The following is a 72,089-nucleotide window of genomic DNA, read 5'->3' on the forward strand; positions in this document are numbered from 1 at the left end:
CTTTACAACAGTCTGTAAACATCTGGGGACTGAGGGGACAAGTTGCTCAAGTTTAGGGATAGGAATGTTAACCCATTCTTGTCTAATGTAGGATTCTAGTTGCTCAACTGTCTTAGGTCTTTTTTGTCATATCTTCCGTTTTATGATGCGCCAAATGTTTTCTATGGGTGAAAGATCTGGACTGCAGGCTGGCCAGTTCAGTACCCGGACCCTTCTTCTATGCAGCCATGATGCTGTAATTGATGCAGTATGTGGTTTGGCATTGTCATGTTGGAAAATGCAAGGTCTTCTGAACTGAGCGCTGATAACAACTTGGGTCATTCTTCCCCTCTTTAGTCCGAATGACACGGCATCCCTGATTTCCATAAAGAACTTCAAATTTTGATTCGTCTGACCACAGAACAGTTTTCCACTTTGCCACAGTCCATTTTAAATAAGCCTTGGCCCAGAAAAGACATCTGCGCTTCTGAATCACGTTTAGATATGGCTTCTTCTTTGAACTATAGAGTTTTAGCTAGCAATGGCGGATGGCACGGTGAATTGTCTTCACAGATAATGTTCTCTGGAAATATTCCTGAGCCCATTTTGTGATTTCCAATACAGAAGCATGCCTGTATGTGATGCTGTACCATCTAAGGGCCCGAAGATCACGGGCACCCAGTATGGTTTTCCGGCCTTGACCCTTACGCACAGAGATTCTTCCAGATTCTCTGAATCTTTTGACGATATTATGCACTGTAGATGATGATATGTTCAAACTCTTTGCAATTTTACACTGTTGAACTCCTTTCTGATATTGCTCCACTGTTTGTCAGCGCAGAATTAGGGGGATTGGTGATCCTCTTCCCATCTTTACTTCTGAGAGCCGCTGCCACTCCAAGATACTCTTTTTATACCCAGTCATGTTAATGACCTATTGCCAATTGACTGAATGAGTTGCAATTTGGTCCTCCAGCTGTTCCTTTTTTGTACCTTTAACTTTTCCAGCCTCTTATTGCCCCTGTCCCAACTTTTTTGAGATGTGTTGCTGTCATGAAATTTCAAATGAGCCAATATTTGGCATGAAATTTCAAAATGTCTCACTTTGACATTTGATATGTTGTCTATGTTCTATTGTGAATACAATATCAGTTTTTGAGATTTGGAAATTATTGCATTCCGTTTTTATTTACAATTTGTACTTTGTCCCAACTTTTTTGGAATCGGGGTTGTACATCTAGGATGCCGCGCGACTTACGCCCATATAATAATTCTAATGGGGAGAACCCCATGGAGGCTTGTGGGACCTCTTGCACTGCAAATAACAGGGGTTTGAGCCATTTATCCCAATTGTGTGCATCCTCGTGAACATTCTTTTCAATTATATTCTTGAGTGTGCGATTGAACCGTTCGACTAAACCGTCCGTTTGTGGGTGATAAACGCTGATGCGGATCGGCTTAATTCCCAATAACCCATACAGTTCGCTAAGTGTGCGTGACATAAACGAGGTGCCTTGATCAGTCAGAATCTCTTTGGGGATTCCGACTCGGGAGAAGTTCCTAAGGTTCATTTCATATTCTAACAGATATGCTCCATCTGCACCACTTTTTGAAAAAATATTCTTTATTGCCAATTCAAAAACTGAATATGTACCAAATATGTTTATTCATTCACAAGTTTATTTACAAAAAACAAGATCTCCCTGACACTTTCCAAAAATTATTTTCCGACACATCAGATGTCCATTTATATCACACAAGACATAGTGACAATAATAATCTATACTTACCCTTTTCTAGTACATCACACCATCAATTCAACATATCTTATAGAGGCCCTAAGCTATGGAATGAACTACCTCTCCCATTAAGATCCATATCTTCTCTCTCACTCTTCAAAAAGCAGCTTAAAATACATTTTACCTTTTCATGAATCCTTCAGTCATCGCATCTGTTCTCTACCCTCTCCATTGCCTCACTTCTTCACTTTTATTTATTTTTTTAATTTGTTTTGTGTCTTTTTGTGTGTCCTTTTTCGATGATTATTATCCATCCTTGATTTTTCTTTTCATCATGTACCTTGTCTCCTTATTATTCACTTAGATTCTTTTTTTGTATCGTTTCTATATTTTCCATTTTACAATGACTATTTTGTACATTGTTTCCTTACTTTTTGAAGTTAATTTGAATTATTGTTAATTTTGTTATATTTGTTATAAATATTGTTAATTATTGTTAATTATGGTTAATTTTGAAGTATTGTACTGCTTCCCACTCCTTTTTCGAACCATGTGCAGTGTTTTGTAATGTCGTAGCTCTGTTATTTTATTTATTTATTTTTTAATTTCTCGTTTTCTTTCTTTGTATGTACAAATAGTTACATATTTTTTTAAAACATGTTTGAAATAAAATAAAGAGATAAAATAAATAAATAAATAAATTAATTCATTCATTCATTCATTCATTCAATTTGTTAGCCATCATCATAATGATTGATGCTGATTATTGATGGGGTGGAACTCTTGTACAAGCCCTTCAGGCTTCGTTCCCTCCTTGCAGCATTGTTCTTATGAGTGCTAAATAAATAAACCTAAACCTGGAAGGCACATTTGCTCACATTTCCTTGGAATATTTGCACACACACACACAAATAGGATAGAGTGTCATCTACCAGTGGTAGTAGTGTGGCCACACCCACTAATGGGGCACATGACAAACCATGAGCACCAAATGTGACCTTTGCTTATGCAGTTGGAGGAAACACATCAAACGTTAAACACAGGAGCGTGAGAGACATCAGTGCATTTTAATTTATGAAAATTAATAATTTATTTGGAAGATGAACATCAGGATTCTAATATTTTTAGCATTGTTGTGCGTCACCTGCTTGATACTGTACCGCTTCAGTTTTGGTCAGAACATCTCATGGAATAGCTTTCTGTTGAAAACATGTGCATGTATGCAGTGCATAAAAAAGGATCCATGGTTCGCAGAGCGCTATGACGGCCAGGTGCCAAAACTTATGAGCAGGAGAAACAGCAATCTTAGCACTCTCACACTTGACTGGTGGCTGGTAAGAATTAATTAATCCATACTGCTCTTTTTTGTTTATTTTTTTTTATTCTTATCTGTGTGTGTGTGATGTATACAGTGGGGCAAAAAAGTATTTAGTCAGCCACCAATTGTGCAAGTTCTCCCACTTAAAAAGATGAGAGAGGCCTGCAATTTTCATCATAGGTACACTTCAACTATGAGAGACAGAATGGGGGGAAAGAATCCAGGAAATAACATTGTAGGATTTTTAATGAATTAATTGGTAAATTCCTCAGTAAAATAAGTATTTGGTCACCTACAAACAAGCAAGATTTCTGGCTCTCACAGACCTGTAACAACGTCTTTAAGAGGCTCCTCTGTCCTCCACTCGTTACCTGTATTAATGGCACCTGTTTGAACTCGTTATCAGTATAAAAGACACCTGTCCACAACCTCAAACAGTCACACTCCAAACTCCACTATGGCCAAGACCAAACAGCTGTCAAAGGACACCAGAAACAAAATTGTAGACCTGCACCAGGCTGGGAAGACTGAATCTGCAATAGGCAAGCAGCTTGGTGTGAAGAAATCAACTGTGGGAGCAATTATTAGAAAATGGAAGACATACAAGACCACTGATAATCTCCCTCAATCTGGGGCTCCACGCAAGATCTCCCCCCTTGGGGTCAAAATGATCACAAGAATGGTGAGCAAAAATCCCAGAACCACACGGGGGGACCTAGTGAATGACCTGCAGAGAGCTGGGACCAAAGTAACAAAGGCTACCATCAGTAACACACTACGCCACCAGGGACTCAAATCCTGCAGTGCCAGACGTGTCCCCCTGCTTAAGCCAGTACATGTCCAGGCCCATCTGAAGTTTGCTAGAGAGCATTTGGATGATCCAGAAGAGGATTGGGAGAATGTCATATGGTCCGATGAAACCAAAATAGAACTTTTTGGTAAAAACTCAACTTGTCGTGTTTGGAGGAGAAAGAACGCTGAGTTGCATCCAAAGAACACCCTACCTACTGTGAAGCATGGGGGTGGAAACATCATGCTTTAGGGCTGTTTTTCTGCAAAGGGACCAGGACGACTGATCCGTGTAAAGGAAAGAATGAATGGGGCCATGTATTGTGAGGTTTTGAGTGAAAACCTCCTTCCATCAGCAAGGGCATTGATGATGAAACGTGGCTGGGTCTTTCAGCATGACAATGATCCCAAACACACCGCCCAGGCAATGAAGGAGCGGTTTCGTAAGAAGCATTTCAAGGTCCTGGAGTGGCCTAGCCAGTCTCCAGATCTCAACCCCATAGAAAATCTTTGGAGGGAGTTGAAAGTCTGTGTTGCCCAGCGACAGCCCCAAAACATCACTGCTCTAGAGGAGATCTGCATGGAGGAATGGGCCAAAATACCAGCAACAGTGTGTGAAAACCTTGTGAAGACTTACAGAAAGCGTTTGACCTCTGTCGTTGCCAACAAAGGGTAAATAACAAAGTATTGAGATGAACTTTTGTTATTGACCAAATACTTATTTTCCACCATAATTTGCAAATAAATTCTTTAAAAATCAGACAATGTGATTTTCTGGATTTTTTTTTCTCATTTTGTGTCTCATAGTTGAGGTATACCTATGACGAAAATTACAGGCCTCTCATCTTTTTAAGTGGGAGAACTTGCACAATTGGTGACTGACTAAATACTTTTTTGCCCCACTGTATCTACAACATGCTGGGTTGTTTTTATATTCCAGTTGGTGCGTTTTCTTGCTGGTATAGTTAACTTGATTGAATTGAACTAAATTAGGCTGGTTAAAGGGAAGCCATAATGCTGCGTTGAGGAAGCAAACCTGAAAAGGAACAAGCATGTCATTGTGTCAACATTCCTTTTCTGGAACTTTCCACAGCACCTGAGATGGCGCAACAACGAAGAGAAATGATGACAAATAAATGAAATCTGTTGCAGCTCCAAATAGTCAGTCCCCCCAGGATTTTGCGGGCCTTTTTTGTGATTGTTGTGGGCTAAAATGTCTGATGTTGCAGGGGTTTTTCCAAAAAAAATTGTGATGAAAGTTGCAGTGTTTTTTAGGTTTTTGTTGCGATTACATTGCGGGAGGAAGTGAAAGTTGCGAGAAATTGTTGCAATTTTCTCTTTTTGTGATTAAAATTGAGTGATATGTTAAATATTAAGTTATTACTGAAAAACTATTGATTAAAAGAACAAAGACACTGAGAAATGGTCCGATAAACAACTTTACCAATATAAAAGATTACCAGGACTACAAAAATGCAGAAAAATAGGCTTTACTTATCCAAATGCACCTGTTGGTTCAAAAGTTAAAGTGCATAGAACCTCACAGCACAACATGAAGTTACCTTAAAATATAATATAAATGCCTCAGCTTTCATGTAAGAAAAAAAAAATATTAATACTAGTACTGTGTGCAGGCAGTCTCTCCTGAAGACTAAATTAAACAATAATTATAAACTAATAATATAAATGGCTCAGGCTTCAGAGAAGAAAAAAAAATTGAACAGAATCTCACAGTATGATGCTGAAGCTGCCTAAACAATGGAAAATAAAATACCATTTTGGCAAAAATGTTGGCATCCATTAATTTCTTGTATTAAGTAAAAAAATAATGTAAAGTGCACACAGTCCTTCACTGTAAACATAACACACTTTCAGTAACAGAATTTAAGCCTACATAAACACTGACTCACACATGCTGCTTCTCTTGAACGGAAACACGGAAGTAAGCAGTGTTGCCAGATACTGCTGACGTTTTCCAGCCCAAAATATGTTCAAAACCCACCAAAATGCACTTGAAACGGCCCATTCTGGCAACACTGGAAGTAAGCCGGAAGGTAGTTTGTCGACATCACCTCAAGACGACGCCAACGATTGGTCAAATTTGCGGGAAAGTTGTGGTGATTGGATATAATTGCAACACCGCCCTGAATTCACGGGGATTGGTTGAATTTGCGTTGAAGTTGCAAATCGCGAAATCCTGGAGGGTCTGAATAGTCTTCACTTTCAACTTAAATTATGATTTAGTTTAATTGCTTTTAGGGTGAAGATGTTTCTCACACACACACACACACACACACACATTACACACACATTATTTGACAGCAGGTGGAATGACTTAGCCACTTACCTTCCCTGACCCCGCCCTGCATTCACAGACTGCTGCTTGGCCACACTCCCACTGCCCCACGTGCATGGCACAAAAGTCCAACAACTGAACACCACTCAAGTTCAGATCAGACAGGCCGTTTCTCCAGGTCTCACTGTCATTGCCCATGTATGTGAGCATTGAAGTCCCCCAGTAAAACAATGGAGTCCCCTTGTGGTGCACTGTCTAGCACCCCACTCAAGGACTCCAAGAAGGCCGGGTGCTCTGAACTACCATTTGGCACATAAGCCCAGATGATAGTCAGAGACTGTTCCCCAACCCGAAGGCGCAGGGAAATGACCCTCTCATTTACTGGGGAGAACTCCGATGTTAGCAAACCAAACTGGGGGGCTACCAATAGCCCCACCCCTGCCCAGAGCCACTCACTCTTGGCAACTCCAGCATAGAAGAGAGTCCAACTCCTCTCCAGGAAATACAGGGTGCATTCAATTTGAAATTGAATTTTCTTTGCATTAATTGTGTAACAACTATAATAAATCAGGGTTTTTTTGCATCACAGGGTGGTTGGCTTGAGCATGATGGACCTGGTGCAACATAAACAAGCAGCAAATAAACAACAAAAATGAAAGTCAGAACTTGCCTGCTTTTGCTTCTTGTTGCTTCAATGGCTCAAATGATGTCACTTCCTCTTGGTGATCTAATCTAAAGCAACTGTCCATTACTTATAGACAAAATAAGTTAGTATGATGGGGTGATGAATTAAAAAGAGGGACGCATACAAATCATAAACTTTTTTCAAAATATACATTTTTTTATTTGAATAGAAATATCTTATGTAAACAGGGACACATAATTCTGAAAATAATATAGGTTTGACAAAAATGGAACATTTATTTGGTGATGTTTTAGATGCTAATCTTATGTTGGTCAATAGGGACATGTGAAAATGGCCATGGACGAATGAAAAATAATTGAATAATTGTATTTTAATCTTTAAAAATAGTATTTTCTCAAGAACACTTTAGTTAATAATTTCCCAGTTTGGAAACACAATTTGTCACATTTTTGGCGCCTTATGCATGTCATCAAACGTTGCAGACACAAATGGCACCGGTTTCATAGAATAACTCATGAACAGCTGAAAATACCAATTTATTTTGGCACAAAACCTGCAGGACTGAAGATGGCTGAAGATGAATATTCAGTGGTGCTTGAAAGTTTGTGAGCCCTTGAGAATTTTCTATATTTCTGAACAAATATGACCTAAAACATCAGATTTTCACACAAATCCTAAAGGTACATAAAGAGAAACCAGTTAATTCAACAAGACAAAAATATCTCCTCTCATCTCATTTCATCTCATCCGCTTATCCAGAGCTGGGTCGTGGAGGCAGCAGTCTGAGCATGGAAGCCCAAACTTTCCTCTCCCCAGACAGCTCGGCCAGCTCCTTGGGAAGAACACCGAGGCATTCCCAGGCCAGCCGAGAGACATAGTCCTTCGAGCATGTCCTGGGTCTTCCCCAGGGCCTCCTCCCCAGGGAGGCATCCAGGGGGCATCTGAAAGGGATGCCCGAGCCACCTCAGCTGATTCCTCTCAATATGGAGGAGCAGCGGCTCTACTCTGAGCTCCTCCCGAGTAATTGTGCTTCTCACCCTATCTCTAAGGGAGCACCCAGCCACCCTGTGAAGGAAACTCATTTTGGCCACTTGTATCCGCAATCTTGTTCTTTCAGTCATTACCCAAAGCTCAATTCCATAGGTGAGAGTCGGAACGTAGATCGACCGGTAAATCGAGAGCTTCACCTTTTGGCTCAGCTCCTTCTTCATCATGACCGCATCACTGCAGAGGCTGCACTGATCTGCCTGTCGATCTCATGCTCCATCCTTCCCTCACTCATGAACAAGATCCCTAGATACTTAAACTCCTCCACTTGAGGCAGGACTTCTCCATCAACCTGGAGAGGGCAAGCCACCCTTTTCAGGTAGAGAACCATGGCCTCGGACTTGGAGGTGCTGATTCTCATCCCAGCCACTTCACACTTGACTGCAAACCACCCCAGTGCATGCTGAGGGTCCTGGTTTGAAGAAGCCAACAGGACAACATCATCCGTAAAAAGCAGAGATGAAATCCTGTGGTTCCCATCAGGATTCCCTCTGGCCCCTGGTTGCACCTAGAAATTCTGTCCATAAAAATTATGAACAGAACTGGTGACAAAGGGCAGCCCTGCTGGAGTCCAACATGCACTGGGAACAGGTCTGACTTACTGCTGGCAATGCGAACCAGACTCCTGCTCCGTTCGTACAGGGACCGGACAGCCCTTAGCAAAGAGCCCCAAACCCCATACTCTCAAAGCACCCCCCACAGAATACCACGAGGGACATGGTCAAATGCCTTCTCCAGATCCACAAAGCACATGTGGACTGGTTGGGCAAACTCCCATGAACCCCCCTTGATCACCCTATGAAGGGTATAGAGCTGGTCCAGTGTTCCACGACCAGGACGAAAACCACATTGTTCCTCCTGGATCCGAGATTCGACTATTGGCCGAATTCTCCTCTCCAGTACCCTGGAGTAAACCTTCCCTGGGAGGCTGAGAAGTGTGATTTCCCCTATAATTGGTGCGCACTCTTTTTTTTCTTTATTTCGCACAAATAAAAACAATACATAAAGACATCTAAACAAAATACATTTGGATTGTGCTGGGGAAGGTGGAGACCAATAAGGTCTATAAAAGTCCTTCCCCATGTTTCTTATTATTACAACAGATTAATTATAATAACTAAAGGTGATGAAACAAAAGACTAAAACAACAACTAATAACCATAACTAAATGATAACAAATAAATATATAATAACTAATATTAAGTAAATTAATGAAAGTAATAAGTAAAGAAATAACAAATGACTAATTAGTGAAAATTCGGCACCTAAGTTAACAAGCCAGTGATATCAATTTGATAAATAATAACTAAACAAAAAATACAACAACTTAAGAAATACAACCAAGATATAAGGAAGAAATTTAAAAAAAATGAATAAGAAATTAGGTAAATGACTGCTTGTGTAGTAGAGAATTTTTTTTAGCATGTTCTTTAAGATGGATAATGATTTGCAGAGCTGTAAATTCCGATTTGAACTATTCCAAATTTGTGGGCACCTGAACATCATGGAGAACATTTGTTGCTGGGTTTTTACTTGGATCTGTTTCAAATTTTTCCGCTGCCTTGTACTGTATTGGTGAAAATCTGAGTTGTAGTTAAAAAGACCCTTAAATTGATTTGGTATAGAAGAACTATAGTTAATTATTTTATGGACAAAAAGATACATTTGTAGCTTGTTTATATCGTATACAGTTATTACTTTTAAATTACTAAACAACGATGCGAAAGGGAATGTGTACAAGACATTTGAAACGATCCGGACGAAGTGTTTTTGAAGAAGGAGTAGTGGCTTTAGTGAAGTAGAGTATGTACTAGCCCATACTATGTTACAATATGCTAGATAGGGATATATCAAACTATAGTATAGTATGATGAATGTTTTCGAAGATAGCAGATTTGCAATTTTTCTGATGATACCTATGTTTTTATAAATTTTTTGGCAAATAAGGTCGATATGTTTTTTCGAAGTAAGTTTTTCATCAATGGTGACACCTAAAAAACGTGTGCGCGTTACTTGATCAATGGGTATGTTGTTAATAGCTATTTTTACATTTCCTTTATTGTATTTTTTATTCTTCCCCATAAAAATAATAAAATTTGTTTTCTTAACATTTAAGGACAATTTATTTGCTTGGAACCATTTGTTTATTTTATCTAATTTGCAATTCATTCTACTTACTAATACATCAAGATTTGAGTGTGATGTAAATAAGTTAGTGTCATCTGCAAATAATAGTGCATGTATTTTATCAGATACATAAGCTAAATCGTTGATATAGATGAGAAATAACAGGGGACCCAGAATAGAACCTTGCGTGATGCCACAGAAGATTGGTTTTGTATTTGAAGAATATATATTATTGGAAACATACTGTTTTCTATTTGATAAGTAATCTTTTAACCAGGTGAAAACATAGCCATGAAAACCATAACAGTTAAGTTTCTCCATCAATATTTCGTGGTCCACCGTATCGAAGGCCTTCGATAGATCAAAAAAAAAAACTCCAATGGTGAATTCATTCTTTTCTATAGCCAAGGTGATTTTATCTACTAAATTCAAGAGGGTCATGTACATTGAGTGATGTTTTCAGAATCCATATTGCTGTTCGTGAAGTATGCTATTCTCTTCCAGGTGTTGCAACATTCTTTTGTATACTAATTTCTCAAGAACCTTTGAAAAGACCGGCAAGATAGATATTGGCCGGTAATTTGACAATAAACAGGGGTCTCCAGATTTAAAGAGGTATGACTTTTGCTATCTTTAAATCATTTGGGACTATACCAGTCTCCAAAGACATTTTAAGAATATGTGTGAGGGGCTCTAATATTGTGATGCTGACTTGCTTTATTAAAGAGGTGCTTAATTCGTCATTACCTGGAGCTGAAGCCTTAAGATTACAAATAATGTTTTGAATTTTGGATATAGTAGGTATTTCAAAGGAGCTAAAAGATGCGTAGACGTCACTAATGAAAGATAAAGGAGAAAAATCACTCTTGTCAATTTTTTTTGCTAGGGAGGGTCCAATATTAACAAAAAAGTTGTTGAAACTATCGAGTATCTCTTGCGGGTTGGATATTTCAGATGTACCTTCATAAAGTTTGTTGGGAAGAACATTCGACTTCTTTTTTTTTATTGAGAAGCTCGTTTATCAATTTCCATGTGTTACTTATGTTATTTGTTGTATCTTTAAATTTTTTATGATAATAATTTATTTTGGATATCCGAAAGAAGTTGGATTAGAATTTTTTAGGTATTTTTTATGCAGTTTATTTTTCTTAATGGATGATTTGTGTAGAGCAGGAGTGAACCAAGGTTTGTTTCTGTCTACATTAAATCTGGAATGAGTAACGATAGGGAAACATCTTTCAAAAAGAGAAGTGAAGACATGAATAAAATGATTGGAGGCATCATTTGCGTTTGTGTGATTGTAAAAGTTGTCCACGTTTCTGCCACTATTAGATTTTTGAATTTTGTAATATTAGAACTAGTAAATTTGTGTGAACGACTTTTCTGACTTTTAGTTTTATTCACCCTACTTTTACACTTTATGATGTAAAATATGGTCAGAAGTATCTATTACAAGCACGCCTGATGTGTACGATTCAGTCAACGAGTTTATGATATTGTCTATTAAGGTAGCTGATTTATTAGTTATTCTTGTTGGTTTTGAGATGGTGGGATAAATGCTGCACGAGAACAACATATTTAGAAAATCAGCAGTTAGTGTATGACTCATTTTTGAGCAGATCTATATCAAAATCAAAAAGAAGTAAACATGTTTTTCCTTCCTTATTTATTGCATCTAATGTTGTTGCAAGATGACTAGTAAAGTCCTTAATATCAGTGTCAGGCAGTCGGTATACACATCCTAATATCAAATTTTTTACAGTGGGAGAGGAGAATGCTGGAAGTTCCATAAAAAGGGATTCTACATTTTCCTCATGTGTATGTATAGTTAGATCATCCCTTTGTATGAACTCTATATTTTCTCGGATAAGAAGAGATACTCCCCCACCAACTCTGTTTGATCTACAACAATGCACTAAGGTATCGTTTGGAAAGTCATAAAGTTGTGATGTACTTTGATTAAGCCATGTTTCAGATAGCCCAATGATAGAGAATTCATGATTAAGGGTAGATAAATAGTTAATTAAATTGTCATGATTTTGAGGAAGACTTCTGATATTTAGATGTAAAGTTGAGAAAGCGTGAGTATCATGACCTTGCTTCGTACACAAGGTGTTAAACAAATTTTCAGACTCGTATTCACATGGAGTATCCATATTTGAATCTAAGATGTTACTATAAAAATTTAAATCGGGATCCCAGCTGTCAGTGAAGCTTGTTTCCTTTTCAGTGTCAAGCATGAAGGGATTAAAAATCAAGTTACAATCTTCATAATTATACATTGTACTATTGAAGTTATTTAAGTGCGTGCATAATTCGCTATCCTCCATATGTGAAAAGGGAAAAAGATCGCTATAGTACTTACAGATCCATGTTGTCCAGTGCCTCTGATTCAACTTGGTAACTGGGGTACATTTCTTATGAAATATTTTCATACAGCAGGAGCAAATTGTTGCATTATTATGGGAGTGTACTACTTTCTTGCACTTAGGACAAGACATTTGTCATAGTTGTGAAGTTATAGGGTCCATAGTTTGTTTCAGGTAATATACTAAAAAGTGATGCTGTAACCATTTTGTTGCGACTAGACATCTTAAGCATTAACACTTCTGGGTGGGCCTCTGGTGCCCCTTTTCCACCAAAGCAGTTCCAGGGCTGGTTCAGGGCCAGTGCTTAGTTTGGAACCGGGTTTTCTGTTTCCACTGACAAAGAACTGGCTCTGGGGCCAGAAAAACCAGTTCCAAGCTAGCACCAACTCTCTGCTGGACCAGAGGAAAGAACCGCTTACATCAGCGGGGGGGCGGAGTTGTTAAGACCGACAACAATAACAAGACCACGAAAGATCGCCATTTTTAAGTGACAAGAAGCAGCAGCTGTACAAACGCGAAGTCAGCCATTATTAGGATGCAGTGCAAAGCACTGCAACTATTGTTCTTCTACGTGTTTCTTCTTCTTCTTATATTTATTATTCCTACGCAAATTTTGATTTTGAATAACTCATTAACCGTACGTCGCACACAGACAAACAATACATCAAAACGTGCGGCTTGATCGGACTCGCTATGCTATTACTTTTCTCTACAGAATACGATTTTTTCGCGACTACGTCGCGAAAAAATCGTTGAAAAAAACCCCATTCATTTCTATGGAATTAATTGAAAAAAAGCACTTTTTCAACGTTTTTCAAACATCCGCTGCTCTGGCATGCTTTAAACTAGAGACGTGATTCAAACTCTAAAACGTAGGAAAACTTCTCCTCTGTGGATCTGGCATTCAACTTTTCTGCTAGGTTCTACACTTTCGGATCAGTCCCGGCTCAAACGCCATGTGGGTTCTGGGAGAAAATCCGGCTTTTGAATGGGTGTCTATTGCGTTACACACCAGTGAAGGTCGTTAACTTAGAGTGGAGAGAGGTTGAAAATAAAGCTCAAACTTTCTCGCTTAAACTGTGTTTTCAGCCACAAATTTCACTCTACAGACATGATTTTCACAAAAGTAGTAGTAAAACTTGTCCTGATTCACACAATGTGTCTACCTCAACGATAGGATTTACAGTTTTTGAATGACAAGCGTCAAACTGAGGATAGGGCAGCTGACAGGCCTCATTGACACCCATTATAAACGTGAGAGAAAAGTCAGTCATTTTTAAATCGCTCTAGTATCATTATTTTTAACACTTCAGACAAAAAAATAGATAATTTTATTCAGGAGACCCTTCTAGCGCTCACTGTGAAAGAATTTTGTGAATAGCTGCTTCCGTTGTCGAGTTATTTGTCATTGTTCGAGGCCTGTTCCGTAGTAAAACACAGCACAAAATTCAAGACCTTGTGTGTCTTAGCTCATTGACACCCATTATAAAAGTGACAGAAAAGTCTCTAATTTTTAACACTACAGACAAAAAATTACATCATTTTATTCAGGAGACCCTTCTAGCACTCACTGTGAAAGAATTTTGTGAATAGCTGCTTTCGTTGTCGAGTTATTTGTCATTGTTCGAGTCCTGGTCCTGAGCAGAAAACAGCCAAAAATTGACAAGATTTTGTGTGACTCTGTGCTTTCTCAGGCCCGTCGCCATCCCGACTGGGAGCAGTGAGGGAGCGGGGGGGAGGCTGCTGTCTCAAGCACACACATAATCATTGCATTGAAACATCATAGCAGGTCACACATTCACGGCCAGCAAACATGCGTGACCGGATTGCTTCGCGCACTGCATCCTCTCACAATTTCCCCCGGGGAATTGTCCGGTCTAGTTATTATTGTTGTTGTTGCTGCTGCTGCTTCTTCCATGTTGTTTTTGCTTCAATATTCGTGCCAAGGTTTATGCAAATGTAGCGACGTAACTGACATATACAGCGACATAATGACGTATACAGCGACGTAACTGACGTATACAGCGATGTAATGACATGTCTTCCCTTAGCACCGCGAGCTATGGAAAAGCAAACTGGTTCTCAGCTGGCTTGCAAGTTGAACGAGTTGTGAACCAGCACCAGCACTGGCCCCGAACCAGCCCTGGAACTGATTTGGTGGAAAAGGGGTTTGGGAGGATGGACGACAAGGCAGTCATATCTGAGGAATTCAATGTTTCCACACTCTCTTGCTGACCGCATCTCAGGTAGGAGGTTCTTTCGTTTCTGGCGAACAACGTCAGAAAAATCTTCATTGATATAGATACCTGTTCTTTCAAGTTTTTTTGCTCTCTGCAAGACCGACAGTCTATCCTTATAACTTAGGAGCTTGGCGACAATAGGTCGTGGACTTCCACCTTGCTGGAACCTGCCATTTCTATGTGCCCATTCAATCTCAATTTTGCATGGGTCTAATTTGAGCTTCTCCTTGAGTATATCTCTTACTTTTTGTTCACTTTCCTCCCAGCTTTCCTCCTTTGAGTCGGGAATTCCATTGATGAGGAGATTGTTGCATCTTGATTGGTTCTCTAGATAATCCATTTAGTTGACACTTGTTGTAGAGTCAGCCTTGAGTTGGGAGAGTTGTGTTTCAATTTCCTTAATCCTCTGTTCTTGCTGTGAGCTTGATGATTTCCCTTCTTCTATGTCCTTCTGAGAGTACTGGAAGCTATCTCTTATTTCTTGTACTTCCTTAACAAGGCAGTCAAGTCTCTTGTTTGTTGATTTCAGGATTGTTTCTAGGAAAGTTTGAAAGTTTTTCTCTTGAAGCTCGATCATATTTGTGAATAACTCCTTCTGATGGTCTAATAGTTCCTTAAATGTGGACATAGTAAAAATATCATCTTCCATGTTCCCCGTTTCCTTGTATTAATCCTGGATATGGTGCCTAACAGTAAGGGGAGGGCGACCAGCGAGGGCTCCACTAAGGGATCCCGCTGCGGTGTTTTGGCTTCAGATTTAGCAACACAGCTCTCGTCGTTTTTTGTTGTCCATTTCCCCGGCATTGCCTGGGTAATGTAAACCTGGAACTTTCTGGCACATCTATGTTGAAGAATGTGATACATCTCCAACAAATTTCCAACAAATTTCTCCCAAATTCTCCAAACAAATTTGGAAATCTCCAAATGTCTCTCTCGGGTATATCTCCCATTTCTGCGGAGCAGCAGCGTGAGGGAGTAGAGAAGCAGACCGGAAGTCCTCTCCAGTCCCCTTTCTTAAAAAAAGGGACCACCACCACAGTCTGCCACTCCAGAGGCACTGTCCCCAACCGCCACGCGATGTTGCAGAGGCGTGTCAGCCAAGACAGCCCCACAATATACAGAGACTTGAAATACTCAGGGCGGATCTAATCCACACCACAGTGCCTTGCCACTGAGGAGCTTGCAAACCACCTCAGTGACTTCAGCTTGGGTAATGGATGAGTCTACCTCTGAGTCATCAGCCGCTGCTTCCTCAATGGAAGACATGACAGTGGGATTGAGGAGATCCTCAAAGTATTCCTTCTACCGCCCGACAATATCCCCAGTTGAGGTCAACAGCTCCCCACCCGCACTGTAAAGTGTTGGCAGAGTACTGCTTCCCCCTCCTCAGGTGCAGGACGGTTTGCCAGAATTTCTTTGAGGCCGACCAATAGTCCTCCTCCATGGCCTCACCAAACTCCTCCAAGTTCCGAGTTTTTGCCTCCACCACTGCCCGAGTTGTGGCATGCCTGGCCTGCCAATACCCATCAGCTGCCTCAGGAAACCCGGAGGTGAACATGGCCCGATAGGACACCTCCTTCAGCTTGATGGCATCCCTTACTTCCGGTGTCCACCACCAGGTTCGGGGATTGCCACCATGACAGGCACCGGAGACCTTGTGGCCACGGCTCCAAACAGCCACGTCAACAATGGAAGCAGAGAACATGGTCCACTCGGACTCAATGTCCCCCGCGTCCCTCGGAAGCTGGGAGAAGCTGTCCTGGAGGTGGGCGTTAAAGACCTCCCCGAAAGAGTGCTCGGCCAGACATTCCCAGCAGACCCTCACCATACGTTTGTGCCTGCCAGGTCTGTCCGGCTTCTTCCTCTGCCAGCAGATCCAACTCACCACCAGGTGGTGATCAGTTGACAGCTCAGCCCCTCTCTTCACCCAAGTGTCCAAGATATAGGGCCAGAGTTCAGATGAAACGACAACGAAGTCGATCATCGACCTCCGACCAAAGGTGTCCTGGTGCCACGTGCACTTATGGACACCCCTATGCTCGAACATGGTGTTTGTTATGGACAAACCATGACTAGAACAGAAGTCCAATAACAAAGCACCACTCGGGTTCAGATCGGGGAGGCTGTTCCTCCCAATTGCGCCCCTCTAGGTGTCACTGTCGTCGCCCCCATGAGTGTTGAAGTCCCCCAGTAGAACAATGGAGTCCCCAGTCTGAGCACCTGAGAAGTGCTCAGACAAAAAATTATACTTGGTCATTTATTTATTGAGGAATATGATCCAATATTACATACCCATGAGTGGCAAAAGTATGTGAACCCCTAGGATTAGCAGTTAATTTGAAAGTGAAATTAGAGTCAGGTATTTTTAATCAATGGGATGACAATTGGGTGTGAGTGGGCACCCTGTTTTATTTAACGAACAGGGATCTATCAAAGTCTGATCTTCAACACATGTTTGTGGAAGTGTATCATGGCATGAACAAAGGAGATTTCTGAGGACCTCAGAAAAAGCGTCGTTGATGCTTATCAGGCTGGAAAAGGTTACAAAACCATCTGTAAAGAGTTTGGCCTCCACCAATCCACAGTCAGACAGACTGTGTACAAATGGAGTAAATTCAAAACCATTGTTACCCTCCCCAGGAGTGGTCGGCCAACAAAGATCACTCCAAGAGCAAGGTGTGTAATAGTCGGGGAGGTCACAAAGGACCTCAGGGTAACTTCTAAGCAACTGAAGGCCTCTCTCACATTGGCTAATGTTCATGTTCATGAGTCCACCATCAGGAGAACACTGAACAACAATGGTGTGCATGGCAGGTTTGCAAGGAGAAAGCCACTGCTCTTCAAAAAGAACATTGCTACTCATCTGTAGTTTGCTAAAGATCATGTGGACAAGCCACAAGGCTATTGGAAAAATGTTTTGTGGATGGATGAGACCAAAATAGAACTTTTTGGTTTAAATGAGAAGCGTTCTGTTTGGAGAAAGGAAAACACTGCATTCCAGCATAAATACCTTATCCCAGCTGTGAAACATGTTGGTGGTGGTAGTATCATGGTTTGGGCCTGGTTTGCTGCATCTGGGCTAGGATGGCTTGCCATTATTGATGGAACAATTAATTTTGAATTATACCAGCAAATTTGAAAGGAAAATGTCAGGACCTCTGTCCATGAACTGAATCTTAAGAGAAGGTGGGTTATGCAGCAAGAGAAGGACCCTAAGCACACAAGTCATTCTACCAAAGAATGGTTAAAGAAGAATAAAGTTAATGTTTTGGAATGGCCAAGTCAATGTCCTGACCTTAATCCAATCGAAATGTTGCGGAAGGACCTGAAGTGAACAGTTCATGTGAGGTAACCCACCAACATCCCAGAGTTGAAGCTGTTCTGTACAGAGGAATGGGCTAAAATTCCTCCAAGCTGGTGTGCAGGACAGATCAACAGTTACCGGAAACATTTAGTTGCAGTTATTGCTGCACAAGGGGGTCACACCAGATATTGAAAGTAAAGGTTCACATACTTTTACCACTCACAAATATGTAATATTGGATCATTTTCCTCAATGTAATATTTTTGCCTCATTTGCTTAACTGGGTTCTCTTTATCTACTTTTAGGACTTGTGTGACAATCTGATGATGTTTTAGATTGTATTTATGCAGAAATATAGAAAATTCTAAAGGGTTCACTACTTTCAAGCACCACTGTACACCTTCCAGCATGAAACACAAACCCAAGTGAGAGAGAGAGAGAAAACAAATCATAATCTTTTGATTTATCTTGGTGAAATTATGAACTTCTCAGCCGACTTCTTATAATCTATGTGGTTTAGTAGTGTTTGATAAATAACTCGCTGTGTAATTATTTACAAAATGATATCACAAATAGGGGCGGCACAGTGGTGTAGTGGTTAGCACTGTCACCTCACAGCACGAAGGTCCTGGGTTTGAGCCCAGCGGCCGACAGCGGCCTTTCTGTGTAGAGTTTGCATGTTCTCCCATGTCTGCATGGGTTTCCTCCGGGTGCTCCGGTTTCCCCCACAGTCTAAAGACATGAAGGTTAGGCTAATTGGTGGGTCTAGATTGACTGTAGGTGTGAATGGTTGTTTGTCTCTGTGTCAGCCCTGCGATGACCTGGTGACTTGTCCAGGGTGTACCCTGCCTTTCGCCCATAATCAGCTGGGATAGGCTCCAGCTTGCCTGCAACCCTGTAGAACAGGATAAGCAGCTACAGATAATGGATGGATGGATAGATAGATGGATAACTCTGTTTACAAAAGACAAAAGGAACTTCTTTGCTCTTCTTAGTGAAATGCTGCATTGTTCTCGAATTCTACTGCAGTACAGAAGGTTAAATGAGGTTGCTATATCCATGCAAATACTAAAGCAGGACACTCTTTTATATTTTCTCAGAAGCTACAACCATACCATAAAATGAAATACAGAGATGTTGTGCAGCCTCTATTCTTACACTTCCCTGATAAGGAGCACTACAATGATGCTGGTCCTGACCGCTGCAGAACCTGCGCTGTGGTGGGCAACTCGGACAACCTGATCGGATCCCATTATGGTCAACTAATAGATTCTCATGACTTCATTATCAGGTGCTTGTCAATTCAAGTCAATTTTATGCTCTATATGAACAGTTGATAACTTTAGCAAAATAGACTTCATGCTCAAACTATAATGAATATCCTGGTTGCACAGTTGTACTTGGTGACTTTATAGGACGCAGTTATAGAAGTGAGTTATTTTCATCATGCTATCTGTTATCACCCAGATGAGGATGGGCTCCCTTTTGAGTTTGGTTCCTCTCAAGGTTTCTTCCTCATGTCGTGTGAAAGAGTGTTTCCTTAGCACTGTTGCCTCAGGCTTGCTCATCAGGGATAAATAAATTTATTAGGGATAAAATTAGCTCATATGTTTAAAGTTTTAATTTTCTGTAAAGCTGCTTTTTGACAATGCCTGTTAAAAGCGCTGTACAAATAAAGTTGACATGAATTGACTTCCATTTGAATAGCACTTTTAATTATAGACACCTGTCGCACAATGGCTTAACAGGAAGATAACTTCTGGATATAAAATTTAAAATATGAATTCATGAATTTATCCATAATAAGCAAGCCTGAAATTATGGTGACAAGGAAAAACTCCTTGAAATTACATGAGAAAGAAACTGTAAGAGGAACCCATCCTTATCTGGGTAATAATGGATAGCTTGAATATAAATAGCTCACTTCTATAACTGCCTCCTATATGGTAAAAATGTGAAATTGTGTCACCAGGAAATTCATGAGAGTTTTAACATGAAGTCTATTTTACTGAAGTTATCAGCTGTTCATTGATTGATACTTGAGTGCAAGACTGTTTATGATGAATGCAGTCATTACTTCTGTCCCTGCTGAAGTCTTCACTATTTGAGGTACCAACAAATAGGCTGCACTGTTTGATCTAAGAACTTACAATGATTACCTACCTACTTACTAATCCTACCTTCCTATGGACCCACCCACATGATCTACCTATTTATGCATCCAAAAAACACACCCACTGATTGCCTTACCTTTCTACTGAACCATCTACCCAACCCACTTGCCTGCTTTCCTATCTACTTATTCTACCTACCAACCCACTCACTGATCTACCCAACCACCTACCCTACAAATTGCATCCCCACCCAAAGAAAGTACCTATCAACCCAACCTTCTTATGCATCCACACACCAACTTACCTGCTTACCTAAATTTGTCATTATCTCTACTTTGATAAACAGAAAGACCATTAGTTTTTGTACATACAGATGTAAAACCTTGGCAAAGTGTTATATTATGACATAGGATGAATCAGGGTCCCACTAAAGGCTATGAGAGGGATGTTGGATTGAAAACCACACACCGAGCCATGTACCCTGAGAGTGCTATGGACTTGGACAACTCCACCCATCTGGTGCTGTTGCCATTTAAAGTTTTGGACATGGAGTGGCTCATTAGTATCTTCACCACCAAAAACATTACACGGTGAGGGCACACAACTGCTGTGAAGTGAAACTGATCTGTACATCATGCTACTCTAGCAGGTTCTTGTTTTGATATGATGACTTTTTTGTTGTGTTGTTTTAGCACATATACCAATGTTAAACATACAATACAAGCAAACAAAGACAAGGTGAGTAAACATCTTTAATAATAACCCATTTAATGCTTTTCATATTACAAAATGACAACTAATTCCTTAAATGTTTAGAGCTACCCAAGCCAGACTAAATGTCATGCTACTCAGCATAATTAAATACTGGGACAGGCTGATAATTATCTGGCCTGGGGTTACTTGAAAACTAATTTTTCCATGATAAGATGATATGCCTCTTAAATGATTCATTAAAGCAGTCAGTGATTTACTTTGATTAGTGCTGTTTCAATGGCTGGTGCATTAAAATATTCATATTGTATAAACATCAAAAAACAATACATTTTCTTTTGACAATGTCCTCCCTGGTTGTTGTTATAGGTGATGATCATGAGTCCTGAGTTCATGAGATATGTCTACAAGAACTGGTCAAGAGAACATGGGAGATATCCTTCCACTGGCTTCCTCACACTCATGTTGGCCCTGCATATTTGTGACCAGGTAAAACCACCACTTTACCATAGTTGTTCTGCACATTTGCCAGAGTGTCTTCATGAGAGATCCCTGGACACCAAATTCTGTTATATTTCATCAGAAAAAAAAAAAAATGAATACAGAAAAATGTTTACAAGCCATATTGGAAATTGATAGAATGCTTTGTCAAAAAGTGCTGACTAGGAGTGGGGTATAAATGAAGTCAGGAAAATGGGGCAACACAGTTATATTAGCAAGAACGCAATGTTCTTCCAAAATGGGTTGAAAATACAAGAAAGGATTGATGAGGAATTCTTTCAAAACATCTACAGCAACTTTAAAAGAGCTGCAGGAATATCTGGCAAGTACTGGTCACTCCCTGCATGTACAACAATCCCTCATATTCTTCATATCTGGGTGAAAGAACAGTGTGGCAAAAAAGAAGCCGTTACTCACATAAAATATATAAAATTAAAATCCAAGCCCACACAAATCACCATGTGCCACGTATCATGGTCTGCTGATATCAATGAAGAACTTGATAGGAATAATTCTAAAAAATACTCTCTATTTTTGGCTTAAAAGCATGGCAGCTTTTTACCCAAAGGACACCATACTTCCAGTGAAGCATGGTGGTGGCAGCATCATGCTACAGAGCTGCTTCTCTTCAATGACCAGAGTTCTAGTCAAGATTGAGGAATCATGCATGGCTCCAAATGCCAAACTATTTCAGCATAAATACTTTCAAAAACGAAACACTGATCCAAGTAAAATAAACGAATGAATGACTTCAGAAGAAAAAGATGGTCCATTCAGAGCCCAGAGTTAAATCCATTTGAAACATGGGTGTCAGTAGGAGCATGGAAACCAACAGTGGTAACCAAACTACAAACATGGTCACCAAAGACTACAATGACCACAACCATTAAGTTTGGAGGGAGTACCCATCTACCAGATAAATTGACTGCTCGGCTCCAGACACACAAAAGGTCAAATTGAATATCTGGTAGATTGGGAAGGCTATGGGCCTGAAAAGAGAAGCTAGGTATGTGCTAAGGATGCCCCTGATGAAACAGGAGTTCCATGCTCAAAATCCTGACAAACCCACACCTAAGGGCAGAGGGCGTCCCAAGAAAAGTATAGCTCCTCGGGGAGGGTTCTGTCAGTAGGAGTGCTGAAACCAACAGCGCTAACCAAACTACAAACAAGACCACCAAAGACTACAATGACCAAGATCCACAGCACCCCCTGTCACCAGAGTACTGAACTCAACTGTTTGTCATTAGGTCAATTACCACCATGCTACTTAAAGTGCATATCACGGGTAAATTCAGGAACAAGATTAATGTAATTCCCTTATTTTATATTAAACTTTGGTCAAATATCTGTCACATTTTGCATTTTGTGCAATTTTTTACCTTGCGCAATACCAGAAAAATTCAGTTGAAATCAAGCCATTTGAGGCGAATTTGTCTACCTCTGACAAAACTTGGCATTTGGATTTCCCGGGAAATATTGATTTTTGTGACGCCGCGTGCAGGACACCTCCTTCTGAATCCTATGTCAGCGCTGGTTTGTTTATGAGAAAACGACCTGGTGGTTTTCTGCAAATTTCTTCAATGTTATCACGTAATTATTTAAATGGTTAACAGATGTATCGTAGGAGGGTGTAGCAACACCAATCTTGATGGGATTAATAATTGATTTCAAAAAGACCGGACAATGAGAGAGAAATGGGAGCGTTTGGTCTACATAGGCTGTGCACTGAAACCGTGCAAAGCTCGCACAGCCTGCTGGCAGTTCCACAGCTAACATCACTAATCTGGCTCCAGACTCCCTTGGGATTTTTCCAGATGCATATTATTTTATTTTTTTCTCCTGTATACAGATGGCCTTGTGCAAAATTACCCTTCTGGATGAGTGTGTAAAGGGACATGCTTTCAGATTTAAAAAAAAAGAAATTGGTCCAGAATATGCACTTTAAGCCCCTCTCAAACTCTGCCTCATTGCGAAGTATCATTCTGCTTTTCCAGTCCATACCAGGCCTTTGTATTCTCTGCCTGATCTCTCATTATTTTAACTCTCGCTATCCTTCTCACGTTTCTTCTTCCTGGTTTTGTCTACATTACTCTATTTGCTGATCGACCAACCCTTGCCCACCTACTGACTATGATTTCTCCTTTTCGATTTGGCTCTAAGCTGTTTGTTCATTGCTTCTTCCTGCAATTACATCTGTAAGTGCCTGTACTCTGACAGTGGGGGAAAAAAAAACTTGAAGAGGGCTGTACACTGGAGATCCCCTTGCAATTTGATAGATCTTGAGCATTTTTGCAAGCAAGAGTGGAATAAAATTGCAGAATCCAGATGGGCTACAGTGTAGATGTAAGACTTTGAGCAGGTGGGTGGAGCACAGAAGTATGGCAGGCCAGAACTGAGTTGTCAAAACTCTTTCATTTAGCTTTTCAGCATTTAACACACACCCTCCCAGTCACCCAGACACACACACATTAGTCGTCTGGTTTGGGAGAGAGCTCCCTTCCTCCTCTCTCTCCCTCCTTATATAGGGTGCGGTCACTGGGGAACACGGGCGATTGCTCTAAGACAACGAGGGAGGCTCAGCCTCCTCTAAAAATGATGAACATCATTTAGGATGAATTGCGCTAGGCTTATGTTATAGCCGACCTTATAACATTGCTAGTTCAGATCCAGAATCATAGAAATATATGTGCTCAACCCAACTACAGTGCGAAATCATTCCGTTATAACTTTCCCTAGTTCGCCTAATGTGTGCGTGAGTTTTTCCCCCTCGTGACAGCGCGATGCAGCCCAGCCTCAGTGGACTTCAATGGCATTTGTGAGCTATGCGCTTTTCAATCTCAAAATGCAAGATGGTTATTGGACAAATACTGCGAAAATGCCCGCCCACGGAGTCCCACGGACTCCCAGCCTCAGTGGACTTCAATGGCATTTGGGAGCTATGTGCTTGTCAATCTCAAAATGCAAGACGATTATTGGACAAATACTGTGAAAATGCCCGCCCACGGACTCCGAGCCTCACAGTGGGAGGGACATGGCAGTTTCTGTGAGGAGACTGGTGATTGGTGAAAGCGGCCGGATATTTTCTTTGATTGACAGCTCGTTTCAACTATAGACAGGCAGCGGTGAATTTCAGTTCAGTCCCATGCGGATTCGCAAGTGCTGTGGTGTATTGTAAGAGATCAGCTTACATTTCGATTTCATTCATTACATACGGTTTCTACCAGCTTTTTTAGTTTGTATATATTTTCATTGTAAATAAAGTGTAAATATAGTGTTGTCAAGTTTGCTATCTTAGTTCCAGAAATTTCATTTATTTGAGTGACTGAACTTGAACTTGAGGGGGCTAGTCAGCTAGCAAGAAAGCTGCACACGGATGCCAAGCATTACTGATTTAATTTTGGCAAAGCCATTTGCCAGTCTTCCTTTTGAGGAAAAAATTAAAATTAAAGAGCAGGGTAGACCAACGCCTCAAATTGACTTGGTGAAAAAGGTAGGGAATAATACTCGTTCCTTTCAGCTCTCCTGGTACAAGAAAGTGAATTGGCTAACAGCAAGTGACCCACATCAACAACAGTAAATAGGCTACTTTAGTAATATGTCATGGATGGACCAAAAATATAGAATCTATTTAAAATGTTTATGCTGAGTATATATACGTCGTGCGCATTCTGGCTGCCGCTTCTCACCAGAGTTTTTTATTTTTATTTTATTTCTTTTTCAATTTTCATTTTATTTATTTATTTTTTTTTTTCTGTGTCTTTGTGTAGTTTGATGTTTGTTTGAGTGTTTTGTCCGCCGGTTGTGGTGTAGCTCCGGACCCAGTTTTGGGCGTCGGTTCCCTCTAGGTCTTGGTTCGCTGTGGGCGATGCCTGCGCTCCCAGCTATGGACTGCAGTGAGCTCGCTGCTCATTTAACATTCGTGGTTGTCCAGTGCTCTGCGCTTTAATGCTTGGCGTGATGTTCCAAGCGATGTTGCTCGGTGGTGTCGCGGTGGCTGTGCAGGCGGTTTGGGACACACCAGCGCTCTGCGTGGTGGAGCTTCTCTGCTCGCTTTGTGGATCCACGGCGTGGTGTTTGAGTGATGTGGCTGACGGCATCACGGCAGCTATGCTGGAGATGTGGGACTCGTTTTCATGTGCCTTTTGGTGGTACTGTGGCTGCTACACCACTGGAATTACATCCTGACTCCTACTTGGTGGACTTTTTATTTTTTATTATTTATTCATTTATTTATTTATTATTGTTATTATTTTTTTTCTTTGTCTATAATTGTAAAGCGCCCTTGGGTTTCTTGAAAGGCGCTATATAAGTTGAACTTATTATTATTATTATTATTATTATTATTATTATTATTATTATTATTATTATTATTATATTGGAATATATATTTTTCTGGATATGAATTAAACACTGCAACAATTTGGAAAACATTTTTAAACAAAAACACAGCCGAGAACATTTCACACTACAGGCCTGGATTAAAAGTGAAGGGTTATCAAAATTGTCAATAAAACATTTCTCAGTCAAAATAAGTAAAATATAGGGAAAGTGTCATTGAATGAAATGTGTGGCACCCAGCTCTATGTTTGGCTCCCCAAGGTCAGTGGTTTCCGGAAGACTCTGCTGTTACTGCTGAGGTTCCTGACAAAGAGCTGCTTTCAATAATGATCAATTTTTAAACAACATGCCACAATTTTAAAATACAAAATGTTAAAATATACCCCCCAACACCACCATCATGGATATTGGACAGTAGGCTAATGGGCCAAAAGAACCTGTTATTTCACAGTTTGTGACCCTGCCAACAATCGGCCAGATCAGAGGCAAGAGTATGGGCAAAATTGATGTGTTTTTTCTTTTTTCTTTTAAAATCTGGAAATATCGTAACCGACCAGCCTACCCTGTTTGACAGACTACCAGCCACCACTGCTGGGGAAGACACACAAACACAGGTTAATTGACCTCAGGTGTAGTGATTCTGCAACTTACCTTCCCTGACTCCACCCTCCAGTCACAGACTGACGCTTGACCACGCCCCCGCTGCCACAGTAGACTTTTACCTCAATACACTATGGTATTACAAGCAAAATGTGCTTCATAAAGTATTATTTAAGGGGCCTATCAGAGTAAACCACAGAATTGAGTGGAATCTTGACTAGTACATCTCAAACAATTAGAATCTCATAAAGTTCAATATTTTCCATCAGTTATTTAAAAAGTGAACTTTTAATGGTACCGGCTAGAGATAGTCGGGCTCACCTCCACGCACAGCTTGGGCTCTGGAACCCAGCTCCTCGAGAGGGGCTGGACTCTCCACTTCTCTGGAGTTGCCCGTGGAGAGCAGCGGCGGGCTGGTGTGGGCTTGCTTATAGCTCCCCAGCTCAGCCGCCATGTGTTGGAGTTTACCCCAGTGAATGAGAGGGTCGCCTCTCTGCGCCTTTGGATTGGGGAGAGGGCTCTTGCTGTTGTTTGTGCCTACGGCCCAAATAGCAGTATAGAGTATCCGGCCTTCTTGGAGTCCCTGGTAGAGGTACTGAGGAGTGCTCAGACTGGGGACTCCATTGTGCTACTGGGGGACTTCAATGCTCACATGGGCGACAACAGTGACACCTGGAGGGGCGTGGTTGGGAGGAATGGCCTCCCCGATCTGAACCCGAGTGGTGTTTTGTTATTGGACTTCTGTGCTAGTCACGGTTTGTCCATAATGAACACCATGTTCGAGCATAGGGGTGTCCATAAGTGCACGTGGCAACAGGACACCTTAGGTCGGGGGTCGATGATAGACTTTGTAGTTGTTTCATCTGATCTCCGGCCCTATGTCTTGGACACTCGGGTGAAGAGAGGGGCTGAGCTGTCAACTGATCACCACCTGGTGGTGAGTTGGATCCGCTGGCGGAGGAGGAAGCTGGACAGACCTGGCAGGCCCAAACGTATGGTGAGGGTCTGCTGGGAACGTCTGGCCGAGCACTCTGTTGGGGAGGTCTTTAACTCCCACCTCTGGGAGAGCTTTTCCCAGCTTCTGAGGGAGGCGGGGGACATTGAGTCTGAGTGGACCATGTTCTCTACCTCCATTGTGGACGCAGCTGTTCAGAGCTGTGGCCGCAAGGTCTCCGGTGCCTGTCGTGGTGGCAATCCCCGAACCTGGTGGTGGACACCAGAAGTAAGGGATGCCGTCAAGCTGAAGAAGGAGTCCCATCAGGCCATGTTAACCTCCAGGACTCCTGAGGCAGCTGACGGGTATTGGCAGGCCAGGCGTGCTGCAGCTCGGGCAGTTGCTGAGGCAAAAACTTGGAACTGGGAGGAGTTCGGGGAGGCCATGGAGAAGGACTATCAGTCGGCCTCGAAGAAATTCTGGCAAACCGTCCGGTGCCTTAGGAGGGGGAAGCAGTACTCTGCCAACACTGTTTACAGTGCGGGTGGGGAGCTGTTGACCTCGACTGGGGACATTGTTGGGTGGTGGAAGGAATACTTTGAGGATCTCCTCAATTCCACCGTCATGTCTTCCACTGAGGAGACTGAGGCTGATGACTCAGAGGTGGACTCGTCCATTACCCAAGCCGAAGTCACTGAGGTGGTTTGCAAGCTCCTCGGTGGCAAGGCACCGGGGGTGGATGAGATCCGCCCTGAGTATCTCAAGTCTCTGGATGTTGTGGGGCTGTCTTGGTTGACACACCTCTGCAACATAGTGTGGCGGTCAGGGACAGTGCCTCTGGAGTGGCAGACTGGGGTGGTGGTCCCTCTTTTTAAGAAAGGGGACCGGAGAGTGTGCTCCAATTATAGGGGAATCACACTTCTCAGCCTCCCAGGGAAGGTTTACTCCAGGGTACTAGAGAGGAGAATTTGACCAATAGTCGAACCTCGGATCCAGGAGGAACAATGCGGTTTTCGTCCTGGTTGCGGAACACTGGACCAGCTCTATACCCTTCATAGGGTGCTCGAGGGTTCATGGGAGTTTGCCCAACCAGTCCACATGTGCTTTGTGGATCTGGAGAAGGCATTCAACCGTGTCCCCCATAGTATTCTGTGGGGGGTGCTTCGGGAGTATGGGGTTTGGGGCTCTTTGCTAAGGGCTGTCCGGTCCCTGTACGAACGGAGCAGGAGTCTGGTTCGCATTGCCGGCAGTAAGTCAGACCTGTTCCCAGTGCATGTTGGACTCCGGCAGGGCTGCCCTTTGTCACCGGTTCTGTTCATAATTTTTATGGACAGAATTTCTAGGTGCAGCCAGGGGCCAGAAGGAATCCTGTTTGGGAACCACAGGATTTCATCTCTGCTTTTTGCGGATGATGTTGTCCTGTTGGCTTCTTCAAACCAGGACCTTCAGCATGCACTGGGGCGGTTTGCAGTCGAGTGTGAAGCGGCTGGGATGAGAATCAGCACCTCCAAGTCTGAGGCCATGGTTCTCGACCGGAAAAGGGTGGCTTGCCCTCTCCAGGTTGGTGGAGAAGTTCTGCCTCAAGTGGAGGAGTTTAAGTATCTTGGGATCTTGTTCACGAGTGAGGGAAGGATGGACCGTGAGATCGACAGGCGGATCGGTGCAGCCTCCGCAGTGATGCGGTCGCTTTACCGGTCCGTCGTGGTGAAGAAGGAGCTGAGCCAAAAGGCGAAGCTTTCAATTTACCGGTCGATCTACGTTCTGACTCTCACCTATGGTCATGAGCTTTGGGTAATGGCCGAAAGAACAAGATCGTGGATACAAGCGGCTGAAATGAGTTTCCTTCGCAGGGTGGCTGGGTGCTCCCTTAGAGATAGGGTGAGAAGCACAGTCACTTGGGAGGATCTCGGAGTAGAGCCGCTGCTGCTCCACATCGAGAGGAATCAGCTGAGGTGGCTCGGGCATCTTTTTTGGATGCCTCCTGGACGCCTCCCTGGGGAGGTGTTCCAGGCATGTCCCCCCGGGAGGAGGCCCCGGGGAAGAGCCAGGACATGCTGGAGGGACTATGTCTCTCGGCTGGCCTGGGAACGCCTCGGTGTTCTTCCCGAGGAGCTGGCCGAGGTGTCTGGGGAAAGGGAAGTTTGGGCTTCCCTGCTTAGACTGTTGCCTCCGCGACCCGGTCCCGGATAAAGTGGAAGAAGATGAGATGAGATGAGATGAACTTTTAATATATACTAGACTCATTGCACAATTGCACAAATTTAAAATGTTTCAATCTTTTTTTCTATTTTAATTTTTGATAATTATTTTCTACAGTGCAAAAAATAAGATTAAAAATCTCTAAATATGAGTATTTCATTTCAAATTTGAGTAAAACACAAGAAATACCAGGCATCTCTTGATCTTGTTCAGTCCACACAACCGCAATCATTAGGAGGACTGCTGATTTGACAGTTGTCCAGAAGACAATCATCAACACTCTCCACAAAGAGGGTAAGCCACAGAAGGTCATTGCTGGAAAGGCTGGTTGGAAAAGGTGCACAAGCAACAGGAATGGCCACAGCCTGGAGAGGATTGTCAAGAAAAGTCAATTCAAGAACTTTGGAGATCTTCACAAGGAGTGGACTGAGGCTGATATCAGTGCATCAAGAGCCACCACACACAGACTTCTTCAGGAAAGGGGCTACAATTGTCACATTTCTAATATCAAGCCACTCCTGAACCAGAGACAATGTCAGAAACATCTTTCCTGAGCTAAGTAGAGAAAGAACCAGACTGTTGCTCAGTGGTCCAAAGTCCTCTTTTCAGATGAAAGTAAAATTTAAATTTCATTGTCAGTCAAGGTCCCAGAGTCTGGAGGAAGAGTGGAGAGGTACAGGATCCAATGTTTTTGAAGTCCATTGTGAAGTTTCCACAGTCTGTGATGATTTGGGGTCCCGTATCATCTGCTGGTGCTGGTCCACTGGGTTTCCTCAAGGCCAAAGTCAACACAGCCATCTACCAGGAGATTTTAGAGCACTTCATGGTTCATGCTGACAAGCTTTATGGAGATGCTGATTTCCTTTTCCAGCAGGGCTTAGCATCTGCCCACAGTGCCAAAACTTCTACCAAATAGTTTGCTGACCATGATATTACTGTGCTTTATTGGCCAGCCAACTCGCCTGACGAACCCCAGAGAGAATCTCTGGGCTATTATCAAGAGGAAGATGAGAAACACCCGACCCCAAAACACAGATGAGCTGAAGGCCATGATCAAAGCAAACTGGGCTTCAATAACACCTCAGCAGTGCCACAGGTTGATCACCTCCATGCCACACTGCACTGATGCAGTAATTCATGGTAAAGGAGCCCCAGTCAAGTACTGACTGTGAAAGTGAACATATTTTTCAGAAGTTGGATATTTCTGTGTTGGAAAATCTTTTTTGATTGAATTTCGGAAATATTCTAATAATTTGAGACACTGAATTTCTGATTTTAATTAGTTATAAGCCATAATCATCAAAATTAAAACAAAAAAGCTTGAAATATTTCACTTTGTGTAATGAATATAGAATATATGAAAGTTTATCTTTTTCAATTAAATTATGGAAAAAAGAACTTTTTCATGATATTTTAATTGTTTGTTTGAGATGCACTAGTAATGGACATTGCACAGGAGAGAACCTGGCCAGGAAGTCCAAACAGACAGTAACCTGAGCTCAGAATCAAAGCTGGGACAATGGAGCTGTGAGGCAGCAATACTAACTGCTGCACCACCATGCCACCCTCTTTAGTATGTTTTGAAGTCATGGGTTTTAAATCAATAATTGTCTTTTTCTGTCACAGGTGAATGTCTTTGGATTTGGGGCAAGGACTGATGGAAGATGGTACCATTACTATGATAAAGCATATCGTCAAAGTATGAACTCAACCGAACACAGAGGGGGTGCTGAATACAACTTCATGCTGGAACTTGAAAAGAGAAATAAAATTAAAATGTATAAAGGATGGCAACATGAGACATACCAAAATGTGTCACATTAGATGGTTAAAGATTTCAAGAGACAGATCCCTCTAAGGTTCTAAACATTAACCCTCATTGCATGGATGTGGCACTGACTCAGACCAATTCCTTAGATTTAATAGCAACACAACTGTAACGCTTTGCCAGTTTTCCCAATCAGTTGTCACCAACAATAAAGTGCCTGCTTCAGCTAAACATAAAATACAGAAAAGAGGGAACATTTCATCTGATGCTCCCAATTTACCTTTTTCCTGCTTGTTTGTTTGTTGTTTTTTGTTTCATTCAAAATAAATCAAAGTTTGACATGAAATACTGTATACTGTATCTTGGTACAGATAATATATAAATGTGATTTGTACTGGAGATATATATTTACTGTTATACATACACAATTTATGTAATTCTTTATGGATTTAAACAGTGTCTTTGATCCTAGAGTTGGGGGTGGGGGAGTATCATATGCCCTAGCAGGACCTAGGTATTTGTAATACTTAATTAATCTTTCATTAATTAATCATTCAGTAAACACTTGAATGTCTGAGTTAAGAGTCTCATTTTCCTTACTTCCTCTGACGGTTTCGTTCCTCCAAGATGGCAGCAATTTTGTCTTGTCCTACATTTTTGGTCATTGTTTGATGTTTTTTTTGTTGTTGTTGGTTTTGATTTTTTTAAATCTTTTGATTATTCACTTTTAAAGTATCTTTAATTGAGTCTGGAGTTCATGGAATGGAATATAAACCCATTTTGTCGAAGTTTATATCTGATTTCCTGGGATATATATTTTTTTTTTTACTCTGAATTGCTTGTGCTGCTCATGGTCTGTACTGTTTGAGCCAGCTTACTTGGACTCAGTCTCAGGGAATAGCCACCATCTGCAGAGACAGTAATTATAATTAGAATTGGCTTGGGTCAACCATGCTGTGTTGGTGGGTGAGTGGAAATCTGGTGACGATTTCTGAAACTGTAAAGCAGGCCTTTTGTGTTACTGGTAGCTATTGCTCTTGCTGATATCAGTTATAGCTTCAGCTTTCACCAAAAACTATATAGCTTTGGCCTTCATTGCTAATTACAACCAACTACAGCTTCAGTCTTCACTGCTAACCACCACCACTATAGTCTTGGCCTTCACCATCGGCTACAGCTTCAGCTTTCACTATCGGCTACAGCTTCAGCCTTCATTGCTAAGCATCACTAATCTAAAGCTTCACTCACAACTCAACATACAGGCTGCTACGGGTGGTCTACAGTAAAAAAAATTAGCAAAACCGTGCTTGAGACTTGCACGACACTTGCGTGTGTTCAGTGCCATAGAAGGTCGCAGACTGCCATGGGGAGACTTTTGGTCCTGCGCATGCAAATTCTGCAGGTCTTGCGACAAATCAAGAACACATACATTATGTACAGAACCCATACTCCTTTTTTACGCCTGAACCAAGTCAGCAGCATGGCTAGTAGGGGCTTTTTGTGATGACAGTAAGATGCATGAGTGACGCACGGTCATTGTATGAGTGACGTGCCTCAGAAGTATTACACATGTATTCCACACTTGTTATTTGTGTGCCCCGCAAGACAGAATACATCTCACTTTCTACCCCTATGCGTGGTGTGCACGCAGCACACGCGACCTGCACACAGCACACGCGACCTGCACGCAGCGCATGTGACCCGCACGTGACACGAGGGGCAAGACTCTGGGTATATATATTGGGGAGGAACCAAGGAACTGATCATGTAGTGTGTAGCATTGTAGAAGGGAAGAAGACCATCTCATTTGCTGTTTTTATTTGAGTATATGTTAATTTACCATGCAAATGTCAAATAATAAAACATAATTATAAGGGAATAACGCATTTTATTACATTGTAAAAAATCCCAAATAAATAGCCCAACAGTTTGAGCACTGAAACACACCTTGACTCTGAGCTACTGTCCTGCTCCTACTCCTGCTGAGTGGTGGGACGGGGTGCCAGGATGTCATTGTCCTGATCACTGAGCGTGGCATAATGGCCTGACAGCGATGATGGCAAGGCAAGGCAAGTTTATTTATATAGCACATTTCATACACAGTGGCAGTTCAATGTGTTTTACACAAGTAAAAGCAAAACAGTAAACAATAGAAAATAAAATTACATAAAATAAATGGGGAAGAAAAATAATAGGAATTAAACAATAGTAGAAATAAAATAATAAAATGAAGTAAAAGTTCAGTAAAAAAACAGCAGAATAAAATAGAATAAAAGTTAAAAAGGCTAAAGTTTAAAACATGCAGAGACTGTAAAAGTTATGAAAGTTAAAAACATGTAAAGATGACAATATTAATCAGTTAGCAGAAAGCATCTGAGAACAGCTTGGTCTTTAGTCTAGATTTGAAGCTGCCAACAGCAGGAGCATTTTTGATGTCCTCTGGGAGTTGGTTCCATAGCTGTACTGCATAGTAGCTAAAAGCTGCTTCACCACACTTTGTTTTAACAACAGGTTTTACCAGTAAATTTTGCTGCTGCGATCTGGTAGATCTGATTGGGTTAGGCTGCTGCAACATATCAGAGAGGTAATTGGGCCCTGTACCATTTAGGGATTTGTACACCAGCAGCAATGCTTTAAAGTCAATTCTGTAGCTTACTGGAAGCCAGTGAAGGGACCTTAGAATTGGAGTAATGTGCTCTGTTCTTTTTCTTTATGTGAGAACCCTAGCCGCTGCATTTTGAATCACCTGAAGTTGTTTGATGGTCTTTTTTGGCAGGCCTGTGAAAAGGCCATTGCAGTAATCAACCCTACTAGAGATGAAGGCATGTATAAGTTTTTCTAGATCATTTTTTGACATAAGTCCTCTTAGTTTGGAAATGTTTTTTAGGTGATAAAATGCCGTTTTAGTGATTGCTTTCATGTGACTGTCAAAGTTTAGCTCGCTGTCAATGAAAACACCAAGATTTTTAACCATATCTTTTGTTTTAATCCCCTTTGTGTCAAGAATAGTGGTAATCCTGAGTCTTTCATCTTTTTTCCCAAATAGAATTACTTCTGTTTTATCTGTGTTCAGCTGAAGAAAATTTTGTGACATCCAGTCATTGATTTGGTCGATACACTGGTAGAGACATTCAAGTGGGGCATAATCATTAGGTGATAGAGCAAAATAAATTTGGGTGTCATCTGCATAGCAGTGATACAAAATTGAGTTGTTCTTGATAATTTGTCCAAGTGGGAGCATATAAAGGTTGAATAGTAATGGTCCAAGAATCGACCCCTGGGGGACACCACAGGTCAAGGACATTGATGTTGAGGTACAATTTCCCATGGTAACAAAGAAGCTTCTATCTTTTAAGTATGATTTTAACCAGTTGATAACTTTACCAGTCAGCCCAACCCAGTGTTCAAGTCGATATAGCAGTATGTTGTGATCGACAGTATCAAATGCTGCACTGAGGTCCAGTAACACCAGGACCGATGTTTTGCCTGCATCAGTATTAAGACGCATGTCATTTATAACTTTAATCAGCGCTGTTTCAGTGCTATGGTTGGCATGAAATCCTGACTGAAAGTTATCAAAACAGCTGTTTGATATCAAGAAGGTGGGATTGCAGTGTCCTCACTTCTGGGTGTCGTTAGCTGAAACATACATGAAAATGAGCATATGTAATTGTAACAAGCGTTCTATGTGGGTGGAGCACAGAAGCACGGCAGGCCAGTACTGAGTTCTCGATCACGCTTTTATTGACAGCTTTTCTGCTTCCACACGTTTATTCATATATTTCTATATACACATACACACATGTTCTGGTCGGGAGAGAGCCCGCTCTGCTCTCGCTCTCTTCCTTAAATAGGGCGCGGCTCCTGGGAAGACACACAAACAGGTTAATTCACCTCAGGTGTAGTGATTCTGCCACTTACCTTCCCTGACTCCGCCCTCCGGTCACAGACTGATGCTTGACCATGCCCCCACTGCCACAGTAATATTTATTACATCAGCATATAGATACTGAAATGAATGTTTTAAGCATGTGTATTTACCTGTGAAAATCCCTCTGGCGAGGTGCTGTGCCTTCTGCCGGCTTGAAGGCATACTTCTCGCTGTCCGTGCAGGGCTTGCCGGTGCTGCTATTATCATCATCAAATTCTTCCTCCTCCCCCTCTGCTGTTTCAGGCTGGGTTACTTCACTTTTGCTTGCTTCTTCTTGGGTCCCATTTTCTAAACTTTAAACTGAAAATTTTTACATTTTTTCCACAAAATATCCAATGTTGTTCAGTCGAAAGACAGATGAGAATGCTACAGACACGATGGTTTTATACCCACTCCTGGCTTGCGTCACATGCAAGTTATGAGTGATTAGCATGTTACAATCGCATGCGTCACACATGCTTGACAAGTGTGGCCCATACTCGTAGTGCAGGAAAGTGGTAAAATGCAAGTCACCCTAACTTTCCCTCAGATTCACCGCGACCCTGCGGCACGGCTGCGAGCTACCAAACTCTGCGACCCGTGCATGTCCAAAACACTTACGGTGGGTTGTGAGTGAGGCTTAACTTAAAATGTTGTGGCTGCTTGCTGTATTGTGATTCTTGTGTGGTTCTGGAGAAAATCTCCATGAGGCTGACAACTCCCATCCCTTGCTATTCAACCTGGATGCAACATGCAGGGGAATGTGCACGTTTGGCTGTGCGTCAGGGATCAACCTGTCGCCCCCACATCTGTTATCTTCCTTTGACACTATTGAGGTATTTCACCTGACATCACAGGGTCACGTGACGCCCTGGTGTCTGCCATTTTGGACGGCAAGCTAGCTAATGTCAACAACAGTAGCTGGTATGTTACTGTAGCAATGTTTACGTTCAGTCATTTGGATGACTGTTAAAACCTTTCAGTCTCAAGTTTTTCCTTTACTGGATTTACTAGTTTACTGAGCCAGCCAGCCAGCCAGCCCTGGAGCGCTAGCTAGCTAGCGCCAGCCAGCCAGCCAGCCCCGGAGCGCTAGCTAGCTAGCGCCAGCCAGCCAGCCAGCCCTGGAGCGCTAGCTAGCGCCAGCCAGCCATCTCCGGAGCGCTAGCTAGCTAGCGCCAGCCAGCCAGCCCCGGAGCGCTAGCTAGCTAGCGCCAGCCAGCCAGCCCCGGAGCGCTAGCTAGCTAGCACCAGCCAGCCCCGGAGCACTAGCTAGCGCCAGCCAGCCCTGGAGCGCTAGCTAGCTAGTGCCAGCCAGCCCCGGAGCACTAGTTAGCTAGCTAGCGCCAGCCAGCCCTGGAGCACTAGCTAGCGCCAGCCAGCCAGCCAGCCAGCCCCGGAGCGCTAGCTAGCTAGCTAGCGCCAGCCAGCCAGCCCCGGAGCACTAGCTAGCTAGCTAGCACCAGCCAGCCAGCCAGCCCCGGAGTGCTAGCTAGCTAGCTAGCTAGCACCAGCCATCCAGCCCCGGAGCGCTAGCTAGCTAGCTAGCGCCAGCCAGCCAGCCAGCCCTGGAATGCTAGCTAGCTAGCACCAGCCAGCCAGCCAGCCCCAGAGCGCTAGCTAGCTAGCGCCAGCCAGCCAGCCCGCCCCGGAGCGCTAGCTAGCACCAGCCAGCCAGCCAGCTAGCACCAGCCAGCCAGCCAGCCAGCCCCAGAGCGCTAGCTAGCTAGCGCCAGCCAGCCAGCCCTGGAGCGCGCTCAGTAAACTAGTAAATACAGTAAAGGAAAAACTTATAACGGGCCATGTCTCAACAGACTAAGAAGTTATTTCAATGACATTTAATAACATTTTGTTTATCCTGAGGACCGAAAGTAAATGAAAATGTGAACAAATCTTAGCTGTCAGTGAACAATCCTGGTGGAAGCAGGTAAACGTCGTTCTCTAAGCCTGCTAACCTCAATTTTTGCAAATACCTCTCCCTCTGCTCGCCCTGTAAATGCCCTACGTCGCTGGATAGTGAAGGTGTTTTCTGCATTTCGCTCCTTTTTCTTTTATGTTTTTCGTTTGTCGCCTTCCTCGCATTCAAACTGATTCGAGCCGTGCCGTCCAAAATGGGAGCGTCACATGACTTGGTCACGTGAGTGAAATACCTCTATAGGCTTGGCCTGTCTGATCAGTGTCATGGCTCTTCAATATAACTTTGTCATCTCTCTAAATTGTCTTCAGGATTTTACAGCAGAAATACATAGAGAGAATACCCCACTAAATCACCTCAGCAGAGGTGTCTAATCATTATATTGCTCTTGATCTCTGGTTCTGTGCAACCTAATTCAGGCCCAGATACTGCAATAAAATTTAACATACCTGCCAATTTTAAAGATGATCTTCCCCTTCCTCCTTCCACACTGGTCACTCCAATTCTGCATTTCACTGCTGCGTATCTGCTCATTCCTCCTAATTCTTTAGAATCTGCATTTACTGTATGCCATTTGTTTGCAGAAGAGGGTATGTTACGGAGGGGATGGTGGAGGTGGCGGATAATTATTTCAATGTTTTAGAATTTCCATCAAAATATATATGGCAAACATATACTGTTTGAAACCTTAGACCCTCAGGAATCTATTTATACCCACCAATAGTGATATTGTTTTGTGCATTAACAAAATGTGGGGTGTGCAACAAAAGGTTTCATATGTTTCATTTGTTGAAAGACAATAATAAAGCCCAATTTTTCCTTAACGATTTCTTTAGTTCCAACACTTGAAAGTGGAAGAGTATTAGATAGACATAGTGTTTTTATAAAACAATTATCAAAAATGAAACTTGTTTTTCCATTTACTGTCAGTATTCTTTTAATGACTAAACTGATCTTATTAAATATCCTATTAAACATCCTATTAAACTTGAAGTGACAATGACAAAAATGCCCTTTTCCACATTTTTATTTCCAAAACTGAAGTGGTGGTACTTTGTACTGAAATTAGGCAAACAAATGCCATTGAAAAGTATTTACAGCTATGGTTACCAACACTTTCTATCACTATGACTACAGTTAAAATAAAGTAGCAATAAAAAAAGTAATAAAACATGGATTTTCAATTTCCCTTTCCCTATAAGGACAAAAAAATAGCTTTTATAAAACAATTATCAAAAGTGAAATATTTGAATTACAGTCAGTCGTATTCATCCACCAATAATTTCAAAGGACTAAATGTCCGTCAAACTTTGTGACACCGACAAAAACGCTGTTTGCCACAAACCTCGTCACCAGATGTACATTTTAAACAAATATGACATATATTTTCCTTTTATCTGTTTGCAAAACCGCAATATTTTCAGCTTGCTTTTCAGCAACCTACTTAAATCTGTCTCGCTTAGTCTAGAGTCCAGTAAAGGCGGTTGTAGCGCAGCAAGAGCACCTGTTCAAAGTGCTTGTCTGTCATGCGGTTTCGGTGAGGGCTGAAAACAAGTCCTCCATGGCTAAACAGCCATTCAACAGGAGCACTTGATGGCAGAGTGGTATTATACTTTAAGAAGAGAGCTCTGATTGTTGGGTATGTTTTTAATGAGGCCAATGTCTTATCTGGATCCTGAAGGTACCGTTGCACTTCTTCCTCTGCTGTAGAACTGGTCTCCTGTGCACTCTGAAAACAGAAAAAAGTGTCATCGTCTTCTGGCTCATTTCCCATTGAAGCATGTCCAGTGGCGCTGGTTGGTTCTGTGTTGGTTGGATCTGTGTTGAGGAGACGAGCCTCCTGGACCATTGTTCTTTTCATGGACTCTCTCTCATCATCAGCAAGCCACCAGAGTCGGAATTTGGGGATGGTTGATGCTGCCATCCTTGCCTCGTGAGAGACCAATACAGCTGCAAATCGAGTGTCAATAGCTTTGATGACTCCTAAGAGTATATGGGATGAGAATTGCACTTGTGCCACCTTCTCAGATAACTTGGCTTTCAAACTCAGAAGGGTGGGGATCACATACCCAAAATAACAGTTCTTTTCCCCCTGGAGCAGGTTGATTGAGTGGGCAAGTGGTTTTAGGATTTTTGTGTACTCTTTGAGAAACAATGTTTCTTGAGGATGAAGTTTTGCCACCTTCAGTTGGTCACAAATTTCATTGAGCTGATTTTCAGGAAGGCTCATTAGTTTCTCAATTGCATTATACTCCGAACTCCACCTAGTCACGCAAGGAACAACGCATCTCACTTGGGCGACTTCTTCAATGATGTCAGCAGCACCTGATGAGTGATGGGACTTGTTCCAGATGGCAGCACATTTTGCCATTGCACTCCTGTACAACTTTCTGGAAAGCCCCTGAGAAGCAGCTTTTTCAATGTCAGTTGTGGCAATGACATTTAAAGTGTGTGCAGCACATCGATGGTGTGGTGGCAAGAAGAAGTTAAGCTCATCATTCTCTTGGTCTTCATCGAGTGCTGTATTGACATCGGCAAACTGCACCTCATCATTTTCTTCTGCATCATCTTCTGTCTCTGAATCTCCATATTCGCTGAAAGCTTTGACAAAATTACTCCCATTGTCAGTCACTGTGGCAGTGACCTTGCCTTGAATATGGAACTCTGCATGAACTTGACTGATTTTGGCAGCAATGACGTCAAAGGTGTGACGGCCTCTGATTCTCGCACATGCCAGTGCAGCAGACTTGCGATCCAAGCTATCGGACTCAATCCAGTGGCACGTGATACCTATAACGCTACGGTGATTAGCAGTCCATATGTCTGCGGTGGTGCACACATATTCAGGATTTTCAAGGATTCTGGTTTGATTTTCTTTCATTTTTTTCAAAGCTTTTCTCAATTTGTAGCATTAGTGTTTTTCTGCATACTGGGGTCCTTCCCCCACTTAAGCCTTCAACCAACTGGCGGAAGGTGGTATTCTCAACAGCAGAAAAGGGCTGAACTTCATTAATTATGTAATCAAAAACTAATGAATTCACTTTCCTTTGTGTGATGGCTGGAGTGGTAAGTATGGCTTGTTTGAGAGGAGGAGGGGTCTCTCTGCTACTTTCTCCACCAACATGATCCATGTTTGCCTTGGGTAGACTGTGCAGACTGTGCATGGCTCTGGGATGAACCCTCTAAGGGAAAAAAAGACAAAAAACAAACAAAAAAATCATTATTGATAGTGACATGCTTTCTATATGAGATCACAGCTGCCTTTAATCATGTCCAGTTGGCATTCTTTTCAGAACAAATTAACATACTTGGAGTGTACTACATTAACCAACACTGTAATTCCAAATACACACAAGGGAAATAATTCTATATCTAAACTAAAAGTATATTGCTAGCTAATGTTAACCACATACCATAAACCATACCATGTATGTTATTTGCTAATGTTAACCACAAATAGCCTACACAAAGGCTAGAGAATCGTTTTGTCAATCTCTTTAAAGAACATTCTTATCATCATCATCATCATCATTATCAACAACAAGTAGATTCGACAAGGGCAGACCTGTACTAAATGAGTGCAATATTCCAAAATGACCACTCGTGACATTATAGGCTAGTAGCATATCGGGACAACTTGCTAGTTGAATATGAAAGGACTAAATATGAGAGGACTAAAGCGGAGTCCATCAGAATTTTGGTTCCACAAGGCAACATAATGTTTGAACTTAGCTAAGTCCTGTTATATTACTAAGGCCAAATAAAAAAAAATAGTGTGTTTCCAGTAACCCGACCGATCGAGAATTTCTGCGTCGAAATTGCCGACCGTAAAGTTTTTATTACAAATTTCCCTTGATATTTTAGTGTAAGTGGTGTTAGTTTGTCATAATTTTTTGTTTCAACGCATTCAAGTTGTGAAAGAAACGATAAAAAGTAAAATGTTTCGCCACTTCTATCAGCCCTCCTGCATAAACATGGAAGTGCACTTGTATACTGAAGGAGGAAGGAAAACTGAGCCGAGCTGCCATTTTGAATCCTCATTCAAGGCTGTAATGCAAATTGCTTCCTTTTCAGTATACAAGTGCACTTCCATGACAGGGAAAAACACTACATTTTGCCGCCTATTGTCATGACCACTTAGCTCAAAGCAGGCACAACATAAAAGGAGACCACACCGTTTGTTCAGGTTAACCCGTACTTTATTAATATATAAATTCTAGGGATAAATAAAAAAGAATAAAAGAAAAAAACCTGCTCCCGTCGGCCCGTGCAGGGCCTCCACATAGCAGGACAACAAACACAACCAAACCCCAAAGCCAGCAGCCAGCTCTCGAATGCCAATTTTGGGCCCGTATTTGAACTTCCTGGCCTTGTCTAGCACAGGTGTTGCAGTACTAGACAGCTCCCCCTTCAGACTGGAGGGAGAGAAACGGCCAAGTTCAAGTTTACTATTCAAAAGGGGCAGTGCGCACCCCCAGCATGGCCACGCTGGGCGTGACACTATGTAGTCCCCTATTTATACAAATAGGAGTCATTCAGGATTAAGCCATGTTTTTGCTCGGTGTTTTTGCTCGACCCAAGTTCTACAGTAGGCTAGGCTAGGCCGTCTGCTTTTAATGGAAGTAGCTTAGCCTAGGACATTATTTTCACGTTATTTCTTGATAAGGTGTTTTCACGTTATTACATGAAAATATCATGAAATATCGCTTCCGTAGATCATAACTCAAACTCTCGTGATATTTTTTTATTCGTTTAAAGATTTAACACACTTATTTTATGATGATGTGTGGTATAAAGGATTCTGTGCCAGAATACTATTTTGTAAGATGTTTACTTGTGTTAATTTTTTCGAACAAAATAAAAAAAAAATTAAGAAAAAAAAAACTTTCCTACCTACCGACCTTATTTTAGTATTTCATGTTACCGGAAACACACTTTTTTTTTTGGCCTAATACTCGATAAGACCCACCTAGTTTGGTTTCATAAAAAGCAAGCACATGACAAAAACGGACGATTGTTTGCTAACGCCAGCTAGCAAGATTTGCTTTATGGAGTAGCCATGCTAATGTTAAAATCACGCAAATAGGCTACTATTATGTTCCTGAAGTGGCACACAACCTACATTACCAGATACACACAACTAAAACAATCTAGTTGCAGTAGGCTAACGTTTGATTTTTAAAACTTACTGTTAGATGTTTGCTCAGGTTAGATGTAGAGTCTCTGGATGTGGACAGCAGCTTGGTTGCTGGCAAGCAGAGTTTACACTGCACGGCCAGATTCCGCTCATCTTTGTGTCCTTTAAATATAAAGTGGTGCCTTAATTTCCAGGAGAAAAACGTGTTCTTGCCCGTGAGGTGGCTCTGCTCTTGCTCCTCATGGTGGGTTGGTTTGGGCTCCTCGTCCTCTTCCATTGTGTGATTGTGACTGACTGACGCTGCCAACGTTAACCGCTCTTGCTTGCGTTCTATTTCTGTTTGGGTTTTCGGCGGCCGCGGCTATCACTGTTTTTCCCGCGGCGCGGTGACGTCATGCGGTAGCCCTCTATAGCCTAAAATGTGAAAAGGGAAGTACCGCCGTGTAATCCATTTATTTCAACAAAGTAACTGTAATCCGATTTCCACTTATTAAAACAGTAACTGTAACGGATTACAGTTACTCATGATTTGTACTCTGATTACATAACGCCGGTACATGTAATCCGTTACTCCCCAACACTGGTATGGTACTAGCCAGGTTAGTCAATGTGTAGCTACCATGCTAGGTTGAAAAAAAATGAAATCGGCAGGTATCAGTGAGTAAACATTTCTCCTCTTGAAAGTGTTTAGATTATTTACTTGTATAGTTGGAAAAAGGCATTTTTTTGTTTTTGGGAAAGGAAAGTTTCGCGTGTCAGCATTCAACATGATTTGCCACAGCTAACAAAATTGTTTGCCTAGCAATTGCCTAGCCGTTCACATGAGATGGCTTCCTAATGTTACTAAGGTTTTAGAATGTTAGCATTAAGTGAACGTTAAGTGAACAAGGCAATTAAAAGTGTTAAATTTGGTTGTAGAGGTATTTTTTTGACTATGAGGTGTCCTAATTTGATTGAAAGTCTGTCTGCTACAATTCGCATCAGTTCGTTTAAATGGTGGGCTTTAGCCTATCAAGATTATCGTCTCAAACCTGAGGTCTCAACAGTTTGATGCCGACGTCATAGCAATTCACTGGTTGTTTTTCATTTGAAACACTAGTATGTATAGCATTGTTAAAAATCTGTGTACACATTACAAAAGGTCGCTGATTAACATTTACAACTCTGTCATGATGGTGTAAAAATCTAAAGGTAGTAAAAAAAAAGGTATTAAATTTAATTTAAGGATTGCTGTACAGTATACCCTGTTCTGTGGTTGAGTTGGTAGAGATGATTGGAATGCCTTGCCAAGATAGCAATACTCATTGATTACTCTCACCCCCGGCTTCATGCCTGCAGCTAAACCACACCTGTGAGGATATCCAGGAACAGCCACACTCCCACCCTTGTTTTATTGCTTAATTACAGAATGTTCAATGTGGTTCATAATAACAGTGTAGGCAACATAATATCAACATCAACATTGATGCTGATGAAAAACTTGAACTATTATAGTCCATCTTGGCTGCATAGCACATTATCATACATGCTTCATAATAACAATGTCAGTATACTGGTGATAGACAAAGTTCATGTGTACTGCAGTTTGTGTTTATTGGCTAAAATATGCAGGGATTGTGTCATAATTGTATAATTTTTTATTATCTTTCCCAGCATACTTTGGACTTATGGCCAGACTTGCAATGAACAGCCCTGACATTAAAGCTGTTGATGAGGGAGTTTAGTGTTTTTTCACTTGTATGTCCATGTTACACTTCCTGACTTTGTACTTTGTTACACTTCTTGACTTTATACTACACTTACTGACATTGTTATTGTGCATATTTTGAAAAAAATGATGACACTGTGAGTGTGTGCTCATCACCTGTTCTAATATCTGCACCTATTGTTTGATGTTTGAGGTTGTTTGCCCTTAAAATAATTGTTTTCCAATGATGAAAATTGGCACTAAATGTTTGCGTATTGCACTTTTCATTAAAAGTGTCAGAGGTTATTGTGTGTAGTGGCTGCACTGTTGCCGCACCACGTCGTTGCCGCGCCATACCACACCACACTGCTGCCGTGTCGCATTATGGGTCTATACATTTTCCTGCTTTTTTGTCCTTGGCCAATCACATCCCTGAGGAGAGAACAGAAGCAAACAAATGTGGCTCCCACTCACCACGCTAAGATAAGTTATTAAAGATTGTACTGAAACCCATGTGTGTGATCATTTAACTATGAGGTACTTTTGTTATGAAACTATTGCTACAAACAACTCGTGTGTGCACCCACAGAGTTAGTTAGCTGGTAATTAGCAGTAACTCAACATAAATGATATGTATGGTATCAGGTGTTTGTGTGTAGTGTGGTGCATGGGCGCCTGGCGCCGGTACTGAAAGAGCTCCGTGTGACATAGTGTAATGTAATATCTGACTAGCGGCCATCATAAAAGTGCAGAATAATACCTTTGAGTTCCTTTGCATATTCATGATTACATTTGATTCAGGTCATGCATGTATTAATCTTCTATTTCATCCTGTGAAACTACAACACATGACCTGTTATGATTGTCAATTGTACTAGTACATACGGTTTTATATATATATATATATATATATATATATATATATATATATATATATATTTTTTTTTATATATATATATATATATATATATATATATATATATATATATATATATATAATTGAATTGCAACAGTACTATATATATATATATATTTTTTTTAAATCTTTTATTGAATTGCAACAGCATAATACAATGGACAGCCCAGGCAGCGACGCTGATTTCGGGTGCCATAAACATACATCAGGTCGACATTAACTTAACTTGTACTTTAATAAGAACTTGCTTACACTCAGAGTTCCAATTTCAAAGTAACACAATAATACATAAAAAAAAAAGCCACATATCAAACATACTTATGGAACCAAGCTTCACAATAGATAACATAGAAAGACATAGACATCATAACCCAATATTCACAATAAGTAACATAAACTTAATCCAATTTTAGAGCCTTGGGAGGTCAGAGGTCATAATCTCAGCTCAGAACTTTGAATAACAGGTGTTCAAATTAGAAGTTGGTTTGAGACATAGAGAGGTCTGGGGTGGTTTAACTGGAAGAAACATCAAATCGTTTTGTAGAGGAAATGTAAGTTTCAAGTGCCTGAAATACTTGTTTGTTTGTACAGTTATCACAGCCCGGTAGCCCCTGTAGTAGAACTGATTTGGTCAGACGATCTTGTGTGAACTGTTCAACAGTGGCAGCTAAGACTTCACGCTGGTTGTTGTAGAGCGGACAGTGTAGCAGATAGTGGGCGACAGTTTTAGAGGACGAACCACAGGAACACGCTTTGTCTTTTATCTTTATTACATGCAAGGTGGCGTTTAATGGGCTCCAGTCCATTCTTAGTCTGGCAGCAAGGATGTTGTAATGCCAGATACCCTGTCGTCTGTACGCCTGGTGTTGCCTTGGAGTCAAGAGATAGTCCTTGCACCTTCTCTTGAAGGTATTTATGTTGTTAGCATCCTTCAGTCTCTGTGGAAGTTGATTCCAAAGAGTTGATGCATGTGGAATGAAGGTGGACCTGTACAACTTTGTTCTACAGCGGGGTACATGAAGATGAGTTGTGCTGCGGAGCTGAAGTCGAGTTGTTCTCTGTTCGCCTCTTGTTGAGGGGATGAGTGACTGCAGGTGTACTGGTACCAGTCCATTCATGAGCTTGTACATTATCACCATGGAATGATAGTGCCTCCTAGTGGCCAGACTGTCCCATTCAAGTTCTTGTGCAAGGATATATATATAACAACACATGACCTGTTATGATTGTCAAGTGTACTAGTACACACAGTTTTATATATATTGTTCACATTTCTAACCTAACCTGGCTGATGCAGCTATTTTTTTTTGTTGTTGAAATAAATGCACCGACTATGCAAAATATTGTTGCTTCTTCCATGTTTTCTGCATAATATTACTCGGGTTTTGTAAGGTAGTAGAAAGGATGTGAAAATGTAAGGTGGTGAGAACGTGCCAATGTGAGTGTGAAAGTATCCATAGTGTCGTTGGAAGGTGCCCATAGGGTAGTGGGAAGGTCCCCATAAGGTAGTGGGAAGGTGGTGGGTACCTAATTTCTCTACATAACTTTATGATGTAGTAAAAACGTTGCTGGTAGTCCAGAATTTTATGTAGTAACTACGTAAAAACACTATGTAACATCTACCAAACCACTACATTGTAAGTATGTAGTTACTACGTAAAATTGTTACCTGGGTTGCTTGTGTGATTGTTTTGGTAAAATATTATGCGAACAGTTTAAGCCTAAGGGTGGCATGATAGTGTAGTGGTTAGCACTGTCGCCTCACAGCAAGAAGGTTCTGTGTTCAAGCCCAGTGGCCGATGGGGAACTTTCTGTGTGGATTTTGCATGTTCTTCCCATGTCTGTGTGGGTTTCCTCTGGATGCTACAGTTTTCCCCACAGGTCAAAGACATGCGATCAGGTTAACTGGAGACTCTAAATTGTCCATAGGTGTGAATGTGTGTGAATGGTTGAGAGGAGAAAACCTCTATAAAAATCTAGTAGAAAGCAACCATTAACCACTACTGTAATTCTTCCCTAGAAACTTTGATGACTGAAGCTGTCAGAGTGGACCTACCATCAGGCCGAACACTGAAGAAGTTTAAGACTGTTTGAAGTAAAGCATTATTCTTGCACATGTAATGTAATGTTGGCCTTACATCATCTGTCTTTTCAAGTGATTTCACTGTCGCAGAAAAATTTCCAACATCTGAATAAAATCATGAGACTTTTGCTAGAGTTGGGATGCAATACTATCATCTTGAGCATTTGGTGTAAGGTGGTCAGGATAGATACTGTATATAAAGCCAGTCTTCTTCTTGTCTTCATGTTCTGATTAACTCATCCATGTTTAATATTATTTTTGGTCTTGGCTCATGTAAATAATGCCCCTGCAAGATCTCTGTCATTGCAAAATCATAGATAATTACTTGAAAATTTGGTGTAAGGCTGGCGTAACTCTGTGACACCTTGTCTTTCGATATTTGAGGGTGTCGGATTTTCATCTTTGAAAAGACTATGCAAATAACTTTAAATGTCTTCTAGTTTATGGTTAGCATACCATACACATAAAGCCCAGGCAAACACCTAACCTGCCAAAAACATACCAGATTTTTTTTTTTTTTTTTTTTTTGAGAGAAAACTGAAGAGAGGCAAGTGTTTGACACTAGCATGTTTTATTTTGGTTTTATATGACAAATTTATTAGAAACCCACCTAAGATGATTGAAATGTTGATTAGCCTAACAGTCACTTCGATAAACCAAAACAAATCTTTGCAGACAGATATTATTGCCAAGGATGGTCACCAGTTTTTCACATTGGAAAGGGGGTGAGGGAGGGGTATTCAGCTGGCTGCAATCAAGAACCTCACCTCTAGATGGCAGTAAATCCTACATAGTGTCCTATTAATCTTCAGAGAGACAGGGAGAGAATTTACAAGCCTCCTTTACTGGGTCAGCCATATGTCCTCATCAAACATGAACATTGCTAGTAAAATCAGAAACAAAAAATTATATGACGTTAAAATTATATTAAAAACTCTAAAAAGGAATAGGCCCCAAAAAAGGTCAAACAATTCAGAATTAGAACAAAAGGGGAAAGAAATGAACAAAAACACCTTAATATATTACAGAATTAATGAACAAAAAATCAACAGAAAGCTGCCATTTTCCTAATCAACTGTACTTAATACTGTACTCCCTTAATCCTGCACATACCCATAAAAACCAGCTGCTTCTCCACTAAAGCATAGTGTGTATACTCTCAGCCACTAGGCCTTTACACATCACTAAACATTCACTGTATCCTGTCCTGACATTATGTTCTGTCTTGTTTTCCAGATTGCTAATTTTTGCTGTTCCGGATAAAAACTTTAGCAGGACTACAGCATGTTTGTGTCTTACTCAATATTTTGGCCCAAAGTTGAAACACTGGGGGCTGCATGGTGGTGTAGTGGTTAGCACTGTCACCTTACAGCAAGAAGGTTCTGGACTTGAGCCCAGTGGCTGACAGGGGCCTTTCTGTGTGGAGATTGTATGTTCTCCCTGAGTCTGTGTGGGTTTCCTCCGGATGCTCTGGTTTCCCCCACAGTCCAAAGACATGCAGGTTAGGATAACTGGTGGCTCTAAACTGACTATAGGTGCGAATGTGAGTGTGAATGGTTGTTTGTCTCTATGTGTCAGCCCTGTGATGATCTGGTGACTTGTCCAGGGTGTACCCCGCCTTTCACCCATAGTCAGTTGGGATAGACTCCAGCTTGACTGCGACCCTGCACGGGATAAGCGGTTACAGATAATGGATGGATTGAAACACTGAAAGGAGAAAGCCTCACCTAGAACTAAGAACCAGTTCAAGCACTGCAAATAGGCTTTTCAGCCATGTGCTCACTACAAACAGATTGAAAAGAGACAATCTCCAAACAAGAAAGGGCAACCCAAGTCAACACTAGTATTGAGCTGCACCCAGAGTCCCTGTGAAAATTACACTTTTGATTCTTGTTTTGGATTTGTTTGCTGGATTCTTTAATAAAAATTGTAACCTGGACCTGTATCCACTTAGGGTGAAGCCTTGGCCAAATGTTTAGAGAAACAGCTTTCAGAGCAAAAGGTTGCTGGTTTGAGTCCCTAGACCAGCAGGACTGGCTGAAATGCCCTTTAGCAAGGTGCCTAACCGCCAACTGCACCAACAAGTGCGATGGCACACCTTGTGTCTAATTAGCCAAAGAAAAACTGATGATGTCTTTATCAGTTTGGGTAGGTAACCCAGCCATAATAATAATGTATCTGTTTCAAAACTGTTTTGTGACCCCAACTTCTTTCTTCCTCTTCTTCTTCTTCTAGTTTCATGCTATGACTGTCAATACACACATCTAAGAGGTTAAATTCATTTTTTAACGTTGTAAAAGGCTAAAATAAAGGTGGTGTGATCTGCCGTGAAATCTTCTATGCAATTCCAGTCACACCCTATAACAAAACATCCTTCATTGCCACACATATTTAACTTGCTTAAGAAAACATGCTTGAGCCCAGTATTTGGTGTGTACTCATAATGTCATGTTTTCCTGACCAACTTTGTTTCCAACCTATGCAACATGAGATTTTCTTCAGGTACACACCTAAAAAAGAGAGAGAGAGAGACGTGTATATATTGATTGTGGGTGTGTTTAGTATGCGTAATATGTGTGCCTGAAGTGTTTGACATGTATCTTTGACATCTGTGTGATCTGTGGGTGTGACATGTGTGTATATGCATAACGAGCAGTGTATTATTTTCATCAAGATGCTCAGTGATAAAGAATACAAAGTTTAAAAAATGCATATTATATATACAGTGCCTTGAAAAAGTATTCATACCCCTTGAACTTTTTCACATTTTTCCACCTTACAACCACAAACTTAAAAGTTTTTTATTGAGATTTTATGTGATAGACTAACACAGAGTAGCACATAATTGTGACGTGAAACGAAAATGATAAATGGTCTTCAAAATTTTAAACAAATAAAAATCTGAAAAATGTGGTGTGCATTAGTATTCAGCCCCCTGTACTCTGATACCTCTAAATACAATCCAGTGCAGTCAATTGCCTTCAGAAGTCATCTAATTAGTTAATAGAGTCCTACTGTGTGTAATTTACTCTCAGCATAAATACACTTGTTCTGTGAAGGCCTCAGTGGTTTGTTAGAGAACACTGAAGAACAAACAGCATCATGAAGACCAAAGAACTCACCAGACATGTCAGGGATAAAGTTCTGGAGAAGTTTAAAGCAGGGTTAGGTTATAAAAAATATCCCAAGCTCTGAACATCTCAAGAAGCACTGTTCAATCCATCATTCAAAAATGGAAAAATATGGCTGTGGCAGCGGGGGCGTGGTCAAGCGCCGGTCTGTGACAGGAGGGTGGAGCCGGGGAAGGTGAGTGGCAGAATCGCGACACCTGAGGATAATTAACCTGTGTTTGTGTGTGTGTTTTCCCAGTAACTGCTCCCTATTTAAGGAGGCAGAGAGAGAGGAGAGGGAGCGCAACCCGGGACCAGACAAGTGTGTGCGTGTGAATGAATGAATGCGATTATACTGAAAAGTTGTAAAAATAAATCGCCTATCTGCCTCCAAACGCTGTCCTGCCGTCCTCTGTGCTCCACCAACACTCGATACGTGCTACAGTGGTGCCGAAACCCGGGAATAAGGTGGAGCACCAACCCAGCAGCCCCATGGAATCCTCCCCGTTCGCGGACTTGGTCCACGCCCTCACCACGGCTCAGCAGAGCCAGCACCAGGCACTCGTCACGCTCCGAAAGGAGCAGGAGCGCCACTTTGAAGCCCTGGTGCTGGCCCAGCAGGAAGATCGAGAGGCGTTCCGGCGTCTCCTCGCGTCGGCGGGGTCCACCAGCGCCCCGGCCGCGGGCCCGTCTCCCCTCACCATGACCAAGATGGGCCCGCAGGACGACCCCGAGGCCTTCATCACATTGTTCGAGCAGGTCGCTGAAGCCTCGGGGTGGCCGATGGAGCAGCGCGCGGCGTGCCTCCTCCCCCTCCTGACGGGAGAGGCGCAGCTGGCTGCACTACAGCTCCCCGCCGACCGCAGGCTGGCCTACGCCGACCTTCGCCGGGCTGTCCTCCAGCGCGTGGGGCGCACGCCGGAGCAGCAGCGCCAGCGCTTCCGCGCGCTGCGGATGGAGGAAGTCGGCAGCCTGTTCGCGTTCGGCCAGCAGCTCCGGGACGCCTGCTGGCGGTGGCTGAGGGCCGAAGATCGCGATGCCAAGGGAATCATCGACCAGGTGGCGCTGGAACAGTTCATCACCCGCTTACCAGCTGGAACCGCGGAGTGGGTCCAGTGCCACCGCCCGGCGTCGCTGGATCAGGCCGTGGGACTGGCGGAGGATCATCTGGCGGCTGTTCCGGCAGCAGGACAGCGGACGGCAGCATCTTCTTTCTCCTCTCCTCTCTCTCTTTCTCCCCCCCCCTCCCGTGTCCCGTCCTCGCCCCATTCCCCCACCGCGGAGGCGGGGGCCAGCTCCACCCCAGCCGGCCCGCCGCACCCGTGGTGCCCTCCCGTTTCTCCCTTCTGTGTCTGTCTCTCCCCCCCCTCAGGTGAGTGAGCCCCAGAGCACAGCTGCAGAGGGAAGGCCCGGGCCGGTTTGCTGGCGCTGCGGGGAACCGGGCCACCTGCAGCAACAGTGTGTAGCGATGGAAGTGGGGGCGGTGGTGCGGATCCCCGACGCGCCAGAGGCTGCCCTCGATCGGGCCGGAGCGTATTGCATACCGGTAAGTGTACAAGGGGCTACATATCAGGCGTTGGTGGATTCAGGTTGCAATCAGACCTCAATCCGCCAAAGCCTGGTGCAAGGCGAGGCATTGGGGGGAGCACAAGGGGTGAAGGTGTTGTGTGTGCAAGGGGATATTCACAGCTACCCGTTGGTGTCGGTCCACATACATTTCAGAGGGGAGAAATCGATAGTGAAGGCAGCGGTTAATCCTCGCCTTACCCACTCTTTGATTTTGGGGACTGATTGGCCGGGATTTCGGGGTTTAATGGCACGCCTAATAAAGAGTGGGTCCTGCCGGTTAACAGGGGAGGGTCCCGGTGTCGCTTTGGCTGGAGCTGCGGTCGCAGAGCCGTCTACGTCATCTCCGCGACAGAGTGAGGAGCCACCGGCCCCTCCTCTTTCTATTGGGGAATCCCTTGTGGATTTCCCACTGGAACAATCGCGAGACGAGACTCTGTGACACGCGTTTGACCAAGTGAGAGTAATCAATGGTCATATGCTCCCGCCGGGCGCCACCCCGTCCTTCCCCTATTTTTCCATTTTGAAGGATAGGTTATACCGAGTGGCGCAGGACACTCAGACGAAAGAGCGAGTCACCCAATTGCTAATTCCAAAGAGCCGCCGGGAATTGGTATTTCAGGCGGCTCACTTTAATCCCATGGCTGGACACCTCGGGCAGGATAAGACACTCGCGCGGATAATGGCCCGATTCTATTGGCCGGGGATTCGCGGCGACGTCCGTAAGTGGTGTACGGCGTGCCGCGAATGCCAGTTAGTAAATCCAGTGGCCATTCCAAAAGCGCCCTTGCGCCCCCTACCATTAATCGAGACCCTGTTCGAAAGGATTGGGATGGATCTCGTCAGGCCATTAGATCGGTCAACACGAGGGTACCGCTTTATATTGGTTCTGGTGGACTATGCAACGCGATACCCGGAAGCGGTGCCTCTTCGCAATATCTCAGCACGCAGTATTGCAGAGGCCCTCTTCCACGTCATCTCCCGGGTTGGAATCCCGAAAGAGATTCTGACTGACCAAGGCACCTCGTTTATGTCACGAACACTGAGCGAACTGTATGGGCTACTGGGTATTAAGCCGATCTGCACCAGCGTTTATCACCCACAGACGGACGGTTTAGTTGAACGGTTCAACCGCACCCTCAAGAATATTATCAAAAAATTCGTAAGTGAGGACGCACGTAACTGGGATAAGTGGCTCGAACCCTTGTTGTTTGCAGTGCGAGAGGTCCCCCAAGCCTCCACGGGGTTCTCCCCGTTTGAATTATTATATGGGCGTAAGCCGCGTGGCATCTTAGATGTACTGCAGGAAAATTGGGAGGAGGGACCTTCACCGAGCAAAAACGAAATTCAGTACGTTATGGATCTGCGCGCAAAACTCCACACGGTCACCCACCTAACTCAGGAGAATTTGCGGCAGGCCCAGGAACGGCAAGCCCGCCTGTACAACAAGGGCACGCGCCTTAGAGAGTTCACTCCGGGAGATAAGGTACTCGTCCTGTTGCCCACGTCAAGCTCCAAATTAATCGCCAAGTGGCAAGGACCCTTTGAGGTCACACGGCGAGTCGGGGACGTCGACTATGAGGTTAGGCGAACGGACAGGGAGGGGGCGCTACAAATCTACCACCTCAATCTGCTGAAACTTTGGAACGAGGAGGTCCCCGTGGCGTTGGTGTCGGTAGTTCCGGAGAAGGCGGAGCTGGGGCCGGAGGTCCAAAAAGGGTCATTGGCATTGCGTACCTCTCCGGTCCCCTGTGGAGACCACCTCTCCCCGACCCAACTCACGGAGGTCGCCCAGTTGCAGGCCGAGTTTTCGGATGTGTTCTCGCCCCTGCCCGGTCGCACTAACCTCATAGAACACCACATAGAGACGCCCCCGGGGGTGGTAGTGCGGAGCCGTCCTTATAGATTACCCGAACACAAAAAAAAGGTGGTTCGGGAAGAACTTCAGGCCATGCTCGAAATGGGCATCGTCGAGGAGTCCCACAGTGACTGGAGCAGCCCGGTGGTCTTGGTTCCCAAGGCCGATGGCTCGGTCCAGTTCTGTGTGGACTATAGAAAAGTCAACGCAGTGTCTAAATTTGATGCGTACCCAATGCCTCGTATTGATGAGCTGCTCGATCGACTAGGCATGGCTTGCTTTTACTTGACACTGGATTTGACGAAGGGATATTGGCAGATCCCCTTGACTCCATTATCCTGGGAAAAAACGGCCTTTTCCACACCGTTCGGCTTACACCAGTTCGTCACACTTCCTTTTGGGCTGTTTGGGGCGCCCGCTACGTTTCAGTGGCTGATGGACAGGGTCCTCCGGCCCCACGCCACCTATGCCGCCGCTTACCTAGATGATATCATCATTTATAGTAATGAATGGCAGCAGCACCTACAAGACCTGAGGGCCGTCCTTAGGTCGCTGAGGCGGGCGGGACTCACTGCCAACCCGAAGAAGTGTGCGATTGGGCGGGTGGAAGTATGGTATCTGGGCTTCCACTTGGGCAACGGGCAGGTGCGGCCCCAAATTAATAAGACGGCAGCGATTGCGGCCTGCCCGAGGCCCAAGACCAAAAAGGGGGTGAGGCAGTTCCTGGGGCTGGCTGGCTACTATCGTAGGTTTATACCTAATTATTCGGACGTCACCAGCCCGCTGACTGACCTCACTAAAAAGGGGGCGCCAGATCCGGTCCAGTGGACGGAGCAGTGCCAGCGGGCTTTCTCTGAGGTAAAGGCTGCACTGTGTGGGGGGCCACTTTTACACTCCCCTGACTTCTCTCTCCCTTTTGTGTTGCAGACCGATGCATCGGACAGAGGGCTGGGGGCCGTTTTGTCCCAGCAGGTGGAGGGGGAGGACCGCCCGGTCCTGTATATCAGCCGGAAGCTGTCGGTGCGTGAGGGGCGCTACAGCACCATTGAAAAAGAGTGCCTGGCGATTAAGTGGGCGGTCCTCGCCCTCCGTTACTACCTGCTGGGGCGCTCTTTCACTCTCTGTTCGGACCACGCGCCCCTCCAGTGGCTCCACTGCATGAAGGATGCCAACGCGCGGATCACCCATTGGTATCTGGCACTCCAACCCTTCAACTTCAAGGTGGTCCACAGGCCGGGGGCGTAGATGGTCGTGGCGGACTTCCTCTCCCGTCAAGGGGGGGGGAGTCGGCTGCGGGCCGGACGAGCGCCCGGCCTGAGTCGGGCGGTGGGGGTATGTGGCAGCGGGGGCGTGGTCATGCGCCGGTCTGTGACAGGAGGGTGGAGCCGGGGAAGGTGAGTGGCAGAATCGCGACACCTGAGGATAATTAACCTGTGTTTGTGTGTGTGTTTTCCCAGTAACTGCTCCCTATTTAAGGAGGCAGAGAGAGAGGAGAGGGAGCGCAACCCGGGACCAGACAAGTGTGTGCGTGTGAATAAATGAATGTGATTATACTGAAAAGTTGTAAAAATAAATCGCCTGTCTGCCTCCAAACGCTGTCCTGCCGTCCTCTGTGCTCCACCCACACTTGATACGCGCTACAATGGCACAATTGCAAACCTACCAAGACATGGCCGTCCACCTAAACTGACAGAGTGAGCAAGGAGAGCACTGGTCAGAGAAGCAGCCAAGAGGCCCATGATCACTCTGGAGGAGTTGCAGAAATCCACAGCTCAGGTGGGAGAATCTGTGCACAGGACAACTATAAGTCATACACTCCACAAATCTGGCCTTTTTGGAAGAGTGGCAAGAAGAAAGCCATTGTTGAAAGACAGGCATAAGAAGTCCCATTTGCAGTTTGCCAGAAGCCATGTAGGGGACACAGCAAACATGTGGAAGAAGGTGCTTTGGTCAGATGAGACCAAAGTTTAACTTTGTGGCCTAAATGCAAAGCGCTTCCACGTGTGGTGGAAAACTAACACTGCTCATCACCCTGCACACACCATCCCCACTGTGAAACATGGTGGTGGCAGCATCATGCTATGGGGATGCTTTTCTTCAGCAGGGACAGGGAAGCTGGTCAGAGTTGATGGGAAGATGGATGGAGCTAAATACAGGGCAATCCTGGAAGAAAACCTGTTGGAGGCTACAAAAGACTGGGGACTGGGAAGGAGATTCACCTTCCAGCAAGACAATGACCCTAAACATACAGCCAGAGCTACAATGGAATGTTTTAGATCAAAGAATATTCATGTGTTAGAATGGCCCAGTCAAAGTCCAGACCTAAATCCCATTGAGCATCTGTGGCAAGACTTGAAAATTGCTGTTCACAGATGCTCTCCATCCAATCTGGCTGAGCTTGAGCTATTTTGCAAAGAAGAATGGGCAAAAAGTTCAGTGTCTAGATGTGCAAAGCTGGGAGAGACATACCACAAAAGACTTGCAGCTGTAATTGCAGCAAAAGATGGCTCTACAAAGTATTGACGCAGGTGGGCTGAATACTAATGCACATCACATTTTTCAGATTTTTATTTGTTTAAAATTTTGATGACCATTTATCCTTTTCATTTCACTTCACAATTATGTGCTACTCTGTGTTGGTCTATCACATAAAATCTCATTAAAAAACTTCTAAGTTCATGGTTGTAAGGTGGAAAAATGTGAAAAAGTTCAAGGGGTATGAATACATTTTCAAGGCACTGTATGTATGAAGGATGCTAGCACATCCTTTGGGCGTCTGCAAAAGAGGGTGTGGAGTAGCCACACCATAACCCTAACAACCAAGATTGCTGTCTTTTGAGCCATCGTTTTAAGTACCCTACTCTATGGTGCTGAATGCTAGACAACATATCTTTGCTACATCAATCAGCTTGAGGCCTTCCAGCAATGTTGTCTCAGAAAAAGCTTGAAAATATCTTGGGAAGAAAAAGTGTCCAATCTTGAGGTGTTATGCAAGTCAAACTGCTCATATGTTGAAAGCGTCATCATGCAACAACAACACCACACTGTAAAAAATGTAACTTGCAAATTTGTTGACTGAAAAAGGATTCTAAGTTGAATGAACAAATTTCCCTTCTAATTGTTCATGTAACTAAAAAAAATAGTTGAGACGCCTTTCCTTTGCCACAAGTTCATAGGAATTGGAAAATTAAGTTAAGTGAACTTATATTCAAGTGCTGATTGACGCTGCTTAACCGATGCCACTGCACATGCACACTTCACAAGTTCGAAAGTTTCAACGGTTGGGTGGAGTGAGAAGTCCGTGGCTGTTCAACTTCCTCAAGGTAAGATGGACTATTGCCTTTTTATGCAATTTAACTTAGTTTTTGATTTATTAAGTTATAAATCATAAAGTTTCAGGATGTACATTTCGGAGTAGTCTTGTTGCTATTTGCAAAACTTTAAGGCAGTACTATCGCCGTAGCATTGTGGTTGGCTATGCTAGGCAGGTCCAATGGCTTGACCTATACCAACAAAGAAGCATCAGGAACAAGTGGCTATGGAGTTGATAAAAAAGCACCCATGTTTGAAGGATCCATCTCTTGGAACCTGTTATGATAGCTGTGCCATGAGACTCCACCACAAGGTTGGAAATTACCGCAGTAAACTAAAAGAAGCAGGTTGCAACGAAGTCATGGTCAACAAAAAGAGAGGAGGCCAAGATGGCAGGAATTGTTTGAAGAAGGTAAAGCGCTATGAAATAAATTTTCTCCGTGATATTCCAGCTGGACAGTGCAACAAGTCTCTACTAAATGAAAAGGTTGCTTTGCAGGAGGAAATGAAAAAAAGACATCACTACAATGCATTCATCAATACAAAAATGGACTTTCTCATTGAGAAGGAAGGAGATTGTGAATGAAGAACCACTGATAGCTGATGTTCTGGCACAGTGGCCAGCATTGTTTCTGGAAGAACAGGTATGTGCCTAAATCTGATTAAGGTTCATTCTGATATACTGAATCCTTGTCATTGAATGCCCTAAATTCTGTTTTTGTTCCTTAGGTCTGCTAAGAGTTTCACAGGATTACTGGCGTTCCACTCAAGGAGACCTTTTTCTCTTCCCTGGATAAATATGCACCAAAGATAATCAAAATGTTCAGGTCACAAAAGGGGTCCTCCGGTGATGACTTGATGAATCTTTTGGACAAACTGGACAATCAAGTAAATTACTATTTGATCTATTCTTTCTCTTTGCATATTAGTATGGTTTACTTGTGCCTCCTTTGCTAAGGCAGAACTCGAAACTCTGTGTTGTGATTCTGGTACAGTTGTATGTCTCATTTTTGAAGATAGGTTTGTGATGATTGCTGTAATCATTTACATCACCACAACAAAACTTCAACCATGCCATCATAACGCTGATCTTTCCTCTTCAATTTCATTCTTGAGATATGCTGTAGGATAGGGCTGTCAAACTCAAATACCCAGTAGGCCGAAATAAAAAACTGGGTCCAAGTCGAGGGCCGGACATATTCAGTATTTATTATGAACTTTAGTTTTACACATACAGTATTGAATCTGAAAGTGGCTTAAAGCTTCGGCTTATTAGCTATTGCAATAATATTTATTCATTTTGAATAGGCCTAAACATGAACTCAGCCTAAGTGTTACACATATAGAATCTGAACTAATCTGAATCATACTAACTAAAAGGTGCATGCGACATTCCAGTGGGCCAGTTCTGATAGACATTATATTATCTGGGGAGCCAAATAAAATTACACCGCAGGCCGGATTTGGCCCCCAGGCCTTGAGTTTGACAGCTATGCTGTAGGATATTTGTGTGTTGGTGTAAATGTGTTAATGTTTGGATGTTTGTTTCCTACTGCTGTCTTTCAGACGACCAATGTGGTTGCATATAGGAAGACAACTGTTCTACAAGGCCTGCCTTTCTTTATGAGAGAGACTCCGGATTCTTTCTTCAAGTCTTGCCTGGTAAGCAACATTATTCTAGCTACATTGCAATCAATTACTGTACTTAAACTAATATGCATGTTTTCTGAAGATAATACCTGACACTTTGATACAACAGGCTGGCATTTCAGTGCTATTTTGTGAGTGTTGTTCGTCCCCTCCATTGTCGGTAGGGTGTATCTACTGAGACATGAAATTGGGTTTGGCTTTTTCAAATTGTATTTTTGTGATGTGCTTTTCCTGCAGGATACTGATGTTGATGTGGAAGACGCACAGCTAAAGGGGATCGACATCGGAATCTTATCGGTCATCGAGGATGACGTGGCTAGAGCTGACAGCAGTGCAAGTGTAAGATTTCTTTCTGTCATTTTGGAGGAGCAAATTGTCCTTGATGATGTCCCAGACCTTCAGACTGCCATGGCCTTGCTCTTTGGACTGCTTTATGTGTTGAAAATGAAATATCCCGAGAACCTCAAATATACTTTCGAAATCCTCCAGAAGGTATTCATGCATCTGGACACAAACCTTTCTGCAAGAGTCCTCTCCTTCAGAAACAAAATGCTGAGGTTCTCAGAAAGAGGTGTGCATGCGTGCCTGTTGTAGAAAGCAAGCCAAACATGTTTTAAGGTTCTTTGTTCTTTGGCTACTTCTCAATGTTTGCTCAGTTTGAAACATGCTACTTTGAAAATTTTGCCACTTTAACTACCATGTTAATACTATTTTAAGCCCATACACAAAGAGAAGGCCTTTTATTTGATCATATTTTATTTTCACTGTAACACGTTTAGTCTGTTGACTTCCTCACTGGAGTCTAACTATAAACAATACAAAGATACAATGTTAACTAGTTCCCAAAACAGAGAGAAGTCAAAAGTATATATATTTTTTGATCATATTTTCTATTACAACCCCGATTCCAAAAAAGTTGGGACAAAGTGCAAATTGTAAATAAAAACGGAATGCAATAATTTACAAATCTCAAAAACTGATATTGTATTCACAATAGAACATAGACAACATATCAAATGTCGAAAGTGAGACATTTTGAAATGTCATGCCAAATATTGGCTCATTTGAAATTTCATGACAGCAACACATCTCAAAAAAGTTGGGACAGGGGCAATAAGAGGCTGGAAAAGTTAAAGGTGCAGAAAAGGAACAGCTGGAGGACCAAACTGCAACTCATAATGTCAATTGGCAATAGGTCATTAACATGACTGGGTATAAAAAGAGCATCTTGGCGTGGCAGCGGCTCTCAGAAGTAAAGATGGGAAGAGGATCACCAATCCCCCTAATTCTGCACCGACAAATAGTGGAGCAATATCAGAAAGGAGTTCGACAGTGTAAAATTGCAAAGAGTTTGAACATATCATCATCTACAGTGCATAATATCATCAAAAGATTCAGAGAATCTGGAAGAATCTCTGTGCGTAAGGGTCAAGGCCGGAAAACCATACTGGGTGCCCGTGATCTTCGGGCCCTTAGACGGCACTGCATCACATACAGGCATGCTTCTGTATTGGAAATCACAAAATGGGCTCAGGAATATTTCCAGAGAACATTATCTGTGAACACAATTCACCGTGCCATCCGCCGTTGCCAGCTAAAACTCTATAGTTCAAAGAAGAAGCCATATCTAAACATGATCCAGAAGCGCAGACATCTTCTCTGGGCCAAGGCTCATTTAAAATGGACTGTGGCAAAGTGGAAAACTGTTCTGTGGTCAGATGAAACAAAATTTGAAGTTTTTTATGGAAATCAGGGACACCGTGTCATTCAGACTAAAGAGGAGAAGGACAACCCAAGTTGTTATCAGCACTCAGTTCAGAAGCCTGCATCTCTGATGGTATGGGGTTGCATTAGTGCATGTGGCATGGGCAGCTTACACATCTGGAAAGACACCATCAATGCTGAAAGGTATATCCAGGTTCTAGAGCAACATATGCTCCCATCCAGATGACGTCTCTTTCAGGGAAGACCTTGAATTTTCCAACATGACAATGCCAAACCGCATAGTGCATCAATTACAGCATCATGGCTGTGTAGAAGAAGGGTCCAGGTACTGAACTGGCCAGCCTGCAGTCCAGATCTTTCATCCATAGAAAACATTTGGTGCATCATAAAATGGAAGATACGACAAAAAAGACCTAAGACAGTTGAGCAACTAGAATCCTACATTAGACAAGAATGGGTTAACATTCCTATCCCTAAACTTGAGCAACTTGTCTCCTCAGTCCCCAGACGTTTACAGACTGTTGTAAAGAGAAAAGGGGATATCTCACAGTGGTAAACATGGCCTTGTCCCAACTTTTTTGAGATGTATTGTTGTCATGAAATTTAAAATCACCTAATTTTTCTCTTTAAATGATACATTTTCTCAGTTTAAACATTTGATATGTTATCTATGTTCTATTCTGAATAAAATATGGAATTTTGAAACTTCCACATCATTGCATTCCATTTTTATTTACAATTTGTACTTTGTCCCAACTTTTTTGGAATCGGGGTTGTATGTTATTTACTGTGATACTTTTTTTTTTAAATCTGCTGACTTGTGCAACTGTAAAAAGGCTGTTAATTTGTCAAGTAGTAGATGAAGAATTCTACAATGTTAGCTTGTTTCAAACACAGAGAGAAGGCAAAGGTATATTTTTTTATTTATAATTGTGGCGGGGGGGCGTGGTCAAGCGTCGGTATGTGATCGGAGGGTGGAGTCAGGGAAGGTAAGTGGCAGAATCACTACACCTGAGGTGAATTAACCTGTTTGTGTGTCTTCCCAGGAGCCGTGCCCTATTTCAGGAAGAGAGCGAGAGCAGAGCGGGCCCCCAACCAGATGACTTATGTGTGTGTGTATGTGTGTGGCTGGGAGAGTGTGTTTGCGACTGAAAAGTGCAAATTAAAATAGTTAGTGAGAACTCAGTACTGGCCTGCCATGCTTCTGTGCTCCACCCACTTAAACACTTGCTACAGTGGTGCCGAAACCCGGGACGGAGCGCAGGAGAAAACAGCCCCATGGAGTCCTCCCCCTTCAAGGACTTGGTCCATGCCCTCACCACGGCCCAACAGAGCCAGCACCAGGCACTGGTCACGCTCCGGGAAGAACAGGAGCGAAGGTTCGAGGCCCTGGTGCTGGCGCAGCAGGAAGATCGCTGGGCATTCCGGCACCTACTCGCGTCGGCGGGGTCCACCACCTCCACCGCCGCGGGCCCTTCCCACCTCGCCCTGACGAAGATGGGCCCGCACAATGACCCCAAGGCCTTCCTCGTTCTCTTTGAGCAGGCAGCAGAGGCGTGGGGTTGGCCGGTGGAACAGCGTGCGGCGCGCCTCCTCCCCCTCCTCATGGGCGAGGCGCAGCTGGCCGCGCTACAGCTCCCCGCCGACAGCCACTGCGGAGGTCTACGTGGACCTCTGCAGGGCCGTCCTCCAGCGCGTGGGTCGCACTCCGGAGCAGCAGCGGCAGCGCTTCCGCGTGCTGTGCCTGGAGGAGGTCAGCCGGCCGTTCGTGTTTGGCCAGCAACTCCGGGACGCCTGCCGCCGGTGGCTGAGGGCCGACAACCGCGATGCCGAGGAGATCATCGATCTGGTGGCGCTGGAGCAGTTCGTCGCTCGACTTCCAGAGGGAACCGCGGAGTGGGTCCAGTGCCATCGCCCGGCGTCGCTGGATCAGGCCATTGAGCTGGCGGAGGACCATATGGTGGCCGTTCCAACGGCAGGACAGCATGTCTCCCCTTCTCCCCTCCCCTCTCTTTCTCTCTGTCCTTCTGTTCCTCTCCCTCACCCCATTCCCCCACCGCAGAGGCGGGGGCCGGCTCCACCCCAGCCGGCTCCCCGCACCCGCGGTGTCCTATCTTCTCCTACTTCCATGTCTGTGTCTTCCCCCCCTCAGGTGAGTGATATCCGGAACACTGGTGCAGAGAGAGAGCCCGGGCTGGTGTCCTGGCGCTGCGGGGAGCCGGGGCACCTCCAGCATCAGTGCTCGGCGATGGAGGCGGGCGCGGTGGTCCGGATCCCCGACGCGCCAGGAGCCGCCCTCGATCGGGCCGGAGAGTATCGCATACCGGTGAGTATCCAAGGGGATACGTACAGTGGCGGTTCTAGACCAAAATTACTAGGGGGGCCGAGGTGGGGCCAGTGTTTTTTCAGGGGGGCACATATGAGTAAAACATGGCAATATTTAGGCGTTCAAAATGTTTTGTTTAGTTTATTTAAAACCAAAACAAAATACATTGAGCATAAATACAATGAGATAAACGTTCTGTCTCAATAGCCTAAACATAAAATAAATTGTGCTCAGTAAATCTTAAAACCATGTTTCTCTTTTTTGTAAAATAAGATTTCTATTTTTGCATACAATGAACCTTTTCTTCAGACGTGGCTGCACTGGAGTGTCGTCCAAGCACTTGCTGATATCTGGAGAAAGATGCATACAGTAAATATGGGAGTGCGACTGAGAACAACATTTATTTATCATTATTCATTTATTAATTTATTATTATATCTATTATTTGTATTTTATATTTATTAATTATTATTCAGACTTCACACTTTCAGGGTAGGCTATATGAATTGTAGGTCGACACTGCTCACACACATACATTTGTTCAACATCACAAACCTGATGGTGCTGTACTTGATATGCATGGTGAATCTGGTTGTCCCAATGACTTGTTGGGTTGTCCCTCATTCTGTCCCTCAATCTAATCCTGAATGTCTTCATCCTCACTCTCAGATTGCCTTTCAGATGCCTCACTTTCCACCTGTCCAACCACCACCTCTGGCTCTCTCTCCACCTCTGGCTCTCTCTCCTCTTTCATAATCTTCATCTTCCTTACTCTCTCTATGTTGCTTTTTGCCAACAGGGGCAAAAAAGGACATAATGTCCTTCTTGCTCCTTTCCATGATGATAGCCTACAGTAGGTCTATACTAAAAAGTAAACAGAGAGGAATGTAGCCTCTACATATCAAAAGGCCATTAAAGTTTTACAAGAAGGTTAAACACTGTCGGTTATTTTACCCATTTCCCAAAAATATTAAGTTAGGCTACTTATTGCTGTGCAACGCACTTTTAAGAAAGCGCAATACAACGGATTTATTATTGTAGTGAACAACAACAGTAAAACACGGATATGTGCAAACACTGACGTTACGAAATTGAATAATTTTCCTTACCTTTGCCCCCTTTGCAGTAGCCTAGTCCTTGCAGGGCTGCAGCTGTTATCTCTCTCGTCCGAAGTTTACAATTCGTGCTGCTGCGGGTCTTTCTGCTGCAGGTAACAGTGTGCGTGTAGCGCTTTAAGGAGTCCGTGTAGAACACTCCGTCATGTCAGTTCCGATCTTCGAGCCAGCGCATGTCAAAATTAATAAATCTTGTTACCTGTTCAGCACAGGGGCCACAACAGGGGCCAGGAGCAATTTTACAGGGGCACTGGCCCCCCCGGCCCCCGTTTAAAACCGCCTATGGATACGTATCAGGCTTTGGTGGATTCTGGCTGTAATCAGACCTCAATCCACCAAAGCCTGGTGCAAGACAAGGCATTGGGGGGAGCACAATTGGTGAAGGAGTTGTGTGTGCACAGGGATGTTCACAGCTACCCTTTAGTGTCAGTTCACATTCTGTTTCGAGGGGAGAAATTTATAGTAAAGGCGGCGGTTAATCCTCGCCTCACCCACTCTATAATTTTGGGGACTGATTGGCCGGGATTTCGGGATTTAATGACTCATTTAGTAAAGAGTGGGTCCTGCAGCAGTTTAATAAGGGAAGGTCCCGGTGTGGCATTGGCAGGAGCAGCTGTCACAGAGCCGTCTACGTCAGCTCTGCGTCAGAGTGAGGAGCCGCTGGCCCCTCCTCTCTCTCTCGGGGAATCCCTCACAGATTTCCCGTTGGAGCAATCGCGAGACGAGACTCTGTGGCATGTGTTTGACCAAGTGAGAGTAATCGATGGTCAAATGCTCCAGCCAAGCGCCGCCCCGTCCTTCCCCTACTTCGCAATTATGAAGGATAGATTATACCGAGTGACCCAGGACACTCAGACTAAAGAGCGAGTCACGCAGCTTTTGATTCCGAGGAGCCACCGGGAATTGATATTCCAGGCGGCTCACTTTAATCCCATGGCTGGACACTTGGGGCAGGATAAAACACTAGCCCGAATAATGGCCCGATTCTATTGGCCGGGGATTCGCGGCGATGTCCATAGGTGGTGTACGGCGTGCCGCGAATGCCAGTTAGTAAATCCAGCGACCGTTCCAAAAGCGCCTTTGCGCCCTTTACCATTAATCGAGACCCCGTTCGAAAGAATTGGGATGGATATCATCGGGCCATTAGATCGGTCAGCACGAGGGTACCGCTTTATATTAGTTCTAGTGGACTATGCAATGCGATACCCAGAAGCAGTGCCTCTTCGCAATATCTCAGCACGCAGTATTGTGGAGGCGCTCTTCCGCGTCATCTCCCGAGTTGGAATCCCAAAAGAGATTCTGACTGATCAAGGCACCGCGTTTATGTCACGAACACTAAAGGAACTGTATAAGTTGTTGGGTATTAAGCCGATCCGCACCAGCGTTTATGACCCACAAACGGACGGTTTAGTTGAACGGTTCAATCGCACCCTCAAAAATATAATTAAAAAATTCATAAGTGAGGACGCACGTAATTGGGATAAGTGGCTCGAACCCTTGTTGTTTTCAGTGTGAGAGGTCCCACAAGCCTCCACGGGGTTCTCCCCATTTGAATTGTTATACGGGCGTAAGCCGCACGGCATTCTAGATGTGCTGCGGGAAAATTGGGAGGAGGGACCTTCACAAAGTAAAAATGAAATCCAATACGTTATGGACCTGCGCGCAAAACTCCACACACTCACCCACCTAACCCAGGAGAATTTGCGGCAGGCCCAAGAACGACAAACCCGCCTGTACAACAAGGGTACGCGCCTCAGGGAGTTCGTACTGGGAGATAAAGTACTCATACTGTTGCCGACATCGAGCTCTAAATTAATCGCCAGGTGGCAAGGACCCTTTGAGGTCACACGGCGAGTCGGGGATGTCGACTATGAGGTGAGGCGAACGGACAGGGGTGGGGCGTTACAGGTATACCACCTCAATCTGTTAAAACGTTGGAGCAAGGATGTCCCCGTGGCGCTGGTGTCGGTGGTTCCTGAGAAGGCGGAGCTGGGGCCAGAGGTTCAAAAGGGAAAATTGGCATCACCCACCGCTCCGGTCCCCTGTGGAGCCCACCTCTCACCGACCCAGCTCACGGAGGTTGCCCGGTTGCAAACAGAATTTTCTGACGTGTTCTTGCCCCTGCTCAGCCGCACCCACCTCATAGAACACCACATTGAGATGCCCCTGAGGGTGGTAGTGCACAGCCGCCCTTACAGACTGCCTGAACACAAGAAAAAGGTGGTTCGGGAAGAACTCGAGACCATGCTCGAAATGGGCATCGTTGAGGAGTCCCACAGCAACTGGAGCAGCCCGGTGGTCTTGGTTCCCAAGGCCGACGGGTCGGTCCGGTTCTGTGTCGACTAAAGGAAGGTCAACGTGGTGTCTAAATTCAACGCTTACCCAATGCCTCATATTGATGAGTTGCTCGATCGACTAGGCACGGCTCACTTTTACTCGACACTGGATTTAATAAAGGGTTCTTGGCAGATCCCCTTGACTCAATTATCCCGAGGAAAAATGGCCTTTTCCACACCGTTTGGCTTACATCAATTTGTCACACTTCCTTTTGGGCTGTTTGGGGTGCCCGCTACGTTTCAGCGGCTGATGGATAGGGTCCTTCACCCCCACGCTGCCTATGCGGCCGCCTATCTCGACGATATAATTATCTATAGTAATGACTGGCCGAGGCACCTCCAACATCTGAGGGCCGTCCTTAGGTCGCTGAGGCGGGCGGGCCTCACAGCCAGCCCGAAGAAGTGTGCGATTGGGCGGGTGGAAGTACAGTATCTGGGCTTCCACTTGGGCAATGGGCAGGTGCGTCCCCAAATTAACAAGACAGCGGCAATTGCGGCCTGCCCGAGGCCCAAGACCAAAAAGGGAGTGAGACAGTTCCTGGGGCTGGCTGGCTATTATAGTAGGTTTATACCTAATTATTCAGATGTCACCAGCCCTCTGACTGATCTCACTAAAAAGGGGGCACCAGATCCGATCCAGTGGACGGAGCAGTGCCAGCAGGCTTTTTCTGAGGTAAAGGCTGCACTGTGTGGGGGGGCCACTGTTACACTCCCCTGACTTTTCTCTCCCTTTTATATTGCAGACGGACGCGTCGGACAGAGGGCTGGTGGCTGTTTTGTCCCAGGAGGTGGAGGGGGAGGATCGTCCAGTGCTGTACATAAGTCGGAAGCTGTCAGTGCATGAGGGGCGCTACAGCACCATAGAGAAGGAGTGCCTGGCCATCAAGTGGGCAGTCCTTGCCCTCTGTTACTACCTGCTGGGATGCCCTTTCACCCTCTGTTCGGACCACGCGCCCATCCAGTGGCTCCACCGCATGAAGGATGCCAATGCGCGGATCACCCGTTGGTATCTGGCACTCCAACCCTTTAACTTCAAGGTGGTCCACAGGCCGGGGGTGCAGATGGTCGTGGCGGACTTCCTCTCCCGTCAAGGGGGGGGAGTCGGCTGCAGGCCGGACGGCTGTCCGGCCTGAGTTGGGCGGTGGGGGTATGTGGCAGGGGGGCGTGGTCAAGCGTCGGTCTGTGACCAGAGGGCGGAGTCAGGGAAGGTAAGTGGCAGAATCACTACACCTGAGGTGAATTAACCTGTTTGTGTGTCTTCCCAGGAGCCACACCCTATTTAAGGAAGAGAGTGAGAGCAGAGCGGGCCCCCAACCAGATGACTTATGTGTGTGTGTATGCGTGTGGCTGGGAGAGTGTGTTTGCGACTGAAAAGTACAAATAAAAAGAGTTAGTGAGAACTCAGTACTGGCCTGCCGTGCTTCTGTGCTCCATCCACCTAAACACTTGCTACAATAATATTTTATTTTACATTGTGAGACTTTTATTTATAACTGCTGGCTTTTATTCCTGAAAAAAGTCTATGCTAACTTGCCAAATTGTGAAGAGAAATAAAGATGCAATGTTAACTAGTTCCAATTTCATTACCTTTTCATTACCTTACAGCCAGAACCAGAAACTGACACTTTAGAAACGTTGTATAGGAGTATAGACTAAGCTTTCCTCAACAGAGGCCAGGGAATTCCCTCCTTGTACAGTATGTCGGTATTTGTTTCTGTTTGTGTAATAATAGGCAAAGTGAAGTAGAACTTAAGTGTTGAGAGGTTTGTGTTAACTAAAAAACGTAATGCACACTAAATCATTGTAAAAAAAAAAATAGTCAAGCCAACTTAAAAATGTAACGCAACCTGCTGCCAAAGGATTTTGAGTAAACTCAACTCAGAACCATGATGTGCCAACTTGCTCTTCTAAGTTAATTGGCATAATTATTTCAATTTATTTCAACTAAACAATTTGTTGGACTGAACTTCTAAAGTCAAGTCAACATAAAATACTCTTCTGTGTGAACTTAAAAGAATAATTTAGAATAACAATGTTTTTTGTGCCAACTTGCTTTTCCAAGTTCATTGGAATGATTATTTCACTTTATTTCAACATCACAATTTGAATGCACTGAACTTGCTAAATAAAGTAAGGTCAACATAAAATACTCATCTGTGTCGACTTTAAAGAGCAAGTCAGCACAACTATTTGGCCCAGAGTTGAGCTTACTCAAAATCCTTTGGCAGCAGGTTGCGTTACATTTTTAAGTTGGCTTGACTATTTTTTTTTTTTTACAGTGCACTGGACGGGACGCCTTGTCCATATGGACAACTATAGAATCCCCAAGCAGCTGTTTTATGGCGAATTCACATGTGGCAAATGCCGAGTTGGAAGACCCAGAAAATAGTTTAAAGACTCTGTTAAAGACTCTCTTACTGTATAAAGTGTGATATTGCTGCTTGTGATTTTGAGCAAAAAGCAGAAAAATGTCTGTTGTAGAGAGTTACCATCCAAAAGGGAGTTTTCTCCTTTGAGGAAGAGAGAGCCTACTAGATACACCAGGCCAGACTAAGGAGGAAAGCACCAGATTTTGCTGATGCCCCCTTTAGATGTAACACCTGCTCAAGACCCTGTGCTTCGGTTGCCGGCCTCGTCGCCCACACACACGTCCACCAGTAGTCATCGTCGACTTCCACGTGACATCCATGATGATGATGATGATATATATATATATATATATATATATATATATATATATATATATATATAAAAAATCTGTCATCCTTGTGGGTTATTTTTTAATTCCTCAGTGTGCTCAGGCTCCTGTTGTGCATGTGTTTGGAGTGTTTCTGTCTCAGACATTGTTGTTAAAAATGTGCACTATTATTACAGACACTCCACTTCTTGTTGTCTCGATTTTTGTTTTCACTCATCTAGAAGTGAAGCTGCTTTGTGTCAGTGGCCATTGTTAAAAGTGCTCTATCAATTAAATGAAATTGAATTCCATTGAATTAAAAAAAAAAAAAATCACACTTCACAGAATTATTGGCACCCCATATAAAGATTAATAAAAAGGGCTTGAAAAAAATCCACCTTTTGTTGAAGTCGTTTCATCTCACGCTAAAAAAAGAGAGAAAAAATCCATACAAACATTATTATTTAGAGAAAAACAAATCTGTCATCAAGAAATAATGTTTTTCAACAAAAGAAAAACACGTCACTATTAGTGGCACCCCTGCATTTATATTTTGTACACCCTGCCTTTGCCAGTAAAACAGCACTGAGTCTCTCCTGTAACATTTTATTAGGTTGGAGATACAGAGCAGGGCATTGAGCCCATTCCTCTTTACACAATCTCTCCAGATCATCTAGGGTCCTCGACCTTCTCTTGTGCTCTCTCCTCTTCAGCTCAGCCCACAGGTTTTCACTGAGGTTCAGGTCAGGGGTCTGAGATGGCCAGGGCAGAAGCTTGATTCTGTGCACCATTTTTGTGTTGATTTGGACATATGCTTCAGGTCATTGTCCTGCTGGAAGATCCAATGATGACCCAGTTTTAGTTTCCTGGCAGAGGAGCCAGATTCTGATTTAAAATGTCCTGGTGTTTAATGGAGTCTATGATGCCATGGACCCTAATAAGGTTTCCAGGGCCTTTGGAGGAAAAACAGCCCCCAAACATCACAGAACTTCCACCATATTTTACAGTTGGGATCGAGTTCTTTTCATTATAGCCATCCTTCTTTTTTGCACCAAATCCACCTTGAGTGTTTATTGCCAAAAACGCTCCATGTTTGTTGCATCAGACCAGAGAACACGGTTCCAGTCGAAGTTGTCATAGCGTTTCACAAATTTCAGGTGCTAACATTTGTGGTTAACTGACAGAAAAGGCTTTTTTTTTCTCTCTCTCAGACCTTCCAAATAATCTGTTGGCATGGAGAGAGAGTCTGATGGTGGTTTTGGAGACTCAGAAACCCCAAGATTTTCCTTTTTTTTTTTTTTTTGTAATTCACCAACAGTGATCCTTGGGGATTTTTTTCATTTTTATTTTTTGCCTCTCTTACCCTTCTCCTCGCTGTACATGGGGGTAAAATAAACTCGGCTCCTCTTCCAGGCGAGTCTGTACCAGTTCCATTTGGTGTCCACTTTTTTATTATTGTCATAACAGTAGAAATGGACATTTTCAGGCAAGTAACCATTTATTTATAACCATTCCCTGACTTAGGAAGGTCAACACACTTCTCACTCATTTGGTTTGTGTGTCCTTTATCTTTCCCTTGTGGATGTTGAGGAAATTTGGTCTCTGTGTCACCTCATATTTGTTCCCCATTTTATCCAGAAGTCATGGATTACAGCTTGAAAGTTCCTACACACTCCAATCAATTCAAAAACACTGTACAATTTAAATGGAAACATGCTTCAGTTACACTGTGTTCACTATCATTTCCAGGGGTGCCAATAATAATGGAGGGCACTGTATATATAAAAACAGCATGTAACAATTTCATTCGTGCAAACAACAGTTTTTATGTTCATCTTGACAATGATGTATTCATTTAAGATTTTTTTAACAGTGCAAAACAGCAATTTTACATCTCATTCCTTTAAATAAAACAGACCTTACTTTGCCAGTGGACTATACTTGGTAGTTTCTGTTTGCTTTGTTTTTTTGACCTGGTGTCAGTCATATCATATCAACATGACAATAAAACTGCAGTGTTTCCTTCTGTCTCATATAACTCATCTTATTTTAGGAGATGAATCCCATCATACAAACCCGATTCCAAAAAAGTTGGGACAAAGTACAAATTGTAAATAAAAACAGAATGCAATAATTTACAAATCTCAAAAACTGATATTGTATTCACAATAGAACATAGACAACATATCAAATGTCAAAAGTGAGACATTTTGAAATTTCATGCCAAATATTGGCTCATTTGAAATTTCATGACAGCAACACATCTCAAAAAAAGTTGGGACGGGCAATAAGAGGCTGGAAAAGTTAAAGGTACAAAAAAGGAACAGCTGGAGGACCAAATTGCAACTCATTAGGTCAATTGGCAATAGGTCATTAACATGACTGGGTATAAAAAGAGCATCTTGGAGTGGCAGCGGCTCTCAGAAGTAAAGATGGGAAGAGGATCACCAATCCCCCTAATTCTGCGCCGACAAATAGTGGAGCAATATCAGAAAGGAGTTCGACAGTGTAAAATTGCAAAGAGTTTGAACATATCATCATCTACAGTGCATAATATCATCAAAAGATTCAGAGAATCTGGAAGAATCTCTGTGCGTAAGGGTCAAGGACGGAAAACCATACTGGGTGCCCGTGATCTTCAGGCCCTTAGATGGCACTGCATCACATACAGGCATGCTTCTGTATTGGAAATCACAAAATGGGCTCAGGAATATTTCCAGAGAACATTATCTGTGAACACAATTCACCGTGCCATCCGCCGTTGCCAGCTAAAACCCGATAGTTCAAAGAAGAAGCCGTATCTAAACATGATCCAGAAGCGCAGACGTCTTCTCTGGGCCAAGGCTCATTTAAAATGGACTGTGGCAAAGTGGAAAACTGTTCTGTGGTCAGATGAATCAAAATGTGAAGTTCTTTATGGAAATCAGGGACGCCGTGTCATTTGGACTAAAGAGGAGAAGGACGACCCAAGTTGTTATCAGCGCTCAGTTCAGAAGCCTGCATCTCTGATGGTATGGGGTTGCATTAGTGCATGTGGCAGAGGCAGCTTACCAGAGGTGGGTAGTAACGAGCTACATTTACTCCGTTACATTTACTTGAGTAACTTTTTGGATGAATTGTACTTGTAAGAGTAGTTTTAATGCAGCATACTTTTTACTTTTACTTGAGTATATTTGTGAAGAAGAAGCGGTACTTTTACTCTGTTACAATGGGCTATATTCTGCTCATTACTCGCTACTTTATTTTTATTGATCCGTGCGGTGCGTGGTCTGTTTGTTTATGTTTTGTCGAGACTTCCAGCAGAGGCTCTGTCACATGACAGCATCTCACCGATCACATGTAGCAGCCAGAGCCATAGTGGTAGCAGCTATGGTTTAACTCCGTTTCGCCAATCAAACAGAGCCAAGCCACCACGTGCACCCTCACACAAAATTCCCGCAGCAAGACCAGTCCAGGTGGAAAAGAGCACGGAAGCAGAAGAAAAATGGCAGAGACAATGGCCAGCGTTTCTCATCAAGCCGAAGAGGCACACCCCTGGCCACACATACAAACCATGTTCACTCTCCAAACAACAAAAAATAATAGTTATGTTATGCGGTGTCACATGTGTCTCCCCAAACCAGTGGACGTTTCAGCTTATAAAAACTCAACATCGAATTTGAGGAAACACATTGCAGTAAGTAGGCTATGTGCTTTTGGCTGTCTTCATAGGCAGACGTTAGCCCTGTTGTAACATCATAAATAACTATA

General features: G+C 43.3%; 2 protein-coding genes across 3 annotated transcripts; both read left to right on the forward strand.

Moving 5' to 3' along the window:
• The first annotated feature begins 2,708 nt into the window (after positions 1 to 2,708).
• LOC132882117 (CMP-N-acetylneuraminate-beta-galactosamide-alpha-2,3-sialyltransferase 2-like) lies at positions 2,709 to 31,596 on the forward strand. Of its 2 annotated transcripts, XM_060915380.1 has the most exons (6): positions 2,709 to 3,052; positions 18,955 to 19,145; positions 20,379 to 20,558; positions 20,661 to 20,706; positions 21,049 to 21,168; positions 30,878 to 31,596. In XM_060915380.1, the coding sequence occupies exons 1-6, from the start codon at positions 2,819 to 2,821 to the stop codon at positions 31,073 to 31,075; spliced, it is 969 nt and encodes a 322-aa protein (XP_060771363.1). In that variant the 5' UTR covers positions 2,709 to 2,818; the 3' UTR covers positions 31,076 to 31,596. The 2 variants fall into 2 exon arrangements, with proteins under 2 accessions (XP_060771363.1, XP_060771364.1); XM_060915381.1 differs by lacking the exon at positions 20,379 to 20,558 and having other exon boundaries at positions 2,710 to 3,052.
• Positions 31,597 to 49,939: 18,343 nt separating this feature from the next.
• LOC132882118 (zinc finger and SCAN domain-containing protein 29-like) lies at positions 49,940 to 54,401 on the forward strand. Its single transcript, XM_060915382.1, has 2 exons — positions 49,940 to 51,320; positions 54,126 to 54,401. Exon 1 carries the CDS (start codon positions 50,267 to 50,269, stop codon positions 51,152 to 51,154), a length of 888 nt encoding a protein of 295 aa, XP_060771365.1. The 5' UTR covers positions 49,940 to 50,266; the 3' UTR covers positions 51,155 to 51,320; positions 54,126 to 54,401.
• Positions 54,402 to 72,089: the final 17,688 nt, after the last annotated feature.

Source organism: Neoarius graeffei, chromosome 2, assembly GCF_027579695.1.
Source record: "Neoarius graeffei isolate fNeoGra1 chromosome 2, fNeoGra1.pri, whole genome shotgun sequence".
Lineage (NCBI taxonomy): Eukaryota > Metazoa > Chordata > Actinopteri > Siluriformes > Ariidae > Neoarius > Neoarius graeffei.

Excerpts from the sequence above, each read along its gene's own strand:
- LOC132882118 (XM_060915382.1), top strand. The coding sequence starts at position 50,267 with ATGGAATCCTCCCCGTTCGCGGACTTGGTCCACGCCCTCACCACGGCT.
- LOC132882117 (XM_060915380.1), top strand. The coding sequence starts at position 2,819 with ATGAACATCAGGATTCTAATATTTTTAGCATTGTTGTGCGTCACCTGC. Across the intron at positions 3,053-18,954 it reads TCACACTTGACTGGTGGCTG|AAGCTACAACCATACCATAA; the intron begins GTAAGAATTAAT and ends ATATTTTCTCAG. Across the intron at positions 20,559-20,660 it reads ACCACCAAAAACATTACACG|CACATATACCAATGTTAAAC; the intron begins GTGAGGGCACAC and ends GTGTTGTTTTAG.